Below are 72089 nucleotides of genomic sequence, written 5' to 3'. Positions count from 1 at the left end.
AACACTGTTATTCAACTTTGTGTTCAAGTGCTAGCAAGAGCAATCTGGCAAGACAAAGAAATAAAAGGCATCCAAATTGGAAAGGAAGAAGTAAAACTGTCATTAATTGCAGATGATATGATCTTGTACCTGGAAAACCCTGAAAAATCAATGACACAGCTACTTAATCTAATAAAGAAATTTAGCAAATTAGCAGGATACAAGATTAATGTACAAAAATCAGTAGTGTTGCTATACAGTACAAAGGAACAAACTAAAGAGACACTCAAGAAAAAGATTCCATTTTCAATAGCAACTGAAAAATTCAGTACCTAGGAATAAATTTAACCAGAAATGTAAAAGACCTATATATAGAAAACTACGTAACTTTATGAAAAGAAATAGAATGGGACCTAAAAAGATGGAAAAGTATTCCTTGTTCATGGATAGGAAGGCTAAATATCATTAAGATGTCAATTCTACTCAAACTCATCTACAGATTCAATGCAAACCCTACCAAAATTTCAACAACCTACTTTGCAGTCTTGGAAAAGCTAGTTATCAAATTTATCTAGAAGGGGAAGATGCTTCGAAGTGTTAAAAAACATTCCAAAAAAGAAAAACAAAGTGGGAGGACTTACACTCCCTATGAAATTTTTATAAAGCCACATTAGTCAAAATAGCATGGTACTGGCACAAAGATAGATATATTGATCAATGGAATCAAATTGAGAAGTTGGGGATAAAACCCCAGATCTACAGTTGATTGATCTTTGATAAATCCCCCAAACTGTTGCATAGCAGTTTTTTCAACAAATGGGGCTGGGAGACCTGGATATCCAAATCCAAAAAAAAAAAAAAAAAAAAATGAATGAGGACTCTTACCTCACACCTTACACAAAAATTAACTAAAAATGTATTAAATACCTCAACATAAGGGAGAGCATCTTAAGAGCCCTAGAAGATAATGTAGGTAAACATCTTCAGGACCTTGTATTAAGAGGCCACTTCCTAGATCTTACATCAAAAGCACAAGCAACAAAATAAAAAATAGATAAATGGGAACTCCTCAAATATGAAAGCTTATGTACCTCAAAGGAATTTGTCAAAAAGGTGAAGAGGCAGCCAACTCAATGGGAAAAAATATTTGGAAACCATGTGTCTGACAAAAGACTGATATCTTGTATATATAAAGAAATCCTACAACTCAACAATAGTTCAGACAGCCCAATTATAAAATGAGCAACAGACATGAAAAGACAGTTTTCTGAAGAGGAAATACAAATGTCCAAAAAACACAGGAAAATATGTTCAGCTTCACTAGCTATGAGGGAGATGCAAATTAAGACCACAATGAGATATCATCTTACACAAATTAGATTGGCTGCCATTAAACAAAGAGGAAACTACAAATGCTGGAGAGAATGTGGAGAATTTTGAACTCTTATTCATTGTTGCTGGGACTGTATAATGATACAGCCACCCTGGAAGACAGTCTGGCAATTTCTTAGAAAACTAGACTTATACTTACCCTTCGATCCAGCAATTGCACTTCTCAGTATATACTCGGAAGTTCTGAAAGCAGTGGCATGAAGAGATATCTGCATTCCAATGTTCATACCAGCAATATTCACAGTTGCCAAGAGATAGAAACAACCCAAATGTCCTTCAACAGATGAGTGGATAAATAAATTGTGGTATATTCACATGATGGAATACTATGCAGCTATAAGAAGGAACGATGTCATGAAATATATGGCAACATGGATGAACTTTGAAGACACAATGCTGAGTGAAATAAGCCAGGCACAAAAAGAGAAATCTTATGTTTTATCATTAATGTGAACACTTAAAAATGTAAAATAAATGATTTATAATGTCCAAATTACTTTGGCATGTATCACAGCATCACACTAACCTTTACAAATAAACCAGATCTCACTCTATTCAATGTTCCATGTAATTTTCATGTTAGAATAAACTTATTGCACAAGTTAAATTTTATAACATGCTACAGAAAATAAAGATTTCCCAACAAATAAACATGTCTACCTTTAGTCTCACACAGAAGTTGAAGTTTTTAATCACAGTCAATATCATCCTTTATGCTTTAGTCTGATTTACCTTATTCCTAACCAAGGCCACTTTGTTCATATCTCTAATTGAAGTCTGATCTCTTTATCAGCTTCCTTAACATTTGCTGCATGCAGTAATGTTGACATTCATAACTACCAAACTCTAGCTCTGAGTTTCAGGTTTTACACAAGAGCTCAGCATCTCAGAATCTAGAAATAAACTGTACAACTCAGGAATAGATGTAACTGCTGTAAGAGCTTACAGTCTAGGAACCATTACAATAAGCCTTCCCCTGATAACTTATGCTCCCAGATTCAATTCTTAGAGTTTGCATATTATAGTTTGTCCAGTTTAATGAGGCATCATAATGTCTGTCTCTTCATTTCAGGTGTATTTCATGCAACATACTGTCCTCAGGGTCCATTTACCTAGTTGCATACCTAACAAATTCATTTCTTCTTGCAGCAACTCAATATTCTTATATATATATATATATGTGTGTGTGTGTGTGTGTATATATATATATATATATATATATATATACACACACACATATATATGCCACAGTTCAACATTCTGTTCATCAGTTGATGTACACTTAGGTCACCTACATCAATTGCAAATTGTAAATACTGCCACCGTAAATACCAGTGTGCAAATGCCCATTCATTTTCCTGCCCTCAGACACTCAGATCTTCCAAGTATATACCCAATAACTGGGTGGCAGGACCATATGGCAACCCCATGCTTACATCCTGTTGACCCACCACTCTGCCATCCATATGGGCTGCACCATGCTACTTCTCCACCAGAAGAGATTAGATACATCCCTCTCTCCACATTTTCTCCAGCACTTGTATCTCTCTGTTTATTTTTTAAACATTCCATCCTAAGTAAACAATCAGTTGTTCCTGGTATAATCACATAGTTATGCATTACCCACCAAAATCTATATGCAGACACTTCAATTTATTCCACAAAAAAAGAGGAAGAGGAGAAAAAAGTAAAAGAATTAAAAGAACAAAAATGAATAAAAAGTAAAAGAAAAAATTAAATTAAAAATTTCAGACAACTCCACCACAATCAAGAGTCATATATCCCTCCCTATATCCCCCTCTTATAGGCATTTACCTTTGGTATATTGCCTTTGTTACAATTAGTCAAAACATACTACAATGTCATTGTTAACTATAGACTTTAGTTTGCATTGATTGTATTTTCCCCCAATATGATCCCATTCTCAACCCCTTGCATTTGTTCACCCTCATGTGAAAACCTCCTCATTTTTGGACATTTAATCACCATCATTGACCACTCTAGGTTTCACTAAGTTATACAGTTCCAGTCTTTATCTTCTATCTTTACTTTTGGTGTCCTATACGCCCCTAGACTTCCTCCTTCAATCATACTGACACTCATCTTTGTTCAGTGTACTTACAATTTTGTGCTGGCATTACACAGTATTGTGCTATCTATTTCTGTATCTATACAATCAATCCTGTTGAATATTCTACACTCCTTCAGCACCAAATGCCCAAACTCTACCCTCTATCTCCTCATAACCTGTGTTCTCAAATTAACTCTCAAAGTTTGCTCATTAATGTTAGTTCATGTTAGTGAAACCATACAGTATTTGCCCTTATGTTTCTTGCTAATTTCACTCAATATAATGTCCTCAAGGTTCATCTATCTTTTTATATGCTTTGTGACTTTATTCTGTCATACAGCTGCAAAGTTCTATCATATGTTTACACCACAGTTTGTTTATTCACTTTTACATTGATGGACATTCGGGCTGTTTCCATCTCTTGGCAAACGTGCTTAATTCTGCTATAAATATTGGTGTGCTCATGTCTCATCCTGTCCTTATCTTCAGTTCCTATGAATATATACCTAGTAATGGGATTGCTGGATAATGAGGCAATCCTATGCTTAACTTCCTGAGGATCTGCCATACTGCCTTCCAGAGTGGTGGCAGCATTCTATATTCCCACTGACAGTGAATAACTGTGTTTCTTCCTCCACATTCTTTACAGCACTTGTAATTTCATGTTTTTCAGATAACAGCCATTCTAGTATGTGTGAGATATCTCTTTGTGGTTTTGATTTTAATTTCACTAATAGCCAGTGTCATTGAGCATCTTTTCATATGTATTTGAGCCATGTGTATTTCCTCTTCTGAAAAGTGTCTGACCATGCCTTTGCCCATTTTTAATTGGGTTGTTTTTCTTTTGGTTGTTTGGTTGTAGGATCTCTTTATATATTCTAGATATTAAATCTTTATCTGATATGTGGCTTCCAAATATTGTTTCCTGTTGCATAAACTGCCTTTTTAATTTTCTGGCAATGTGCTTTGATGCACAAAAGTGTTCAAGTTTGAGGAGATTTCACTTATCTATTTCTTTTTAACAGCTCACACTTTGGGTGTTAGGTCTCAGAAACCACCTCCCATCACAAGAACTTTAAGATGTTTCCCAACATTTTCTTCTAAAGGTTTTATGGTCTTAGCTCTAATGTTTATGTCTTTGATCCATTTCAAGTTAATTTTTGAATGATGTATGAAATAAGAGTCCTCTTTCACACCTTGGATATGGCTATCCAGTTCTCAAAACACCGTTTATTGAAGAGGCTGTTCTGTCTAAGTTACATTGGATTGAGCACCTTATCAAAGATCAATTATCCATAGATTAGAGGTTCTATTTCTGGATACTCAGTTTGATTCCATTGGTCAGTGTATCTATCTTTATGCCAGTACCATGCTGTTTTGACCACTGTAGCTTTGTAATATGCTTTAAAGGCAGGTAGTTTTAGACCTCCCACTTCATTCCTCTTCCTTAAGAATTTTTTTTTGCTATTTGGGGCACCCTGCCCTTCCAAATAAATTTGGTTATTGGTTTCACTATTTTTGCAAAGTAAGTTGTGATTTTAATTGATATTGCATTGAATCTATAAATCAATTTATGTAAAATTGACATCTTCATCTTATTTAAGCTTCCAATCCATGAACGCAGTATGTCCCTCCATTTATTTAGGTCCTCTGTGATGTCTTTTAGCAATTTCTTGTAGCTTTCTGGGTATAGTGTTCTGTGACCTTGGTAAAATTTATTCCTATATATTTTATTCTTTTGGTATTCATTTATTAGCTCTAGTAGCTTTACTGTAGATTTTTCAAGATTTTCTATGTATAGGATCATTTCATCTGCAAACAGTGAAAGTTTAACTTCTTCCTCTCCTATTTGGATGCTTTTTATTTCTTCTTGTTGACTAACTGCTTTAGTACAAAATCCCAGCCCAATGTTGAATAAAAATTGTGAAAGTGGGCATCGTTGTCTTGTTCATTATGTTAGTGGGAAAATTTTAGTCTTTCCCTATTGAGTATGATGTTAGCTGTGGATTTTTCATATACTGCCTTTTTCGTATGGAGGAAGGTCCCTTCTATTCCTATCCTTTTGAGTCTTTTTATAAAGAAAGGATGCTGAATTTTTTCAAATGCATTTTCTGCACCAATTGTGATCATCATGTATTCTTTCTGCTTTGATTTTTTGATGTGGTGTCATACATTAATTTTCTTTTTTTGGACCAGCCTTGCACACCTGGAATAAATCCCACTTGGTCATGGTGTATAATTCTTTTAATGTACTGCTGGATTTGAATTGAGAGTACTTTGCTGAGGATTTTTGCATCTATATTCACTAAAGAGATTTGCAAATAATTTTCTTTTCTTGTAGCATTTTTTGTCTGACTTTGGCATAAGGGTGATATTGGCTTCATAGAATGAATTTGGTAGCTATCCCTCCTCTTCAATTTTTTATTTTAAGAATTTGAGCAGGATTGGTACTAATTATTTCTTGAGTGCTGGGTAGAATTCACATGTGAAGCCACCTGGCCCTGGACTTTTATTTTTATGGAGTTCTTTGATGACTGATTCAATCTCTTTACTTGTAATTTGTTTGTTGAAGTCATCTGTTTCTTCATGAGTCAATGTTGGTTGTTCATGCATTTTTAGGATTTTGTCCATCTAATCTATGTTTCTAGTTTGTTAGCATATAGTTGCTCATAGTATCCTCTCATTATCTCCTTTATTTCTTCATGGTCAGTGGTTATGTCCCCTTTTGCATTTCTGATATTTATCTGCATTCTCTCTTTTTTTATTAAGCTAGCTATGGGACCATCAATTTTATGGATTTTCTGAAAAAAAATCAGCTTCTGGTATTGTTGATTCTTCCTATGTTTTAATGATCTCAATTTCATTTATTTCCGCACTAATCTTTGTTATTTCATTCCTTCTCTTTTCTTTGAGGTTACTTTGTGTAGTTTCTCTAGTCCCTCCAGGTGAACAGTTAATTCCTTGATTTTCGATTTCTTCTTTTTAAATATAGGCATTTATGCAATAAATTTCCATCTTAGCACTGCCTTTGCTGCATCCATAAGTTTTAATATGCTCTGTTTTCATTGTCATTTACCTTGAGGTATTTACTGCTTTCTCTTGTAACTTCTTCCTTGATGCACTTGTTGCTTCAGAGTGATTTGCTCAGCCTCTGTATAGTGTGAATTTTCTGGCCTTCCACCTGTTATTGATTTCCAATTTCATTCCATTACATTCTGATAATGTGCTTCATATAATACCAATATTTTAAAATTCATTAAGACTTGCTTTGTTACCCAAAATTTGGTCTATCCTAGAGAATGATCCATGTGCACTTGAGAAAAGTGTTTATCCTGGTCTTCTGGGATGTGGTGTTCTCTAAATGTCTGTTAAATCTAGTGCATTTATCATACAATTCAACATCTCTGTTTCCTTAATGATCCTTTATCTAGATGTTCTATCCATTGCTGAGAGTGGTGTATTGAAGACTCCAGCTGTTATTGTAGAGGTGTCTACTTCTCCCTTCACTGTTGTCAGAGTTTGCCTCATGTATTTTGGGTCTCTCTGGCTCAGTGCATCAATATTTATGACTGTCATGTCTTCTTGATTTATTGTCCATTTTATCAGTATACAGTGTCCTTCTTTATTCTTTTAATTTTTGACATTTGAAGTCTAAATTGTCTGATATTTTTATTGCTACCTCACTCGTTTCTGGTTGTTGTTTCCATGAAATATCTTTCTCCACCCTTTCATTTTCTACCCATATTTATCCTTGTATCTAAACTGAGTCTATTGTAGGCAGCATATATATGGGTCCTGGTTTTTAATCCATTCTGCCAGTATATGTCTTTTGATTTGGGTGATTAATCCATTAACTTTTACTGTTATTACTGTAAGGGCAGTACTTTCTTCCTCCATTTTTTCTTTTGGATTTTATATGTCATATTTTATTTTTTTCTCCTTCACCTTTTAACCTTCCTGAGAGTCTTCCTTTCTATACTATCTTCTGCAAACCTCTCTCCTAACTTTCCTTATCAGCCTGTAGCACTACCATTTTTATTTCTTGTAGAGCATATCTCTTGTTCACAAACTCTCCCAGTGTCTGCTTTTCTGAAAATATTTTAAAATATCCCTCATTTTTGAAGGGCAGTTTTGCTGGATATAGAATTCTTGGTTGGCAGTATTCTTCTTTCAGTATCTTAAATATATCATACCAGTGTCTTCTATCCTCCATGGTTTCTGCTGAGTAATCCACACCTTATCTTATTTGCTTGCCTTATCTGTGATGGATCACTTTTTTCTAACTGTTTTCAGAATTCTCTCTTTGTCTTGACATTTGACAATCTGATTAGTAACTGTCATGGAGTAGGTCTATTACAGTCTATTCTGTTTGAGGTTCACTGTGCTTTTTGGATCTGTACTTTTATATCTTTCCTAAGTGTGCCAGTTTGGATAGATTATGTCCCCCAAGAAAAAGCCATGATCTCTCAATCCAATCTTGTGGGATATTATATAGGTTGTTTCCATGGAGAGGTGACTCACCCAACTGTGAGTGACACCTTTGATTAGGGTGTGATCTCTGATTGAATTTTTCCATGGAGGTGTGGCCCCACCCATGCAGCATGGATCTTAATTAAATCACTGGAGCCCTATAAGTGCTCAGACAGAAGGAGCTCACAGCTGCAGCTGAGACAGATGTATTGAAGATGGCTGTTGACAGCTGAAATTTTGGAGAATGCCATTTTGAAATGCAACCTTGGAGCAAGCAGACACCAGCCACATGCCTTTCCAGCTAACAGAGGTTTTCTATATGCCAATGGCCTTTCTTCAGTGAAGGTACCCTATTGTTGATGTCTTACCTTGGACACTTAATAGCCTTTAGACTGTAACTTTGCAACCAAATAAATCTCCTTTTTGAAAGCCAATCCATTTCTGGTATTTTGAAGAACAGCAGCATTAGCAAACTGGAATAAGAGATGGGAAATTTTCAGTGATTATTCCCTCCAGTATTCTTTCTGCCTCTTTTCACTTCTCTTCTCCTTCTGGGACACCCATGACCCATATATTCATGCACTTAATCATGTAATTCAATTCCCTGAGACCCTGCTCATATTTTCCCATTCTTCTCCGTATCTGTTCCTTTGTGTTTAGGATTCCAGATGTTCTGTCCTTTACTTCAAAAATCTTTTCTTCTGCTTCTTCAATTTTCCTTTTATAAGTCTCTATTACATTTTTCATCTCTTCTAATGTGTCTTTCATTCCCATATGTTCTGTCATTTGTTTGTTCACACTTTTGAGTTCTTCCTTATGTTTGCCCATGTCTTCTTTATATCCTTCATCTCTTTTGCTATATCTTCGCAACTCATTCATTTGATATTTGAATTGATTTAGCATGTTTGTTTGAACATCTTTAGTTAATTGTTCAACTTCTTTATCTCATTTGAAGTGTTAATTTGTTTTTTGACTGGGCCATATATTTGTTTTTCCTTGTATGGTTCATAATTTTTGTTGGTGTCTAGGCATCTGATTTCCTTGATTAGTTTATTCTAGAGGTCATTTTCACTCTTTTACTATGGGTTTTGTTTTTGGTAGGTTTTTTTCTCTATCTGGTCTTTGTTGTTCAGTTCAACTTATTCTAGACAACTAACATAGCTTCTGTTTAACTGATCAGAAATTTAGCTCTCTTTATTATTCCTCTTGCCATGCCTATGTATCTCTCACCTGCCAGTTGTCAGATTAGCTCTGCCCTCCAGTGTCCCCCTATAACCAGGCTCCCACAGCAGCCTGCCTCTGGGTGTTAGGCACTGGGTACAACAGCAAGTTCTCTGTGTGTGGGTAAACATGTCTGCTGACTCCCAGTGGTGCTCCATTTTTGCCAGCCAGCAAGACCTGGGTTTTTTTCAGAACACTTCCTTAACTGTTGGGTCATCCATCTTTCTCAACTTAAACAGGACCAGTTTCCCATGTATGGTGTGTAGACTAGTGCCACTGGGCCTTGGCTAAGTTCTGGAGAGGCTCTCCATAGTCTTTAAATTCCCTTCTACTTCCCAGTCTGCCCAGCAGATGACACTGGTGACTTAATCACCCTCAGAAAGTGTTTAACTTTTGGATCCAAGGCTGTGTCTGACCAAACAAGGCTGAATTACCTCTTGGAGCCCAGCTGGATCTGCCTGGGCAGGGATGAATTACTTCTTGGAGCCTGGCTGAGCCTGGTTTGTGTGGCCTGCATTACCTCTGAGAGCCCAGCTGAATCTGGCTGGGTTGGGTTGAAGTACCTCTTGGGGCCCAGCTGTTTCTGGATGGGTGGGGCTTAATTAATTCTTACAGCCCAGCTGATTCTGGTTGGGCAGGGCTGTATTGCCTCCTGATGCCCCATCTGACTGGGTTGGGCTGAAGCTATGGGTTTTATTCTCCCTCATTTTGCTGGGTAAAGTCTGACTCAATGTGAGACTGTGTTCTCCACTGTCTCTGTGGCAGAGGACTCCCCCAGCTTCCACAGTTTTCAGCCATCCCCCAGGCAAGTATCAGCCTGCCTGCTACTATGTTCCTGAAGGGTGGTAGAAGGGCTTTCATATCCAGGGCTGGAAACAGTCTGCCCACATTTTCTCAGACTCTTTGTCCCTCACTGATCTGTGCCTTGAAATGTCCTCTCCTATCCCCTTATCTGCAAATGATGGGGCTCTGTCTCACTGCTGTGAGCAATTTTATAATCCGTGTCCCTGGTGGGAGGTGAGAGGAATCCTAACTGCTGGTTCTGTGTTCCTTCTGTGCAGCAGGAGACCAAGTGTGGGGGAGGGGAGAGGACCCACTGGCCCAGAACAGAGTTTTCCTACCTGATATCTATCTTCTTCAATTCAGCACATGTAGTCTTCTTCTCCCATCCATACCCACCTCCAGAGTTCTAATCACATCAGGGTTATTCACCATTTTTGTTGAACATTTGGGGAGAAGTTTTAGGTAGCTGTTTGTGTTGCCATGTTGAAGATGTCACCCCATCACATGTTTTGTTATATTGTGTTTTTGTTTTAATTTGTCTCCAGATATTTACTGATTACTCTTGCAATTTCTTCTTTGACCCACTGATTGCTTAACAGTATTATTTAACTTCCGTATATTTGTGAAAATTCTGGCTCTTTGGTGGTTATTGATTTCCAGCTGCACTCCATTATGGTAGGAGAATGTGCTTTGAATATTTTCAAGTTTTTTAAATTTATTGAGGTTTGCTTTGTGCCACAGTATATGATCTATCCTGGAGAATGTACCACGGTGCTAGAGAAGAATATATACCCTGGTATTTTAGGATGTAATTATCTATATATGTTTAAGTCTAATTCACTTATTACACTGCTTAGTTTCTGAATTTCCTTATTTGTTCTCTGTCTATTTGTTCTATCTATAGAAGAGTGTGGTGTATTGAAGTCTCCCACTATTATTGTAGAAACATCTATTGCTCCCTTCAGTTTTGCCAAGGTTTGTCTCATGTACTTTGGATATATTTGACTGGGTACACAAACATTTATGATTGCTATTTCTTCTTGGTGAACTGTCCCTTTTATTAATATATAGTGGCTTTCTTTGTCTTTTATGATATGTTTGCATTTAAAGTCGATTTTTGTCTGATATTAGAATAGCTACCCCAGCTTTCATTTGGTTACAGCTTGCATGGAATATTTTTTCCATTCTTTCCTTTTCAATGTCTTTTTTTCACTGGGTCTATGATATGTCTCTGGCTTACGTTATATCAATGGATAATACTCTTTAATCCATTCTTCCAGTCTGTATCTTTTAATTGGGGAGTTTAACCCTTTCACATTCAAAGCTGTTACTGTAAAGTCAGTTCTTGAACCAACCATCTTATCCTTCAGTTCTCATTTGTCAAATCTATTTTTCCCTCTCTCTTTTCCTCTGTTACCCTTATTAATACTCTTTAGTTCTGTGAATATGCTTTATTTTTATAGTCAATTTAGGTTTAATTGAGCAGAAAGTATAAAAATTTCCCATAACCCTTCTCTCCTCATCCCCACAGTTTCCTCTATTATTAACATCTTACATTAGTGTATATATTTGTTACAATTGATGAACCAATATTAATAAATGATTAAAGTTCCTAGTTCACAATTGGGTTCTTTCTTTGTGTTTTACAGTTCTATGGATTTTGAAATGTGTATAATGTTATGTATCAACTGTGAAAATAGCATACAGAATAGTTTCACTTACCCAAAAATGCCCTGTGCTCCACCTATTCATCCCTCCTGCCCTCCCCCAAATTTTCTGGCCACCACTGACCTTTTTACTCTCTCTATAGTTTTGCCTATCCCAGAATGTCATATAGTTGCAATGATAGAATATGTAGCTTTTACATACTGGCTTCTTTCACTTAGCATTATGCAATTAAGTTTCCTCAATATATTTTCATAACTTGATAGCTCATTTCTTTTATCACTGAATAATATTCAATAGTATAAATGTAACATTGTTTGTTTATTCCCTCACCTATTGAAGGACATTTGGATTTCTATTTTTGGTGATTATGAGTAAACCTGGTATAAACATTCATGTGCAAGTTTCTGTGTGGGCATAAGTTTTCAACACATTTGGGTAAATACCTATGAGCATGACTGCTGGATCATATGGTAAGTTTAAGTTTAGCTTTGTATGAAACTGCTAAACTGTCTTCCAAAGTGGCTGTACCCTTTTGCAATCCCACTGGCAAAGAATAAGAATTTCTTTTCCTCCACACCCTTACCATCTTTCAGTGTTGTCAACATTTTTTTTTTTACTTTAGCCATTCATTCTAAGAGCTGTGTAGTGGCATCTCATTATTGTTTCAATTTACAATTCCCTAATGATGTATGATGTTATACATTTTTTCATATATTTATTTGTTTTATATATGTCATTTTGATGAAGTTTCTTCTCAGACATTTGCCATTCTGTTATTTGGTTGTTTTACTTATTATTGATTTTTAAGGTTTTTTTTTGTATATTTTGGATAAAATTCTTTATCAGAATGTGTATTGCAAATATTTTCTCCAAATCCATGGCTTCTCTTTTCATTCTCTTTTTCATTAGAGAACTTATAGGTTCACAGAGAAATCATGCATATAATACAGAGTTATAGTACATCACCCTATTATTAACACCATTCATTAGTGTGGTATGTTTGTTAAAATTGGTGAAAGAACATTTCTATAATTGCTTTATGAACTACAGTCAATGCTTTATATTAACATTTACTGTTCATGTTGTGCAGCCCTGTATTTGCTTTTAAAAATTATTCTAGTAAAATATATACAAAATAAAATTTTCTGTTTTATTTTGTATATACAAATATATAATTCAGTGCTGTTGATTACACCCACAATGTTGTGCTACCATCACCACCATCCATTACCAAAACTTTTCCATAAGCCTGAACAGAAAATAAGTACTATTTTAACATTAGCTAACATTCCCTACACCCACACCATCCCTGGTAACCCATATTCTTGTTTCTGACTTTGTGAATGTGCTTATTATAATTATTTCATATCAGTGAGATCATACAATATTTAACCTTTTGTGTCTGGCTTACTTCACTCAACATAATGTCTTTAGTGTTCACCCATGTTGTTGCATGAATGAGAGTTTAATTCATTTTCATGGTTGAATAATACTCCATTGTATGAATATATCACATTGTGTTTATCCATTTTGTTTATCCATTCATTAGTTGATGGACACCTGGGTTGCTTCCATCTTTTGGCAAATGTAAATAATGCTGCTATGAACATCAATGTGCAAATACCTGTTAGAACCTCTGCTTGAAATTCTGTTGAGTATATACCTAGCAGAGGGATTGCTGGGTTATATGACAGTTCTACAATTAACTTTGTGAGGAACTACCAAACTGTCTTCCATGGATGCTGCACCACTGTACATTCCCACCATCAGTAAATGAATGTTCCTATTTCTACACATCCACTCCAACCCTTTGCAATTTTCTGTTTTATAGCAGTAATTCTAGCAAATGAGAAATGGTGTCTCATCATAGTGTTTATTTGCTCTTCCCTAAGAATTAATGTGTGTCTATGTGCTTTTTAGCCATTTGTACATCCTCTCTAGAGAAATACCTATACAAATATTTTGCCCAATTTTAAATAGGGTTGTGACATTTTATTGTTCAGTTGTAGGATTTATATATATTTTGGATAGTAAACCTTTATTGGATATTAAACCCCACTTGGCTTTTCCATTTCTGCAGAGTAGGCTGCTGGAATTTTGATTGGGATTGCATTGAACCTGTAGAAAAATTTGGGTTACATTGACATCTTAATGACATTCAGCCTTCCAGTCAATGAACATGAAATATCCTTCCATTTCTTTGGGCCTTTTTAAATTTCTTTTAGTGATGTTTTGTAGTTTTCTGAGTATATGACCTATATACACTTAGTTAAGTTTATTCTTGATATTTGATGTTAGTTGCTATTGAAAATGGAATTTTTCCTTTATTTCCTCCTCATATAGCTCATTACTAGTGTGTAAAAAAACCTACAGACTTTTTCATGTTAATCATCTATCATGAGAATTTGCTGAACTCATTTATTACTTCTAGTAGCTTTGTAGCAGTTTCTTCAGGATTTTCTAATTATAGGATCATGTTGTTTGCAAATAGTGAAAGTTTTACCTCTTCCTTTCTGATTTGGTTGCTTTATTTCTTTTTCTTGCCTAATTGCTCTAGTTGGAACATCTAGCAAAATGTTGAATAACAGTGGGGACAGGAGGCATTCTTGTCTTGTTCCAGACTTTAGAGGGAAAGCTTTCAGTTTCTCACCATTGAATACAAAGTTAGCTGTACATTTTTCATATATATTCCCTGTATCATGTTCAAGAAGTTTCCTTTGATTCCTATATTTCAAAGTATTTTTATCAAGAAAGGATGATGGGCTTTTTCAAATGCCTTTCTTTATAAGTCAATATGATCATGTGGTTTTTCCCCATGGATTTATTAACATGGCATACTACATTAATCGATTTTCTTGTGTAGAATCACCCCTATATATCTGCAATAATACCCAGTTGAGCATGGTGCATAATCTTTTTAATGTGCTACTGGATTCAATTTGCTACTATTGTGTTGAGGGTTTTTGCATCTATGTTCATTAGAGATATTGGTCTGTAATTTTCTTTTCTTCTAGTGTCTTTGTCTGGATTTGGTATTAGAGGGATGTTGGATTCATAGAATGAGTTAGGAAGTTGTGCCAGATTGGATGTGTTTTGTCCCCCAAAATACCATGTTCTTTAAAGCAATCTTGTGGGGACCTACATATTAGTGTTGATTAGGTTGGAATCTTTGGATTAGGCTATATCCATGGAGATGTGACCACCCAAATGTGGGTAATATCTTTGAGTAGATTATTTCCATGGAGGTGTGGCCCCACCCATTCAGCATGTGTCTTGATTAGTTTGCTGGAGACCTGTGAAAGCTCAGACAGAAGGAGCTCAGTGCTGCTGCAGATTGGGGAGACATTTTGAAGACAGCCATTGAAAGCTGATGCTGACATTTTGGAGAATGCCATTTTTAAATGCAACCTGGGAGCAAGCAGACACCAGCCATGTGCTTCCCAGCTAACAGAGGTTTTCCAGACACCAATGGCCTTTCTCTAGTGAAGGTAAACTCAAGATTATGCCTTGGTTTCAACACTTTTATGGACTTAGGACTTTAATTTTGTAACCAAATAAAACCCCCTTTATAAGAGCCAATCTATTTCTGGTGTTTTGCAAACTGGCAAAATTAGCAAACCAGAACAGATTTTTGTACCAGAGAAGTGGGTTGCTGGTGCTACTGAGTTTGCAAATACCAAACATGTTGGAACTGAGTTTTAAATGGATAAGGGGAAGATTCTGGAAGAATTGTGAGGAGCTTGATAGAAAAGGCCTAGACTATTTTGAAGAGACTGTTGGTAGAAATATGGACTCCGAAGATACCACTGATGAGGACTGGAGCAGAAATGATGAATGTGCCATTGCCAACTGGAAGAAAGGAGATCCTTGTTTTAAAATGGCAGAGAATTTGGCAAACTTGTGTCCTGGTGTCACATGGAAGGCAGAATTTGAAGGTGATGAGTTGGGATACTTAGCTGAGTAGATCTCCAGACTACATTTGGAGAATGTAGCTTGGCCTCTCCTTGCAGCTTATAGTAAAATGCAGAAGGACAGAGATAAGCTGAGAACTGAACTCTTGGGTACAAAGAAACCAGAAATTGATCAATTGGAAAATTCTGGGCTTCCATAAAGGGAGACCCCAGAAGCCACAGTCCCATCTGAGGATTTAACCAAACATGGAACCCGACAACCTTTTCAGGACAAGCCAGGATTTGAGATGGAGTTATCCAGAAAGGTTTTGTGGAAAGTCCTATTGTCTGATGGTTTTGACTCCTGTATGCTTCATGCCAAGCCAACAGATTTTTTGTGAAATTTGTATAGATGGAACCACTGCCAGTCTGGACTGGAGGGGATGGAGAAGGGAAAAATTGAAGGAAATACTTCTTCAAAGACAGAACCATGGAAATTGAAGTCTGGAATCAAGAGGTCTCAGGTAGGGAGAGCAAAGTGGCCCATGCATGTGGAAAGGGGAGTTTGCCCTGGAGGTAGAGGGTGGGCCTTCCTCCTTGATGCTCAGGAAGAGGACTACCATCCCAGGTCTCAGACAGAGTGGAGCACATTCCCCAGGGTTATGGGAGATCCTGGCCAACCCCCTCCATTCTGAAGGGGTTTTGAGTGTGCTCCAGAGATGTAGGAGAGTCCAGGTGCCACCCAGTGTTTGAGGAGGGTTAGATCAAGAAGCTGGTCTCTCTAATGCATGAATATGTTGATGCTCTCACTCCAGTGTTTGGAGAAAAAAGTGCTGTCATGAAGGCCCTTGGAAAGTGTTGGAATCCTGTTCTCTCAAGCCCCAAGGATAAAATGTCATTCTATAGATGACTCTCAGACTTTGAAATCTAATGAAGTTTGTCCTGCAGGTTTTAGGAAATGTTTTGGTTCCTTGAACCCTGTTTTCCTTTCAGTTTCTCCCCATGGTAATGGGAATATTTATCCTATGATTGTCCCTCCTCTGTATATTGGAAGCAGATAACTTGTTCAGAGTTTCACAGATCCACAGCCAGATGGGAATTTTGATGTAGGACAAGACCATGCTTGTAACTGATTTTGATGAGATCTTTTACTTACCTATTGTTACTGAAATGATTTAAGTTTTTGTGACATTGTGATGGAATGAATGTGTTTTGTATATGGAAAGATCATTTCATTTTGGGGTCCAGGGGGTGTAATGTGCCAGTTTGGATGTATTATGTCCCCCAAAATTCCATGTTCTTTAATGCAATCTTGTGGGGGTCCATGTATTAGTGTCAATTAGGTTGGAATCTTTGGATTAGGCAGTTTCCATGGAGATGTGTCCCATCCAAATGTGGGTAATACCTTTGAGTAGATTATTTCCCTGGAGGTGTAGCCCCACCTATTCAGCATGTGTCTTGATTAGTTTGCTGGAGACCTATGAAAGCTCAGACAGAAGGAGCTCAGTGCTGCTGCAGCTTAGAGAGACATTTTGAAGACAGCCATTGAAAGCTGATGCTGACATTTTGGAGAATGCCATTTTTAAATGTAACCTGGGAGCAAGCAGACACCAGCCACATGCCTTCCTGGCTAATAGAGGTTTTCTGGATGCTAACGGCCTTTTCCAGTGAAAGTACACTCATGATTATGTCTTGGCTTGGATACTGTTATGGCCTTAGGATTTTAACTTTGTAACCAAATAATACCCCCTTTATAAAAGCCAATGCATTTCTGGTGTTTTGCAAAATGGTAGCATTAGCAAACCAGAACAGTAGTATTAACCCCTCTTCAATTTTTTCAAAGCATTTGAGCAGGATTGGTATTAATTCTTGGAATAATTGGTAGAATTCACATTTGAAGCCATCTAGTTCTGGGCTTTTCTTTGTAGGAAGGTTTTTGATTACTGTTTCAATGTCTTTTGTTGTGATTGGTTTGCTCAGGTCTTCTATTTCTTCTTAGGTCAGTATAGGATGTTCCTGTGTTTCCAGTAAATTGTCCATTTCACTTAAGTTGTCTAATTTGTTGGTATACATTTGTTCATAATATCCTCTTATGATCACTTGTATTTCTATGGGCCAGTGGTAATGATCCCTATCATGTATCTCATATTATTTATTTGCTTCTTCTCTCTTTTTTTTTTTCAGTCTAGCTTAAGGTTGCCAATTTGTTGATCTTTTTAAAGAACCATCATTTGTTTTTTAAAATTCTCTCTATTGTTGTCTGTTGTTCTCAATTTCATTTATTTATGCCCAAGTATTTATTATTTATTTCCTTCTGCTCATGTTAGGATTAGTTTGCTGTTCTTTCTCTAAATTATCTAGGTGTGCATTTAGTTCTTTTACCTCTTCTTTTTTTTGGAAAGTCAACACAGATTTTTATTTTTACATAAAAGTTTTTCTCAAAGGTACAACTTGTGAATTAAACAACGTTTCTTCTTCTTTCTAGGGACATAAAATATGTTTTCTAGTCAGTAATGTTATACCAAATATTTTCTGAAACCAAAACCAGACAGATGAATAAGAAAGCTGTTGCTACTTCCTACTCATGCTGCACTAGAGCAGTAAACACCATCTTCGTAGGAGAGATTTGTCATGTAGAAGGAGTTGCAGAGCTTGCAGTCATATTTTTTTACTAAGCTCACAACCACCCCAACAGAAAACCTAATGAATTGATCTATATAGAAAGGACTTTAAGCAAACCTGCACAAAAGCACTTGACATGCTCTAAGTCAAGGATACATCTTAGGCCTATATTCAGGACACAGTTCATTCATTTTTGCCCAGCAAGTTAGGGACAGCAATGTAGAAAGCATTTTGCCTTCATAGCTCTAACACTTAAAGCACACAGCATATAATACTTTGATCTTTAAATGAGTATTATGGAAATTCCAAGCTTAGATCCCACTAAGTTAGCCTGAATATTCATATCTAAAGATATATTTTCAGGAAATAATGCTTAAAGTGGGCTTCCAGGAAAACAATGGAACTACATAATGATCAGCAGAAGACAGTGATAAAAGGACTGGAAACATAAGCTGAGTTTTGCATGCAGTTTTTAGGTAAAGGGCATCTCTTTGACTGTCATGGCCAAGACTAGCTATAATAATAGGTGCTCTATAAATCTGAAGACAGAGACAGTGACACCCTAGGTAAAACACTCCCAAATAAAGAACCCACACAGCTGGACAACTGGGGCTGGAGGACTGAAATTCTGACCCAAGTGTAAGGGCTAAGCATGCACAGAAGTTTCATGCAAAGCCTGCTCTGGTACTGGGGGCAGACAGGGCTTGTGATTGTGGGTTACTCCACACTGTTGACATACCATTTACATTGGGGGAAGGACTTCTCCCAAGAAGCACCTGATACAGGTGTCTACTCTAGGAAGTGTATTAGAGTTACTGAATACAAGAAGGTGGTTCAGGAGAAACAGGTCCTGGGAATATTAGGGAATTTTCTCTTTTACCCATCAATGCTTAACTTTAATGAACAGCCATAGGATGCTCAGTCTTATAAGATGTATTCTATTGTTGGGATTAACCAAAGCCTCACCCAGCCCACTGTGCTAGTGATGTCCAGACCCATCCCACTGCCTATAGAAGGGAGTGAAAGCCACAGATTTTTCTGTGGAGCTGGTATGGAAGATGACTGGCACAGTAAAGTCACCTTTAAACCACCGCTTTCATCCAATTCTTGGCTTTCCCTTTCTGTATTATAGTCCCAAAACATACCTTTAAAAGCCAGACAATCTGTAAACATGAGCAGCATGGCAAATACATCACCAGCCACTTCATCTTTATGCCATTGTAATGTTGTGAAAGCTGTCATGATAAGTATAGGGATCCTCTCCAGCAGCTCTTCCTCAATCTGCTTTTATACCAAGGAAACATATTTGTTAAAATGGATATGTAGGTGAGTTTATTCTCTTCTGTGTCTTGAAACTCCTGTATTACTTGTCCACAAAATTTCTCTGTAATAACTGGAACTCATCATCCATGACAATGTCCTCTAAATATCAAACAACAGCATCACATTCTGCATCAGAGGTGGAAGAGATGGACAGCATGACACTCTCTTCCTCTAAGTTGTCCTTTTCTGCTGTTGCCACATCCACTCACTTGGACAATCAGGCCCATTGGTCTCCTACCAAGTCCACTGCCCAGGTCCAGTCTCTGCTCTGCATTGAGGGTATGTCACCCAGCCAGGAGGAGGACTTACCTCAGGGGTTATGGCCTGCCTGTGGTGCAGAGGAGTCTGTGCCGGTGTGAAAGGCATGGGTCTCAGGCTCCTCACTCAGCTGCCATGCACCTGCTGTCCTCCATGCCCCACCAGGCCATTCTATGCCACCATCAACTCTGTGGGTCTCAGCATCTGTTATTGCCTGCTGCTCTTTCTTCCTTTTTGATGTAGGTGTTTAGGGCTATATCCCTCTCAGTTCTGCCTTTCCTGCATCACATCACTTTTTATATGTTGTGTTCTTGTTTTTAATTCATCTTGAGATATTTACTGATTCCTCTTGCAATTTCTTCTTTGGCACACTAATTGTTTAGGAGAGTGTTGTTTAACCTCCACATATTTGTGAATTTTCCTGTTCTCCACCTGTTATTGATTTCCAGCACCATTCCATTATGATCAAAGAATGTGCTTTGCATAATTTCAACTTTTTAAATTTATTGAGACCATTTGTGTGACGGAAAATGTGGTCTAGCCTGGAGAATGTTCCATAAGTACTTGAGAACAATGAATACCCTAGTGTATGGGGGCAAAATGTTCTCTAAATGTCTGTTAGGTCTAATTCATTTATCATATTATTTATGTTCTCTCTTTCCTTATTGATCTTCTGTCTAGATGTTTTATCTATTGATGAGAGTGGTATCTTGTGGTCTCCAACTATTATGGTAGAGAAGTCTAATACTCTCTTCAGTTTTGTCAACTTTTCTTTTCTGTTTTGCATCACCCTGGCTAGATGCATAAATATTTATGATTGTCATTTCTTCTTAGTGGATTGCCACTTTTGTTAATATATAGTGTCTTTACTTGTCTCTTAAATTTTGCATTTAAAGTCTATCTTGTTCAATATCAATATAGCTAACCCAGCTCTTTCCTGGTTGCAGTTTGTGTGAAATAAATTTTTCAAAACTTTCACTTTCAACCTATTTGTGTCTCTGGGTCTAAAGTGAGTATCTTGTAGATACCATAAAAAATGGAACATGTTTTAAAATTTATTTTTCCAATCTGTGTCCTTTGATTGGGATTGTAATCCATTACCATTCAATGCTAGTCTTGTAAGGATGGTACATACTTCAAATATTTTATACTTTGGCTTTTATATCTCATCTTTGATTTGTGTGTCTCTTTTTAATCTTTTAGTTAACCTTACTGATAATCTTCATTTCTGCACTTTCCTCCAAGCCTCTTTCTCCTGTCTTTTCCTTTCTGCCTGTAACATTCCCTTTAGTAATTCTTGTAGGGCAGGTCTCTTATTTAGGATCTCTCTCAGGTTTACCTATGAATATTTAATCTCCCCATCATTTTAATAACATTTTTATTGTGATTGTTCACATACCATACAATTATCCAAAGATGCAAAGTGTAGAATCAATTACTCCCGGTACCATCATAGAAATGTGCATCAATCACCACAATTAATTTTTTTCAATATTTAGAACATTTTCATTACTCCAGTAAAGAAATAAAAACACAAAAAGGAAACTCAAATACTCCCATATCCCTAACCACCCCCCTCCATCATTGACTCATAGTATTGGTATAGTACATTTGTTACTATTTATGAAAGAATGTTAAAATACTACTAACTGTAGTATATAGTTTAAAATAGGCATCTTTTTATCTATATGTCCCTCTATTATTAACTTCTAGTTGTAGTGTCATACATTTGTTCTGGTTTATGAAACAGATTTCTCATATTTGTACAGTTAATCATTGGCATTGCCCACCAAATGTTCACTGTTTTATACATTCCCATCTTTTAACCTCCAACTTTCCTTCTGGTGACATACATGACTCTAAGCTTCCCATTTCCACCACATTCATGCACCATTCAGCACTGCTAGTTATTCTCACAGTGTCCTACTCTCACCTCTATTCATTTCCAAACATTTAAGTTCAACCTTGTTGAACATACTGCTCATAATAAGCAGCTGTTCCCCATGCTTTAGCCTCATTCTATATCCTGGTAACTTATATTTCATGTCTATCAGTTTACATATTATAACTAGTTCTTATCAGCGAGACCTTGCAATATTTGTCCTTATGTGTCTGACTTATTTCACTCACTATACTGCTCTCAAGGTTTCTTCATCAACCCATTTTTTAAACATGGTTTTGTTCACACAATGTATTAGTTAGGGTTCTCTAGGGAAATAGAATCAATGAGAGGTGTCTCTGACTATCGGATTTGTAAAAGTGACTCACACAGCTGTAGGTATGCATGAGTCCAAATTCTGTAGAGCAGTCAGCAAACTGTCAACTCCAAGAAAGATGTCCGATGAACTCCTCAGGAAATGAACCATGAACTTCGACGAACTCCTCAGGGAGTGAACTGGGATCTTCGAAGAACGTATTTGATGAACTCCTCAGGAAACGAATCAGCAACTTTGACAAACACCTCAGGAAATTCTTCACTGGGCAGCTGAAGAAGAAGTGAAGGTCCTCTAACTGTCTCACTTATAAGTCTTCAACTGATTAATTGGATTAAATCCAGCCAATTGCATTCTCTCATTGTGGAAGACATGCCCTTTGGTGAGTCATCAGTCACAGCTGCAGTCAATTGACTGATGATTTAACAAACCAGCCTGTTGGTTTATTAACCACCCACAAACATCCTTACAGCAGTTGTTAGGCCAGTGTTTGCTTGACCAGACAGCTGGGTACTATCACCTGGCCAAGTTGACACATGAACCTAACCATCAGAGTCCACCCCTTGCCAACTTGGTAGTTATACACATCACCTAAAACCATACTTTATCTCTCAGTAGAATAACAATAACAGACATATATTTTGCCTAACAAAGCTCTGCTGTGCAGCATACAACTGGAAATGCACTAAATCTCTCCAGAATAGGGTGTAAGTCCTTGGGTGACATTAGCTTTTTTTTTTTTTTTTTCTTTTTTTTTCTTTTTTTTTCATTTTTATTGAGATTGTTCAGATACCATACAATTGTCCAAAGATCCAAAGTGTACAATCACTTGCCCCTGGGTACCCTCATACAGCTGTGCATCCATCACCACACTTAATTTTTGTTCAAGTTTTAGAAACTTTTCATTACTCCAGACAAGAAATAAAGTGAAAGATGAAAAAAGAAAAAAAGAAAAGGAAACTCTAATCCTCCCCTATCCCTAACCAACTCCCCTCAATTGTTGACTCGTAGTATTGGTATAGTACATTTGTTACTGTTTATGAAAAAATGTTGAAATACTACTAACTGTAGTATATAGTTTGCAATAGGTATATATTTCTTCCCTATATGCCCCTCTATTATTAACTTCTAATTGTATTGTCATACATTTGTTCTGGTTCATGGAAGTGATTTCTAGTATTTGTCCAGTTGATCATGGACATTGCCCACCATAGGATTCAGTTTTATACATTCCCATCTTTTGACCTCCAACTTTCCTTCTGGTGACATATATGGCTCTGAGCTTCCCCTTTCCACCTCATTCACACACCATTCGGCACTGTTAGTTGTTCTCACATCTTTCTACCGACACCCCTGTTCATTTCCAAACATTTAAGTTCATCCTAGTTGAACATTCTGCTCATACTAAGCAACCGCTCCCCATTCTTAAGCCTCATCCTATATCTTGGTACCTTATATTTCATGTCTATGAGTTTACATATTATAATAAGCTCCTATTAGTGAGACCCTGCAATAATTGTCCTTATGTGTCTGGCTTATTTCACTCAGTATATTGCCTTCGAGGTTTGTCATCAACCCATTTTTTTTTTAATATGGTTTTGTTCACTAACCATACATGCCAACCTAAGTAAATAATCGATGGTTCTCTGCATGGTCATATCTTTATGTGTTCACCACCTTCACCACTATCTATATAAGGGCATCTACATTTCTTCCACAAGGCAGGAGGGAGAGTCAAAGAAGGTAGAGAGGCAAAAGAAAGAGGAAAAAAAATGACAGCTAGGAAGCAGCAAAAGGAAAAATATCCTTAAATCAAAGTAGAGTAAAGAATCAGACAATACCACCAATGCCAAGTATCTAACATGCCTCCCCATTCCCCTCTCTTATCTGCATTTACCTTGTTATATCACCTTTGTTAAATTAAAGGAAGCATAATACAATGATTCTATTAGTTACAGTCTCTAGTTTATGTTGATTGCATCCCTCCCCCAATACCTCCCCATTTTTAACACTTTGCAAGGTTGACATTTGCTTGTTCTCCCTCATAAAAGAACATATTTGTACATTTTATCACAATTGTTGAATACTCTAGATTTCACCAAGTTACACAGTCCCGGTCTTTATCCTTTCTCCTTTCTTCTGGTGTCTCACATGCTCCCCACCTTCCTCTCTCAACCGTATTCATAGTTACCTTTGTTCAGTGTACTTACATTGTTGTGCTACCATCTCCCAAAATTGTGTTCCAAACCACACACTCCTGTCTTCTATCACTCTGTAGTGCTCCCTTTAGTATTTCCTGTAGGACAGGTGTCTTGTTCACAAAGTCTCTCATTGTCTGTTTGTCAGAAAATATTTTGAGCTCTCCCTCATATTTGAAGGACATCTTTGCTGGATATAGGATTCTTGGTTGGCAGTTTTTCTCTTTCAGTATCTTAAATATATCACACCACTTCCTTCTTGCCTCCATGGTTTCTGCTGAGAGATCCACACATAGTCTTATTAAGCTTCCTTTGTATGTAATGGATCGCTTTTCTCTTGCTGTTTTCAGGATTCTCTCTTTGTCTTTGACATTTGATAATCTAATTATTAAGCATCTTGGTGTAGGCCTATTCAGATCTCTTCTGTTTGGAGTACGCTGCACTTCTTGGATCTGTAATTTTATGTCTTTCATAAGAGGTGGGAAATTTTCATTAATTATTTCCTCTTTTATTGCTTCTGCCGTTTTCCCTTCTCTTCTCCTTCTGGGACACCAATGATACGTAGATTCTTGTACTTTGTTTCATCCTTGAGTTCCCGGAGATGTTGCTCATATTTTTTCATTCTTTTCTCCATCTGCTCCTTTGCATGCAGGCTTTCAGGTGTTTTGTTCTCCAGTTAATGAGTGTTTTTTCTGCCTCCTGAGATCTGCTGTTGTATGTTTCCATTGTGTCTTTCATCTCTTGTGTTGTGCCTTTCATTTCCATAGATTCTACTAGTTGTTTTTTTGAACTTTTGATTTCTGCCTTATATATGCCCAGTGTTTCCTTTACAGCCTCTAACTCTTTTGCAATATCTTCTCTAAACTTTTTGAATTGATTTAGCATTAGTTGTTTAAATTCCTGTATCTCAGTTGAAGTGTATGTTTGTTCCTTTGACTGGGCCATAACTTTGTTTTTCTTAGTGTAGGTTGTAATTTTCTGTTGTCTAGGCATGGTTTCCTTGGTTATCCAAATCAGGTTTTCCCAGACCATAACAGGCTCAGGTCCCAGAGGGAAGAAGAAATATTCAGTATCTGGTTTCCCTGAGGGTGTGTCTTAGAGAATTGCTCCACCCTGTGATGCCTCAGGTCACTGTGCTTTTCTACCCAGCAGGTGATGCCTGTTAGCCTCTAATTCTTGACTAGTGTGAGGAGGTGTGGCCATGTTCCCCAGGCTCTGGGATCTGGTTCTGAATGGAAAGGGCCCCACCCCTTTCCTCCTAGAGAAGATAGACCCCCTAAGGGGAGGTCGTTAGCATTTCAGTGGTCTCTCTCTCTGCTTGTGCTGTCTCCACCCTTCTCTGAGTCACAGACCTGGAAACTGAAAATGACTGGAGCTTTCTCCACTGAGCCAAAAAAGAAACAGATAGTCCCCTTCAGACCTAGTCCAAGGCACCCCTCCAGCTCTCCAAGGTCAGTCATCACCCAAAGCCTCTATCTGTTTTTTGGGGATTCGTACCTGTACTGAGCAGTTCATACTCGCTACGTAAAACCCCAGATGGAGCTCAGCTGAGCTATATTTGCTTGCTGGGAGAGAGCTTCTCTCTGGCACCACAAGGCTTTTCAGCTCAGGCTATGGGGGAGGGGGTCTTGTGACCTGGATCTGCAGGTTTTACTTACAGATTTTATGCTGTGTTCTCGGGCATTCCTCCCATTTCAGGTTGGTGTATGATGAGTAGATGATCTCATTTGTCCCCCCACAGTTATTCTGGATTATTTACTAGTTGTTTCTGGTTTTTTGTAGTTGTTCCAGGGGGACTACTTAGCTTCCAATCCTCTCTATGCTGCCATCTTGCCATCTCCTGACATTAGCATTTAAAATTCATTTTATTTCGCTTAAATACAGCAAAATGAACAGTACAGATTATGCCATATGATAAGGGATAAGACAGAGAAGAAAGCAAAGATATTTGCTTTACAGACAAATGCAAACATAATCATAACAAAACAAGGAGAAAAGATTCATGCCATCATAGTCCTCATTTCTGTAACTGGTCACGTGGCTGTAGTTCATATTTATCACTACCTTCTTCCACTATCCATTCCATGTTCCCTTTACCCTCAGAAAGCACTTCAGCTGGCCATGGTTCTTTGCCTGGTGGGGTGACCCAAACCTTCATTCCTGAAGTTTCTTGGCCATTGGTAGTCCTTCCTGGATTGGGTTGTTGCAGTTTTCCATTGACTTTAATCACAGGACATGGTAGTACTACGAGATGCCCTAGGGGATCTCCTGTATTCCAGGAAAACTCTTCTTTACTTCCATTGTATAGTTGCAGGGCTATTTCCCCTTGATAGTCAGGATCAATCACCCCAGCCAGTACAGTGATCCCCTTCCTTGCTTGTTGATTCAGAGGCATAAGAAGACCAAAGTGGCCAGGTGGCAGTCTTAACTTCCAGTTCAATGGGATTATTGTTGTGTTTCCTGGTGGAAGCACTCCTCCTTTTGGAACCAAGACCTGTAGACCAACAGAGCTTAAGTTTGCAGGGACAGGAAGCAAAAATTTACCTAGTGGACCATTAGGAGTGATAGTGAATGGTGCCACTCCTGTTTCTACCCCTTGATTCCTGGACCCATGAATCCTGGCTATGGGAGAAACAGCACCATAGAGTGGATGCTGATTCAGAGCATACACAGCCTCCTGGAGAACACTGCCCCAACCCTGCAAGGTATTGCCACCTAGTTGGCACTGTAACTGAGTCTTCAACAGGCTATTCAACCATTCTATCAACCCAGCTGCCTCTGGATGATGAGGAACATGGTAAGACCACAGAATTCCATGAGCATGTGCCCATTCCCTCACTTCATTTGCTGTGAAGTGAGTTCCTTGGTCCAAAGCAATGCTGTGTGGAATACCATGATGGTGGATAAGGCAGTCTGTAAGTCCATGGATGGTAGTTTTGGCAGAAGCATGTCGTGCAGGGAAGGCAAACCCATATCCAGAGTATGTGTCTTTTCCAGTAAGAAAAAATTGCTGCCCCTTCCATGATGGAAGTGGACCAATGTAATCAACCTGCCAGCAGGTAGCAGGCTGATCACCTTGGGGAATGGTGCCATATTGGGGACTGAGTGTGGGTCTCTGCTGCTGGCAGATTGGGCACTCAGCAGTGGCTGTAGCCAGGTCAGCCTTGGTGAGTGGAAGTCCATGTTGCTGAGCCCATGCATAACCTCCATCCCTACCACCATGACCACTTTGCTCATCAGCCCACTGGGCAATCACAGGAGTTGCTTGGGAAAGAGCCTGATTGGTATCCACCAAATGGGTCATTTTATCCAATTGGTTATTAAAATCCTCTGCTGAAGTCACCCGCTGGTGAGCATTCACATGGGACACAAATATCTTCATGCTGTTTGCCAACTCAGAAAGATCTATCCAAAAACCTGTTCCCCAGACTTCTTTGTCACCAAACATCCATTCATGTTCCTTCCAAGTCCCTGACCATCCAGCCAAACCATTAGCAACAGCCCATGAATCAGTATACAAATGCACCTCTGGCCAGTTCTCCTTCCAAGCAAAGTGAACAACCAGGTGCACTGCTTGAAGTTCTGCCCACTGGGAGGATTACCCCTCACCACTGTCCTTCAAGGACATCCCAGAAAGGGGCTTCAGTGCTGCAGCTGTCCACTTTTGGGTGGTGCCTGCATATCATGCAGAACCATCTGTAAAAAAGGCCTGAGTTTTCTCTTCCTCAGTCAACTGACTGTAAGGAACTCCCCAAGATGCCATAGCTGTGGGCTGAGAAAAAGAAGGTAAGGTGGAAGGAGTGGGAGCCATGGGCATTTGGGCCACTTCCTCATGTAACTTACTTGTACCTTCAGGACCTGCTCAAGCTCTATCTCATATATACCATTTCCATTTTATGATGGAGTGCTGCTGTGCACACCCAACTTTATGGCTTGGTGGGTCAGACAATACCCAACTCATGATAGGTAACTCAGGTCTCATGGTAACTTTGTGGCCCATGTTTAAGTCTTCTGTCTCTACTAAGGCCCAGGAGCAGGCCAACAGCTGTTTCTCAAATGGAGAATAGTTATCTGCAGACTATGGTAAAGCTTTACTCCAAAATCCTAAGGGCCTGCATTGTGATTCTCCTATAGGAGCCTGCCAAAGTCTCCAAACAGCATCTCTATTTGCCACTGACACTTCCAGCACCATTGGGTCAGCTGGATCATATGGTCCAAGCGGCAGAACAGCTTGCACAGCAGCCTGGACCTGTTGCAGAGCCTCATCTTGTTCTGGTCCCCACTCAAAACTAGAAGTTTCCTGGTCACTTGGTAAATGAGCCAGAGTATCACACCTAAATGAGGAACATGTTGCCAAAATCCAAAGAGGCCAACTGAGCATTGTGCCTCTTTTTTGGTCATAGGAGGGGCCAGATACAACAGCTTATCCTTCACATTAGAAGGAATATCTTGACAGGCCCCATACCACTGGACACCTAGAAATTTTACTGAGGTGGAAGGCCCCTGTATTTTTGTTGGATTTATCTCCAATCCTATGCCATGCAAATACCTTACCAACAAATCTAGAATAGTTGCTACTTCTTGCTCACTAGGTCCAATCAACATGATATCATCAATATAACAGACCAGTGTGATGTCTTGTGGGAGGGAGAAATGATCAAGATCCCTGCAGACAATATTATGACATAGGGCTGGAGAGTTGATATAACCCTGAGGTAGCACAGTGAATGTAAACTGCTGGCCTTGCCAGCTGAATGCAAACTGTTTCTGGTGGTCCTAACTGAGCTATTGAGAAAAAAGCATTTGACAGCTGAATAGCTGCATACCATGTACCAGGGGATATGTTGATTTGCTCAAGCAAGGATACCACACCTGGAACAGCAGCTGCAATTGGAGTCACCACCTGGTTAAGCTTATGATAATCCACAGTCATCCTCCAAGATCCATTTGTTTTCTGCACAGACCAAATAGGAGAGTTGAATGGGGATGTGGTGGGAATCACCACCCCTGCATCCTTCAAGTCCTTAAGAGTGGCATTAATCTCTGCAATCCCTCCAGGAATCCTGTATTGCTTCTGGTTCACTATTTTGCTAGGCAGGGGCAGTTCTAGTGGCTTCCACTTGGTCTTTCCCACCATAATAGCCCTCACTCCAGGAGTCAGGGAACCAATGTGAGGATTCTGCCAGTTGCTGAGTATGTCTATTCCAATTATGCATTCCAGCACTGGGGAAATAACCACAGAATTGGTCCAGGGACCCACTGGACCCATTGTGAGATGGACCTGAGCTAAAACTCCATCAATCACCTGACCTCCATAAGCCCCAACTCTGACTGGTGGACCAGAGTGATATTTTGGGTCTCTGGGAATTAATGTCACTTCTGAACCAGTGTCTAAATATCCACAAAATATCTGATCATTTCCTTTTCCTCAATACAGAGTTACCCTGGTAATAGGCTGTAGGTCCTCCTGGGGAAGGCTGGGAGGAAGATTAACAGTATAATTTTTTGGCAGTGTAATAAGGTCCTTCCCCAAGGATTCCTGGCCTTCCCTTCTTTCAAGGGGCTCTGGATTTGTAAATTGTCTCAAGTCTGGGAATTGATTAAGGGGCCATGGCTCTGTTTTTGTAATTCAAGGGAGACTTTTGTTCATGTGACCTAGAATTCTTTTGCCTATATAGTTCAAACAAGAATTTAGTCAACTACCCATCTATTTTACTAGTTGGTACTCCATGATCCACTAGCCAACGCCATAAGTCTCTGTGAGTCATATTATTTTGATTGCTGCTTTGAGCCTGTTTTCCATTATGGTAGCCATGCCCACCTTGTCTGTGGTGATTAACTGCAGCCACTTGGCTTCTGCTGTCTCGGGACCCAATTATCCCCATTGTGTTTATGGATTCTAGCTCAGTGACAGCAGTTCCTACAGTAATATCTGAACTACAGAGAAGGGCGACTACAGAGCTCTTCAGGGATGATGGAGCTAGTCTCACAAATTTATTCCTCGCAGTCCTGGTAAAACATGTGTCCTCTGGACATTCCAGGGGTGTGTGAGCAGATCTTTCATGATAAATCCACTCTAACATTCCAATCTCTCTAAGCCTTTGAATCCCCTCCTCCACATTGTACCAAGGCAGTTCTGGCATTTCAACTTCTGGTAATGCTGGCCACCTTTTGATCCATGTTTCAGCCAACCACCCAAACTGTTAACACCCTTTCTAACCCCTCGAGCTACAACATTGAATGCAGAATCTCTGTTTAGTGGACCCATATCAGAAAATTCAGCCTGATCCAACCTTATATTCCTTCCACCATTTCCCATACCCTTAATATCCATTCCCACACATATTCCCCTGGTTTCTGTCTGTATAAGTTGGAAAACTCATACTGTTCCTTTGGAGTATAGTGTACCTCCTCATGGGTCACACTTTGTATCTCACCCTTTGGGGCCTGTTGGGACTTTAGCATAGTTATAGGTCTTGAAGCAAAGACTGGTGGTGGGGTTGGGTCATGAAAAGAGTTAGAATTATCCCTCAAGCCATTTACCTCAGGACATTTTGTTGCATTTTCATCTCTTAAAACAGGATTAATCTCTCCAGACAGAGGAGTGAGGGCTGCTTCCTCAGGGGAGGTGATTACAGGATTAGCAGGCACTGAAGTGTTAATCTCTTTAGGTGGGGGTTGTGTGGCAGGCTCCTTAGGGCAGACTGGAGGTGGGGAAGCCATTTCCTTAGCACAGCCCTCTACAGGTAAATCTAATAGTGACTCAGCAGAATCCAGGGTTCCAATGTCCTCACTGCCATTATTATCAATCCGTATGTCCCCATCCCGTTTCTGGATCCCATTCTTTTCCAAACAATGCCTTTGCTTTAACAGCAGACAGCCTGAGAGGTTGAGATTTTAGTTTCCATTGTAAATCTGCTACTCACACAATGAGAGTCTGTGTCTGGTTTTCAGAAACTTCCAGTCTGTGGGCACAGGAAATAAGATTTTCTTTCAGGGCACACATAGAAACCTTTACATCTGTCATATGGCATTTAAGTTTTGAATTTGAAGCCTTTAGCTCATCCCTTTCTCTTACAACTGTATCCAAAGTATCTAAGAGCAGCCAGCCAACATCATTATACTTTTTAATACTGCAAAACTCTGTGAAGTTGTCAAAAACACTGTCACCCAGAGCCTTGCTTTGTACTAGAGTATGATTAGGAGAATCAAATGGTGCTATTTTGCATATCTCCTTTGCCAACTCATGCCATGGACTGTCAGTGCCCTCTTGATTATTGGAAATAGAGTCATTAGTGCCTTTGAATATAATCAGAGTAGAAAAGAAATTGTAAAAGCCCATTTTAAGATTCTGTTTCTCAAGAACCACTCCCAGTACCAAGTTGTATTAGTTAGGTTTCTCTAGGCAAACTGAATCAATGAGAGGTGTCTCTATCAGATTTTTTTAAAGTGACTCACACAACTGTAGGTATGCATGAGTCCAAATTCTGTAGAGCAGTCAGCAAACTGTCAACTCCAAGGAAGATGTCCGATGAACTCCTCAGGAAACGTACCATCAACTTTGATGAACTCCTCAGGAAATTCTTCACTGGGCAGCAGAAGAAGAAGTGAAGGTCCTCTAACTGTCTCACTTATGAGTCTTCAACTGATTAATTGGATTAAATCCAGCCAATTGCATTCTCTCATTGTGGAAGTCATGCCCTTTGGTGAGTCATCAGTCACAGATGCAGTCAATTGACTGATGATTTAATAAACCAGCCTGTTGGTTTTTTAACCAGCCACAAATGTCTTTGCAGCAATTGTTAGGCCAGTGTTTGCTTGACCAGACAGCTGGGTACTATCACCTTGCCAAGTTGACACATGAACCTAACCATCACACACACCATACATTCCATCCTAGTAAACAATTGATGGTTCCCTGTATAGTCACGTATGTTTGTACTCACCACCCTTACCACTATCTATATAAGGACATATCCATTTCTTCCACAAAGCAGGAGGAAGGGTTGAAGAAGTTAGAGAGGCAAAAGAAAAAGAAAAAAGAAAGAGAAAACAATCATGACAGCCAGGAATAAGCAAAAGGAAAGATAACATTAAACTAAAGTAGAATAAAGAGTCAGACAACATTATCAATGCCAGGAGTCCCATAACCCTCCTTTATACCCCCTCTTATATGCATTTAGTCTTGGTATATTGCCTTTGTTATATTAAAAGAATCATAATCAAGGTTTCTGTTAATTATAGTCTCCAGCTTGCATTGATTATATTTTTCCACAAATACCTCCCTATTTTTAACACCTTGCAAGTTTGACTGTCATTTCTTCTCCCTCATGAGAAAACATATTTGTACATTTTATCACAATTGTTGATCACTCTACATTTCACTGAGTTATACAGTCCCAGTCTTAATCTTTCCTCTTTCCAGCCGCTGTCCCACATGATCCTAACCTTCCTCTTTCAACCATACTCAAGTCATCTTTGTTCAGGGTACTTATATTGCTGTGCTCCCATCACCAAAAATTGTGTTCCAAACCTCTCACTCCTGTTTTTTTTCCTATCTTTAGTGCCCCCCTAGTATTTCCTGTAGAGCAGGTATCTTGTTCACAAACTCTGCCATAGTTTGTCAGAGAATATTTTAAGCTCTCCCTCATATTTGAAGGACAGTTTTGCCAGACATAGGATTCTTGTTTGGTGTTTTTTCTCTTTCAGCATCTTAAATATATCATCCCACTTCCTTCTTGCCACCATGGTTTCTATTGAGAAATCCACACATAATCTTATTAAGTTTCCTTTGTATGTGAAGGATTGCTTTTCTCTTGCTGCTTTCAGGCTTCTCTCTTTGTCTTTGACATTTGATAATCTGATTATTAGGTGTCTTGGCATAGGCCTATTCAGATCTATTCTGTTTGGGGTGTGCTGCACTTCTTGAAACAGTAATTTTATGTCTTTCTTAAGATATGGGAAATTTTCATTGATTATTTCCTCTATTATTGCTTCTGCCCCTTTTCCCTTCTCTTCTTCTGGGACACCCATGACACGTACATTCCTGCATTTCATTTTGTCATTCAATTCCCATACATGTTGCTCATATTTTTCCATTCTTTTCTGTGTAGGCTTTCAGGTGCCTTGTTCTTTTCTGTGTAGGTTTTCAGGTGCCTTGTTTTCCAATTCCTGAGTATTTTCTTCTGCCTCTTGAGATCTGCTGTTTTATGTTTCCATTTTGTCTTTCATCTCTTTTGTTGTGCTTTTCATTTCCATAGATTCTGCCTGTTGATTTTTGAATTTTCAGTTTCTGCCTTATGTATTCCCAGTGTTTTCTTTATAGCCTTTGGCTCTTTTGCCATATCGTCCATAAACTTTTCAAATTGATTTAGCATTTGTTGTTTCAAATCCTGTATCTTAGTTGAAGTATAAGTTTTTTCCTTTGACTGGGCCATAAGTTCATTTTTCTTAGTGTAGGTTGTAGTTTACTGTTGTTTAGGCATCTGGATTCCTTGGTTACCCCAGTCAGGTTTTTGCAGACCAGAACAGTCTCAGGTCCCAGAAGGAAGAAATACTCAATAATCAGTTTCCCTGATTGTGTGTCTTAGAGGATTGACACAACCTGTGCTTTTCTGCCCAGCAGGTGGTTCCTGTCAGCCTGTCACTCCAGTCTGGTTTAAGGAGGTGTGGCCCATGGCTGTTTTCCCCCAGGCTCTGGGGTCTTGTTCTGAATGGAAGGCAGGTAGTAGAGCTTGGTACAACCTTCTTCCTCTTAGGGAAGATATGCCCATTAGGGAGTTTTCATTTGCATATAAATAGATTCTTTGTTTCTCTGACTCTGCTATCTCCATCCCTGCCTGGGTCAGAGTGCTGCAAGTTTAAAATGACTGAGGCTTTCTCTACTGCAGAGCACTGCTAGCTGAAAATGACTGAGTCTTTCTACACTGAGCCCCCCAGGTTGAGAGTAAAAAAAGGGACAGAAAGTCCTGTTTCAGGGTCAGTCCATGGCCCCCAAATTCACCCATCAACTGGAGATAGTACCTGGTCCTCTGGGCTCCCTGTCTTGAGAGGGAGAAGTCCCCTGGCTCTTCAAGTTCAGTTGTCACTAAAAGCCTCTCTGTTTGTTGGGGATTTCCAGCTTGCATTGATCAGTCCATGTTTGCCTATTAAAATCTTAGTTGAAGCTGGGCTAGGTATATTCACTTGTCCAGAGAGTGCTGCAATGTAGCGCAGCAAGGGTTTGCAGTTCAGGCTGCCATGAGAAAAGGGGTCTTAGCTCAGGTCCACAGATTTTACTTACAGATTTTATGCTGCAATCTCAGACATTTCTCCCCAAACCAGATTGCTGCATGATGTGTGGACAGTCACAGTTGTTCCCCAGAAGTTATTCCATATCTTTTACTCATTGTTCCTGGTTGTTTATTAGTTGCCCTGGGGGGACTAACTAACTTCCACTCCTCTCTATGCTGCCATCTTCTTGCCTCTCTGCTCCCCCTCATTTTTAAAGGATGATTTTGCTGGATAAAAAATTCTGGACTGGTGGTTTTTCTATTTCAGTACCTTAAATATATCATACCACTGCTTTCTTGTCTCCATGTTTTTTGATTAAAATTTAGGACTAAGTCTTATTGAGCGTCCCTTGTATGTAATGAACCACTTTTCTCTTGTTGGTTTGATAATCCTCTCTTTATCTTTGACATTTGACATTCTGATTGGTATGTTTCTTGGAGTAGATCTAATAGGATTTATTCTGTTTGGAGTATGTTGCATTTCTTGGACATGTACCTTTATGTCTTTAATAAGAGTTGGGAAATTATTAGCCATCATTTCCTCAAATATTCTTTCTGCCCCCTTTCCCCCTCTCTTCTCCTCTGGGATACCCATGATGCATCTATCTGTGTGCTTTATGCTGTCTTTCAAGTCCCTGAGACTCTGCTCCATTTTTTCCATTCTTTTCCCCATCTCTTCTTCTGTTTGCAAGATATCAAATGTACTATCCTCTAGTTCACTGATACTTACTTCTGCCTGTTCAAATCTGCTGTTGTATTCCACCAGTGTTTTTTATGTCTTCTATTGTGACTTTCATTCCCATAAGTTCTGACATATTTTGCATGCTTTCAAATTCTTCTTGCTTACCCAGTGTCTTTTTAATATCCTTCATCTCTTTTGCCATATTTATATTTACCTCCTTGAATTGATTTAGATTTGTTTGAAGATCATTGATTAGTTGTTTCAAATCCTGTATCTCATTTAAAGTTTTAAATTGTTCCTATGACTGAGGCATATCTTCCTGTTTCTTAAACTATGTGTTTTGATTTATTGCTTTTGTCTGGGGATCTGATATTCTTGATACACTTACTCTGCAGGTCAGTTTCTCTCTCTGGCCTAGGGTTTTCTTGTTGATTGGCTTTGTGCTAAAGCTCTTCTTTGACACTTTGTTCAACTTATTTTAGACCTTTAAAATAGCTCATGTTAAACTGATTAGAATTTTTTCAGCTCTTATTCATCTGATTCTTGCCCTCCATATATGGTACAATATTTGAGATTGCATTATTTGTGTGAATGATTCACACCCATAAGAAAGCTTCCTTTCCCTTGTTCCTCTCCTGTCAATATTGACTATTCTGTTTTTGATTTGCCTTTATGTTTTTAACAACCCTTTCATTACTTAAAGCTTCTTTTACCTAGAGGGTTAATTCTGGAAGGAATTTCCCCCTGGAGAGGACCTTCCCAAATCAGGATTTCCCACACAAAACAGGCCCAGGGTCCATATAGGGGGTGTATATTTGTTCCTAATTGCTCTGTGGAAGAGATCTGGAAAGAAACCAGTCTTCTCTATGACATCTCCATGATTCTCTGCTTTCCTGGTATTCTGAGATGACACTCCAGGCAACTGTTCCCCACAGTCCTAATGTGGTACTGAAACTTTAATTCTCAACTGAGACCACCCCTGCTGGGGGCATGTGTGAGACAGAGGCTGCCAACTGCTTTGGGCTGGAGTGGGTTGAAACTTTGCTCAGATAGCAGACCCTGCTATCTGAATTTTCTAATCAACAGCTACAGTATGTGCTGGGCCATAACCCTCACTTTTCTTGGAGAAGAGTTACCCTTCAGTAAACTGTTCCTTGCAGCCCAAAGAAGTTACAATCTCTCTCAAACAGCTATACTTTCTCCCTTGACAGGGTGAGGGCTGAAACAGAAGTTTCTGGCTGCTTTCTGTCATGCACAGTTTGAAACTGTAGCTGTGATTGTAGCTGGAATCCTACAATCTGAATTTGCTAATCAAAAACTGCATTTGGTGCAAAGCCTTGTACTTTTCTTGGGGAAGATCTGCCCTTCAGCAAATTGTCCCCCACCACACTGAGAAGTTACTTTGTCTTGCTAACAGCTCCCAATTCCTCCCTTAATGGGGGAAGTGTTGAAACAGAGGCTTCCAGCTGCTGTCTTTCCTGGGTGGATTGAAACATTAGATGTGCTCAGAGTTGGAACCCAGCAATCTTAATTTTGCTAATCAAAAGCCACAATTGATGCCCAGACATACTTCCTCCCCCCACAAGTTATTTGGAAAGAGGGCTTCTATTTCCAGACAGTGGCTTTTGGGGCGGCCTGCTGCACTAGTGAGTGATGGGCAGCAGCTTCCACAGTGTGAGGAGTTCTACTTATGGATCTTCACTGCAGTTTATCAGTCTCTTCCTTCAGCTCTTCCCTGGATTACCTATGGGGTTCTTATCTCTGGAACCCACTGAAAAATTGTTTCAGCTGGTTCATGTTTATTTACTAACTTCCCTGGAGGATAAACTGAATCCTAGAGCTCCCTAATACACCATCTTGAAACTCACTCTCCTATCTCTTTTCCTTTAATAGATTTTGATTTAAGTTTTGCATATGGTGTGAGATGGGGTCAACCTCCATTCTTTTCTATATGGATACCCAGTTTTCTAATCATCATTTTTCAAGAAACTGTTCTTTCCCAATTGAGTGGGTATAGGAGGCTTGTCAAAAATCAACTGGCAATAGATGTGGGGATCTCACTTTGATTTTATTGGGCTATATATCTACCATTCTACTGGTACCACGTAGTTTTGACGACTGAAGTTTTGTAATAGGAATAAGAGTTAGGAACTGTAAGTCCTCCAACTTTGTTCTTCTTTTTCAAGATTTTTTTTTTTTATATTCAGGGCCCCTTTCCTTACAAATAAATTTGATAATTGTCCTTTGCATTTCATCAAATTCTGTTGCAATTTTGATTGGTATTGTGTTAAATATGTAAATAATTTTGGGTAGAATGGACATCTTGAAAATATTTAGTCTTCCAATCCATGAACATGGAATATCCTTCCATTAATTTAGAGCTTCTTTGAGTTATTTTAGCAAAGTTTTGTAGTTTTCCATATATTAATATTTTACATCCTTCATTAAATTTATTCTGAAATATTTCATTCTATACATTGCTTTTGTGAATGGAAATTTTCTCTTGTTTTACTCCTCAGATCCATTTCTTACTAGTATAAAGAAATACTATTGATTTTTAAGTTTTCAATTTGTTCCCAGCCATTATGCTGAATTCATTTATTAGCTCTAGTATCATTGTTGTAGTTTTTCAGGACTTTCTATCTATAGGACCATATTATCTGAAAATAGTGAAATATTTTTTACATGTTCCTTTCCAATTTGGATGTTTTTTTATTTTGTTTTCTGACCTAACTGCCCTTTCTAGAACTTCCAATACAATGTTGAATACCAGTGGTGACAGGGGGCATCCTTGTCTTGCTCCAGATCTTGGAGGGAAAGCTTTCAGTCTCGCAACTGAGTATGAAGTTAGCTGTGGGTTTTTCATATACACCCTTTATTGTTTTGAGTAAGTTTCCTTCTATTCCTATTTTGAAGTGTTTTTATCAAGAAGGGATGCAGAGTTTTGCAAAATGCTTTTTCTGCATCAATTGAGATAACCATGAGGTTTTCCCCTTTTGTTTTGTTCTTGTGTTGTATTACCTCAATTGATTTTCTTAGGTTGAAACACCCTTGCATACCTGGGATAAAACCAACTTGATCATGGTGTATAGTCCTTTTAGTCTGCTGTTGGATTCCATTTGCTAGTATTTTGTTGAGGATTTTTCATCTAGATTCATAGTAGAAATTGGTCTCTAATTTTCTTTTCTTGTAGTATCTGTATCTGGCTTTGGTATTAGGGTGATGTTCTCATAGAATGAATTAGGTGAGTGTGCTGATTTGAATCTATTATGTACCCCATAAAAGGCCATGCTCTCTTAATCCATCCCTGTGGTGACAGACCTATTGTTGTGTTGGAACTTTTGATTAGCTTGTTTCCATGGAGATGTGACCCAGCCTATTCCAGGAGGGTCTTAATCCCCTTTATGGAGTCCTCTATGAGATGATAAAAGATGAAACTCAGAGAAGCTAAGAGAGAAACACCCAGAGACATTTTGGAGAGACAAAACCATATTGAAACAAGGTTATGTGAGTGAAGAACCAGCAGATGCTGGCCATATGCCTTCCCATGTGACAGAGGAACCACATATGCCATTGGCCAATCTTCAGAGTAGGTATGGTCCTGTTGATGCCTTAATTGGGACATTTTCATGGCCTTAGAATTGTAACTTGTAACTTAATAAGTCCCCATTGTTAAAAGTCAACCCATTTCTGTTACATGCATTCTGGCAGCTTTAGCAAATCAAAGCAATAATGTTCCCTCCTGTTCAAATTTTTGTGAAAAATTTGAAAAGGATTGTTATTACTTCTTCTTGGAATGCTTGGTATAATTCACCTGTGAGGACATCTTGTACTGGTCTTTCTTTCATTGGGAGGTTTTTAATGACAGATTGAATCTCTTTACTTGTAATTGGTATGTGGAGATCTCCTATTTCTTCTAGATTCAGTGTAGGTTGTTTGAGATTCTAGATATGTATATATTTCATCTAAGTTGTCTAATTCTTTGGTCTACAGTTGTTCATTTTATCCTCTTATACTCCCTTTTATTTCTGTGGGGTCAGGATTAATGCCTGTCTCTCCTTTCTGATTTTATTAGTTTCTTCCATAATTTTACTTTGTCAATTTTACTGTTTGTCAAATATATTGATCTTCAAAATTTTTGGTTTTGTTACTGCACTCTATTGTTTTGTTATCCTCTGTTTCTTTTATTTCTACCCTAACATTTATTTTCTCCATTATAAAGCTTTGTCTTTAATTTCCTTTTCCTTTTCTATTTCCTCCTGAATTGAAATTAGGTCTTTGATTTTGCTCTTTCTTCTTTTTTTTAATGTATGCATTTGGGCTTTAAGTTTCCCTTTCAGCCATGCATTCACTGCACCCCTTCAGTTTAGATAAGATGTGTTCTCATTTTTGTTCTTGAGATGAATTAAAATGAGTGTTAATGGATTAAACTCCTCAATCAAAAGACACAGATCAGAAGAATAGATTAAAAAGTGTGCTCCAAACTATATATTGTTTACAAGAAAATCACATTAGGCAAAAAGATGCAATAAAGTTGAAAGAGAAAGGATGGAAAAAAATTCCATGAAATTACTAGTCAAAAAAAGCTGGAGTAGTTATACTAATATCAGACAAAATAGACTTAAATAACATAGACATTATTCTTTAGCCTGCTGATTGCTTTAGAGTTTGTTATTTAAGTTCCAAATATATGGGGATTTTCCAATTCTCTGCCTGTTATTGATTTCTGGCCTCATTCCTCTAGGACTTGAGAAGATGCATTGTATGATTTTTATCTTTTCACATCTATTAAGACTTTACTTGTGACCCAACATATGGTCTATCCTGATGAATGATCCATGTTCATGTGAGAAAAATGTATAATCCTGCTTTTGGGGGATATGTCTGTTAGGTGTACTTCATTTATAATATTTTTCAAGTTCTCAGTTTCCTTATTGATCTTCCATCTGGATGTTCTATTGATGAGAGTGCTGTATTAAAGTCTCCAACTTCTAGTGTAGAGGGGTCTATTTTTAGCTTCACTTTTGCTAGCATTTGCCTCATGTATTTTCAGGTACCTTGGTTAAGTGCATAAATATTTATAATTGTTATTTCTTCTTAGAGGCTTGAACAGTTTTGTTAATATATAGTGTCTTTCTCTGTCTCTTGTAACAGCTTTTGTCTTAAAGCCTACTTTGTCTGATATTAATATAACTACTCCAGCTTTTTTTGACTAGCATTTTCATGGTATTTCTTTTTCCATCCTCTTTCAACTTTATTGCATCTATTTGCCTAAGGTGACTTTCTTGTAAACAACATATAGTTTGCAACTCACTTTTTAATCTATTAGTCCAATCTGTGCCTTTTGATTGAAGAATATAATCCATTAATATTCAGCATTATTACTGTAAAAGCAGTAATTAATGTCAGCCATTTTCTTCTGATTTTTGTCACATTTTTTCTCTTTTCCTTCATTTCAACCTCTTTTTTTGTGTACTTTATCTTTTGTGATGTTTCTGACTGATCCCTTTCTCATCTCTGTTTCTGTATATTTTAAGGTACTTTTGTTTCCCCTTTTTATGTTGTTTTTGTCTCATGTTACCTCCTTTTATGTTTCCTGTCCATTATCAGGAAACATGACTTTTTCAATTATATTCTGACTCATGGAATTAAAGAGTAGAGTTGTATTTTGAGGATACAGTACTATTGGGTTTTCTATTTACCCATTTAATTACCTTTTCTGATGATCTTCATTTCTTCACACTTCATGCTACTCTCTGCTGTCTTTTTATTTCAACCTGGAGAACTTCATTTAGTTATTCTTGTAGGGTCAGTCTTTTGTTGTGAATACTCTCAGTTTCTGCTTATCTGTGAATATTTTAAACTCTCCCCCATTTTTGAAGGCAGTTTTGCCAGAAAAAGTATTTTTAGTTGGCAGTTTCTCTCTTTCAGTACCTTAAATATATCACACCAGGACCTTCTTACCTTCATGTTTTCTGATGAGAAAATGGTGCTTAGTCTTATTGCAGATCACTTGTATATGACAAATGAATTTTCTCTTGATGCCTTCAGAATTCTCTCTTTATCTTTGGCATTAGACATTCTGATTAGTATGTGTCACAGAGTAGGTCTATTAAGATTTAATCTCTTTGGAGTACATTGCAATTCTTGGACATGTGTCTATATATATATGCCCTTCATAAGAGCTGGAAATTACTGGCCATGATTTCCTCAAATATTATTTCCATCTCTTTTCCCTTCTCTTCTTCTTCTGGGACACAAATGTTTGTGTTTTTTTAATTCAGTTTTATTGAGATATATTCACATACCATACAATCACCCAAAGTGTACAATCAATTGTTCACAATACCATCATATAGTTGTGAATTCATCCCCACAATTTTGAACATTTTCATTAATCCCCCCAAAAATAAAATAAGAATAAAAATAAAGTAAAAAAGAACACTTAAAACATCCAATTCCCCATCCCACCCTATTTTTCATTTAATTTTTGTCCCCATTTTTCTACTCATCCGTCTATATACTGGAAAAGGGGTGTGTAAGCTACAAGGTTTTCACAACCACTTGGTCACACCATATAACATACATAGTTATACATTCATCTTCAAGAATCAAGGCTACTGGGTTGCAGTTTGACACTCTAAAAACTAAAAAGGGGTACCTATATAGTACATAAGAATACCCTCCAGAATGATCTCTTGACTCCACTTGAATTCTCTCAGCCACTGAAAATTTATTTTGTTTCATTTTGCTTCCCCCTTTGGGCAAGGAAACCTCCTCAATCCCACAATGCCAGGTCCAGACTCTTCTCCAGGAATCATGTCCCATGTTACCAGGGGGATTTATACTCCTGGGAGTCATGACCTCTGTAGGGGGAAGGGCAGTGAGTTTACCTGCTGAGTAGGCTTAGAGAAAGGCAGGCCACCTCTGAGCCCAAAAGAGGTTGTCTAGGGAAGAAACTTAGGCACAATTATAAGTAGGTCTAGCCCCTCTATTGCAGTGACAAGCTTCATAAGGACAAGCCCCAAGATTGAGGGTTCAGCATACTAAATTTGTAGTCCTCAATGCTTGTGAGAATATCTCTCCCTAGATGGGATAGTTTGACATTTCCACATTTTTACCCAATTTTTTAGGGAGGTCTTGCAAATACATTTTATTCTCTGCCCAAATTACCTTGGGATGTATTGGGATTTCACACTAGCCTGTACAAACCTCCTAGTTCTCACTTCCTGATCAAAGTTCCATGTAATTATGGTGTTTGAATAAACTGGCCATAGAAGTTAAATTATTTAGTGTGCTACAGAAAATATAGATCCTGCACTAAATAAACATCTCTTCGCTTGGCCTCACACAGAATTTGAAGTTTTAAAATGCTGTCAGTATCACCCTTTACCCTTTGGCCTGATTTGACAAGTCCTAACCAGATCTGCTTCATTCATATCTCTAATTGTAGTCTGAACTGCATTTCAGCCTTTTTAGCAGTTGCTGTATGAGGTAATACTAACATTCATAGCTGCCAAAATCTAGCTTTGAATCTCAGATATCACACAGATACCCAAAGTTCCAGAGACTGATCAGGTTATACACAAAGCTCGGCGTCCCAGAATTAAAAGATAAACATTACAACTCAGGAATAGATGTGACTGCTGTAAGAGCTTAAAATCTATGGACCTTTACAATAAGCATTACCCTGATTATCTGCGGTATAAGATTCAATTCTCAGAGTTTAGACATTATAGTTAGTCCATACTAGTGAGGCATCACAATGTTTATCTTTTTTTTGTCTGGTGTATTTCATTCAAAATGCTGTTCTCAGTAAAAATTCACTTAGTTGCTTGTCTCACAACCTCATACCTTCTTGCAATCACTTAATATTCTATTGTGTGCATACACCACAGTTCATCATTTTGTTCATCAGTGGATGTAAACTTAGGCCACCTCCATTCATTGCAATCATGAATACTGCCACAATAAACACCAGTATGCAAATGTCCATTCCTGTCCCTTCTCTCAGTTCTTCCAAGTGTATACCCAATAATGAGATTGCAGGACCTTATACCACCTATAAAGAACCACCACACTGTCTTTCAGGTAGGCTGTACCAATTTATTTCCTCACTCTTTGTGTTTGCTAGTGCTGCTGTCATGCAAAATACCAGAAATGGATTGGCTTTTATAAAGGGGATTTATTCAGGTAAAAATTTAAAGTTCAAAGGCCATAAAAGTGTCAAAACTAAGGCATCAACAAGGGGGTACCTTAATTGAAAGAAGGCCAATGGTGTCTGGAACACCTCTTTCAGTTGGGAAGGCACATAGCTGGTGTCTTCTTGTCCTTTTATCCTGGGTTGCATTTCAAAATGGCTTTCTCTAAAATGTCTCTGGCCTTCTGTCTTTCTTAGCTTCTCTCAGCTCTCTGCTTGGTATTCCTGGGGCATTTCTCTCTAAGCATCTGGGAGTCCTTTCTTAGCTTCTCTGAGGCAAAATCTGAGATTCATCTCTTAGCTTAGTATCTCCAAAAGTACTTCTGTCTGCATCTCCAAGCATCTCCAGGTGTCAGCAAACATCTGGGTCTGTGTTGACTCTTAGAGTCTCTCTTAAATACTCCAGTGAAGTAATCAAGACCCTTCCTGAATGGGGAGGAACACACCTCCATGGAAATAATTCAATCAGAGTTTCCACCCTAATCTAAAGACTAATCAATCTCTCCCCAAAATATTGCATTAAAGAATATGTCTTTCTGGGGGACATAATACATCCAAACTGGCATACCCTACAGTAGGGAATGGGTATATCCCTCTCTCCACATTTTCTCCAGCACTTGTATCCCTCTGTTTATTTTCCCCTGCAATTTTATGGAGATATATTCATATACTATGCAATCAATTGTTCACAATATCATCATATAGTTGTGAATAAGTGTGCCTCTTTCTCCACATCATCTACAGCACTTGTAATTTTCTGTTTTTCTTTTTGATAAAGGACATGGTATGACATTCTATTTTTGAGGTCCTGTTTGATTTCTTTTAACAGTGTTTTGCAGTTTTCTGTGTATAAGTCTTTTGTAACCTTGATTAAGTTTACACCTAAATAGTTGATTCTTTTGGTTGCTATTGTATATGGAATATTTTTAATTTCATCCTCTGGTTACTCATTACTTGTATATAGGAATACTACTTATTTTGCATCTTGATTTGTACTATGCCACTTTGCTGTGTTCATTTATTAGCTCTAGTAACTTTGTTGTAGATTTTTCTGGATTTTCTACATATAGGATCATGTCATCTGCAGATAGTGAAAGTTCTACTTCTTCCTCTCCAATTTTGATGACCTTTATTTCTTTTTCTTGCCTAATTGCTGTAGCTAGAACTTCCAGCACAATGTTGAACAACAATGGTGACTGTGAGCATCTCCCTCTTTTCCTGATCTTAGAGGGGAAACCTTTCAGTCTTTTCCCACTGAGGATGTTAGCTGTGGGTTTTCCACATACTGCCTTCATCATATTGAGAAAGTTCCCTTCTATCCCTACCTTTTGAGTGTTTTCATCAAGAAAGAATGTTGAATTTTGTCAAATGCCTTTTCTGCAATGATCAAGATGATAATGCACTTCTATTTTGATTTATTGATGTGGTGCATTACATTAATTTATTTTCTTGTATTGAACCAGCCTTGCATACCTGGAATACATCCCATATGGTCGTGGTGTATATTTCTTTTAGTGTGCTGCTGTATTTGGTTTGCAAGTATTTTGTGGAGGATTTCTGCATCTATATTCATTAAAGAGATTGGTTTATAATTTTCTTTTCCCTAATATATTTGTCTGACTTTGGTATTAGGATGATGTTGGCCTCATAGAATGAGTTATGCAGTTTTCCATCCTCTTCAATTTTTTGAAGAATTTGAGCAGTATTGGTACTAATTCCTTCTTAAATGCTGGGTAAAATTCACAAATGAAGCCAACTGGTTCTGGGTTTTCTTTTTTGGGAACTTTTTGTTGACCAACTGTTCCAGTTTGCTTATGCTGCTATTTTGCAAGACACCAGAAATGGATTGGCTTTTATAACATGGGTTTATTTGCTTACAAAGTTATAGTCTTAAGACCATAAACTGTCCAAAGTAAGGCATCAACAAGAGGATACCTTCACTGAAAGATGGTCATTGGCATCTGCAAAACCTCTGTTAGCTATGGAAGGCACGTGGCTTGTGTCTCCTTGCTCTAAGGTTGCGTTTCAAAATGGTGTTCTCTGAAATGTTGCTTTTGGGGCATTTCATCCTCTTTTAGCTACAGCGCCTCTTCAAAATGTCACTCTCAGTTGCTCTGAGGTCTCTCTGTCTGTGAACTCCTTTGTAGGACTCCAGTCATCCAATTAACATCCACCCTGAATGGGCAGGGTAATACCTCCATGGAAATTATCCAATCAAATGTTTCACTCACAGTTGATTGAGTCACATCTCCATGAAAACAAAGAATTCCAATATAATCCACACTAATATGTCTGCCCCCACAAGATTGCATCAAAGAACATGGCATTTTGGGGACATAATATATCCAAACTGGCACAGTGACTCAGTTTACTTGTGATTGGTTTGTTGAGGTCATCTATTTCTTCTCAAGTCAGTGTTGGTTGTTCATGCTTTTCTAGGAAGTTATCAGTTTCATCTAAGTTGTCTAGTTCATTAGCATATAGTTTCTCATATTATCCTCTTATCATCTCATTTATTTCTTTGGGGTCAGTAGTTATGACCCTTTCTCATTTCTGATTGCATTTATTTGCATCCTCTCTCTCTTTTTTTAGCCTAGCTAAGTGTTCATCAATTTTATTGATTTTCTCAAAGAACCAACTTCTGGTTTTGTTGATTCTCCTTGTTTTATTGTTCTCAATTTCATTTATTTCTGCTCTAATCTTCATTATTTCTTTCCCTCAGTTTGCTTTGGGATTATTTTGCTGTCCTTTCTCCTATTCCTCCAGGTGAAGAGTTAATTCCTTAATTTTTCCTCTTTCTTTTCATCTATTATAGGCATTTAAGGCAACAAATATCCCTCTCAGCACTCTCTCTGCTGTATCCCATAAGTTTTTTTATGTTGTGTTTTCAGTTTCGTTTGCCTCAAGATATTTACTAATTTTTGCTGTATTTGTTCCTTTTACCACTGGTTGTTTAAATGTGTGTTGTTTAGCCTCCATATATTTGTGATATTACCAACATTCTGCCTGTTATTGACTTCCAAGTTCATTCCATTTTCATCTGAGAAAGCATTTCATATAAGAATATTTTTAACTTTTTGTGACTTGCTTTGTGATGCAACATGTGGTCTACCCTAGAGAAGGATCCATGAACACCTGAAAAAAATATGTATCCTGATGCTGCAGGATGTACTGTTCTATAAGTGTCTGTCAAGTCTAGTTCATTTATTGTACAATTCAACATCTCTGTTTCCCTATTGATCCTCTGTCTAGATGTTCTATCTATTGAGAGCTCTGTATCAAAGTTTCCAAATATTAGTGTAGAATTATCTACTTCTCGCTTCAGTTTTGTCAGTTTTCCTCATTTACTTTGGGGCACTCTGGCTAAGTGCATAAATATTTATGATTGTTATGTCTTCTTGATGAATTGTCACTTTTATTAATATATAGTGTCCCCCCTTTTACCTTTTAATTATTTTACATTTGAATTCTAATTTCCCTGATATTAATATTGCTACCCTGCTCTTTTCTGGTTGTTGTTTGCGTGAATTACCTTTTTCCAAACTTTCACTTTCGAACTGTTTTTGTCCTTGTGTCTAAAGTGGGTATTTTTTGTAGATGGCATATTGATGTGTCCTGTTTTTTACTCCATTCTGCCAGTCTATGTATTTTTATTGAGTTTAATCCATTAACATTTAGTTTTATTACTGTAAGGCAGTACTTTTGTCCACTATTTTGTCTTTTGGATTTTATATGTCATATCTTATTTTATTTATTATCACACTTTATACACTTCTGTTCTGGATTGCCAATGCTGCTGTTTTGCAAAATGCTAGAAATGGATTGGCTTTTATAAAGGGGGTTTATTTGTTTACAAAGCTACAGTCTGAAGGCCATGAAAATGTACAAATTAAGGCATCAAAACAAGTATACCTTTACTGAAGGAATGCCAATGGCATCTGGAAAACCTCTGTTAGCTTGGAAGGCATCTGGCTGGCATCTGCTGATCCTGGGTTGTGTTCCAGCTTCTCTCTCAGCACCTGGGTGTTCTTCAAAATGTTGCTCTTGGGGCATTTTGTCCTCTCTTAGCTTCTTCAGAGCAAACTTTGGAGTAAGTCTGCTTTAAATGGCCATCTCCAAAATGTCTCTCTCAGTTGCTCTCCAAAATGTCACTCACAGGTGCCTTGAGTTCCTTCTGTTTGTCAGCTTGCTTATATGGCTCCAGTAATTTAATTAAGACAAACCCTGAATGGGTGGGGTAACACCTCCATGGAAATTATCCAATCAAAATCTTGTCCACAGTTGATTCAGTCACATCTCCATGGAAACACTCAATCAATAGATTGCAACCTAATCAACACTAATACACCTTCATTTCTACATTCTTCTGCAAACCTCTCTCTCCTGTTGTTTCCTATCAGCCTGTAGCATTCCCTTAAGTATTTCTTATAGAGCAGGTCTCTTATTCACAACTCTCTCAGTGTCTATTTTTTTTAAATAGTTTAATCTCCCCCACAGTTTTGAAAGACATTTTTGATGTATATATAATTCTGAGTTGGCAGTTCATCTCTTTCCATATCTTAAACATATACCACTGCCATCTCACCTCCATGGTTTCTGAAGAGAAATGCATACATGGTATTATCAAGCTTCCTTAGTGTGTGATGGATTGCTTTTCTCTTGCTGCTTTCAGAATTCTCTTTGTCTTTGACATTGGACAATCTAATCAGTAAGTGTCTTGAGTTGATCTAATGGGAACTGTTGCCTTTGGCATACACTGCATTTCTTGAGTCTAATTTTATGTCTTTCATAAGAGCTGGGAAATTTTCAGTGATTATTTCTTCTGTTATTCTTTCTGTCCCTATTCCCTTCTCTTCTCCTTTTGGGAGAAGTGTTGTTTTGTCTCCTTACTATACTGTATTGTATGATATTTTTTATTTTTCTTTATATTATTTTTTTATTATTCACCAAAGAAACACTTTTTCATAATAATCTATATGTTCAAATGCTGACTGTGGTGATAAATGTGCAACTATGTGATGATGTGAACAACTGATTGTACACTGTGGGTGGTTGTATGTTATGTGAATATATCTCTATAAAATTGTAGGAAAAATATAAATAGGGGTAAAAGTGCTGGAGAAAACATGGAGAGAGGGATATACCTATTTACTCTTGATGAGGAGGCAGAATGCTGTAGCGTTCCTGGAGGTGACTGTGGTGGCTCCACAAGAAGCTATTTATGTGGGGGTCATAAGGTCCTGCAACCTCATTATGGGGCATGTAACTGGAAGATCTGAGAGCAGAGACATGAATGGAAATTTGCACACTGATGTTTAGGGAGGCAGTATTCATGATTTGCAGTGGGTGGAGGTGGCCTAAGGGTACACTGACTGAGGAACAGAATGGTGAACTGCAGTGTATGCACACAATGCAATATTGAGCAACTACAAGAAGGAGTGAAGCTGTGAGACATGCAACAAGGAGAATGGATCCTGTAGACAGCATTTTGAGTGGCATATGCCAGAAACAAAGGCAAACACTCTAATGCCTCACCAATACAGACTAACTGCAATGTGGAAACTCAGAATTGAATCTTAGAGCACAGCCTAACAGGGAAATGATTATTGTAATGATCCCTAGATTGTAAATCTTACAGCAGTCAGATCTATTCCTGAATTGTAATGGCTATCTCCAAACTCTGAGATGTTGATCTCTTTGTGTATAACCTGGTTGGTCTCTGGAATATTGAGTATCTGTGTGACACCTAAAACTCAGAGCTAGAGCTCCACAGATCTGAATGTCAGTATTAGCATATACCACAACTGTCAAAAAAAGCTGAAAAAGATCCCAGACTTCAATTACAGATATGAATGAAGCGCATCTGGTTAAGACTAGGGGAAATTGGGCCAAAGGGTAAAGGTTGAAACTGACTGTGTGTTAAAACTTCAACTTCAACTGACTGTGAGACACAGGGAAGAGATGCTTATGTGGTGTAGGATCTATATTTTCTAAACAATATAACTTCTACAGTCAGCCCATTCAAACACCACAATTACATGGAACTTTGAATCAGAATAAAGAAACACATGGGACTTTTAACTGTATAAAATATTGTTTATAATTGAAGCTCAATGCATATTAACAACAATGAAGGAATTTTATTCTTTCATTAATCTCCATTGAAAAATGAATTGATGGACATGTAGGAGAAAATCAAATTATGCAGAAAATGAAAGCAGATAGTTATTTTCCCATAATTATTGAATCAAGTGAAATAGTAGCCAGAAGTATTTTGTTTAGCTCCAGTTGGCAAACATAGTAAAAATTAGTGGAGTTGCAGAGAAGCAAATCTTACCTTAAGGAAATACTTCCTGATAATATGGAATTTCTCATTCCAGAGAAAGTGACTTCTCCAAGATTAGTATAGAACAAGCAGATCCTTGGTAACCAAATGCTAGAGATATAGCCTTGATTCATAGATCAGTGATTCTCAATCTGTGAGCAGGTTTTCATTAGAGGTCAGAGAAATGAAAAAAATTAAGTACTGTTTCAGGATGATTTTCTCATAAAACTAAATTTACTAAATTTAAGACTGTCTTTTATTTTATATATTCTTCCTACATATTTGGAAATGAAATGACTTTTATTTTATGAAGTGATAACAATATGTTTTAACAGTATTTGTTGCTGCAATTTTACTTGGCAATGTAAAATATTGAAAGCCCTAAAATTATTCTCAAAGTTTTCATTTTTTATTATTATTTCTCTGAGAAATGGAAAAATCTAGAAACACTGAGCTAGATGATAATTAAAGTCTCTGAAAATCTTGAGTCTTGAAATCTCTGATTCCATGATTCAGTGGGTTAAATTATTATTTCATTCAACATACAGTTACTGAAAATTGAGTGCTTATTATGTGTTAAAAATCATGCTAGGCAGTTTTGATGGTTTGAAGCTGTATCTACCTCAGAAAATATCATGTTCTTAAAGATAATTCATTCCTGTAGGGTTACACCTAGTGTCAGTGAGACACTTTGACTGTGTTATTCCAGTTGAGTCATGCCACAGGTATGTCATAATCCTCTTACTGGAGTTCTTTATAAGAGATGAAATACAGAGAAACTGAGAGAAAAAAAGTCAGAGAACCGAGAGAGAAGAGAGAAACCACAGAAACTGAAAGGAAGCCACTGAAGCTAGAAGCTGAAAGCAATGAACCTGATAGAGAGGGGAGAGATGAGCAGGCATTGTCATGTGCCTCGAGGATCACTGGTAGTTGGTCTTCAGAAAGAAAGCATTGCCTGTTGATGCTCTAATTTGGAATTTTAATGGCCTCAGAATTATATGGTTGTAAATTAATAAATTCCCATTGTAAAAGCCAACACATTTCTGGTGTATTGCATTTTTTCATCTTTAGCAAAATAAAACAGCAGTTTACATACATCATCTCTAATTCCCATAATAAAATTCATATTTATTATGTCCATTAATATAGAGCTGGTAATACAGAGACAGTGGGATTAGGTAGCTTACATTCACACAACTAATAATTGATGGAGCAGTAATTCTAGCACACATTTTTCTGACACCAAAGTCTATTCTTTTCCTTTGACATGGGGCATCATTTTAGTTACTTAAACTACAAACTCTCTTCTAAAAATGTATCAATCTTATCATTGGCAAGATTCCACTTATAATGAGAAACCCTTCCACCTTTACAATTAGAGATATAAATTCTGAAGAAAGAAAGCCTTGGAGAATGAGTTCTTCAGATATTAAAAATATGAAAGAGGTTACACTTGATAAGTATTCCAATAATTTTATTTTATTTTATTTTATTTTATTTATTTTTTATTTCAAAATAAATTCAAAGTTACGTGAATAGTTGCAAAAACAATACTAGCCCCATACACAGAATTCCATCATACCCTGACCCCCCTCCCCCAATAGCTCAACCCACCAACTTTAACATGCTGTCACATCACTATTTCTTTCCCTCCCTCCCTCCCTCCCTATCTATCATCCATCATCTATTTCTCTGTCTTCTGAACATATGCAAGTTAGCTGCACACATCCTTGAACATACACTATAATTCACGTATGTACTTCCCATGAACAAGAACACTCTTTTACGTAATTCCATTAAGCGCAGCTAAGAAGTATAAGAGATTCAACAATGATACAATGCTTACATTCTATATTTGCTTTTCCTTATGTCTCAACTGCGTCCCTTCGAGCCACCTGTCCTCCACCCTCCAATCCCATCCAAGTTCATCCTTAGCATTCAATTGTCATCTAGTTAGACTTTTTTTTTTCTTTTTTCAGTTGTGGAAACATATATACAGCCTAAATCTTCCCATTCCACCCCCTCCCTAGCCTTCCATTAGTGGGATTAATCACATTTAGAATGATGTTATGCTCTTTCCCACCATCCATTACTAGAAATTTCACTTCACCTCAAACAGCAACCCTACACTCCTTTCTTAACTCCCCATTGCCCCTTCCCCCATTTCTCTTAACCCAAACTCTACTTTTCACCTCTATGGTTATATTCTCTGATAATTTCTTTGTGTTTACTGTGGGGCTTAAAATTAACCTCTTAAATCCCTATCAATCGGAGAAACCAAGATGGCGGCTAGGTGAGACAGGGCTAAGGAACACCTCCGTGGAAAACACTAGATAAGGACCAGAGAGTGACCCAGAATACCAGTTACAGCAATGTGCCAGCTGGATGAGATCTGCTAGTTCCCAGGGGCTGTATACTTGGTGAAACTGAGAGTCTGCATTCTGAAATGAGTGAGTAAGCCGGCTGGAAGTCCTGCAGCCACGCGGCGATCCAGGGAAGCCAGGGTTTGGAGTCTGGGAAAAAAAAAAAAAAAAGAAAAAAGGGGAAAACCCAGGAGCGGCTGCAGGTGCGATCGTGGGAAACACGCAGTAAAACACAGCAAGAGGGGGCTAGGCCGGCCTCTCGGTGACTGGCCTGGAAGATAGCCGGCTGCAGATATCCCTGGGGCTGAGGGAATGGAGCGGAGAGCCAGAAGCCAAAAGAATCCCCGCGGCTAGCAGCTCGCTCCCGGGAGGGCTGGACAAACTCCTGCCTGGGGCCGTGCCCACAGCCCAGAGCCCCGCCAGTTGTCCCAGAGCTGGGAAGGAGGAACTGTGCGAGGAGGAGGGTGTGGAGATGCCCCGTTTGGCCATTTTTGCATAAGGCTGAAAGCGAGCCGGCTCGGCCCGGCCGCCCGGGGCTTCCCTTGAGGGACGGTGCGTGCTGATGACATAGCGCAGCATTCTCTCAGCAGTGGTCCTGGAGGAGCGCGGCTGGGCAGGGGGACCTGCTCGGAGATCCCAGAGACACTACGCCAAGTTTGTGGGACATCGAGAGAGAGGGGCTGGGGCTGAAATGAAATGAAGGCTTGGTCTCTTGCGGTGGCCTTGAATCTCCAGGAACCGGGGGGATTTGAATATTGAGGCTGTCCTTCCTCCCTGACCACCCGTACAAGTGCCCCGCATTCAGGGCGGACAGCTCCAGCCACACACCCAGGCTGAGTTCTCTGGCTGGACCCGAAAAGAGGTGGAGAACTGACTTGAGAGTTATAGGTGACTCACAGATGCCATCTGCTGGTTAGTTAAAGTGTATGTCACCAAACAGTGCTTCTGAAAAATTAGATAGGTTTTTTTTTTTTTATAAATTAAAAGAACCCTGTCGAGCAGAGCAAATGCCAAGAGGCCAAAAACAACAGAAAATCTCAATGCATATGATAAAACCAGACGATATGGAGAATCCAACTCCAAACACACAAATCAAGTTAACTGAAGAAACAAAGTTCCTCGCAGAATTAAAGAAACACAACTGAGGAACGAAAGCATGGCAAAGGATTTAAAGGACATCAAGAAGACCATGGCCCAGGATATAAGCTACATAAAGAAGACCCTAGAAGAGCATAAAGAAGACATTGCAAGGCTAAATAAAAAAGTAGAAGACCTTATGGAAATAAAAGAAACTGTTGGCCAAATTAAAAAGACTCTGGATAATCACAATACAAGACTAGAGGATGCTGAACAGCATCTCAGTGTCCTAGAAGTCCACAGAACAGAAAATGAAAGGACAAAAGAAAGAATGGAGAAAAAAATCAAAAAAATTGAAATGGATCTCAGGGAAACGATAGATAAAATAAAACATCCAAACTTAAGACTCATTGGTGTCCCAGAAGGGGAAGAGAAGGGTAAAGGTCTAGAAAGAGTATTCAAAGAAATTGTTGGGGAAAACTTCCCCAACCTTCTACACAATATAAATACACAAAGCATAAATGCCCAGCAATCACCAAATAGAATAAATCCAAATAAACCCACTCCGAGAAATATTCTGATCAGACTCTCAAATACTGAAGAGAAGGAGCAAGTTCTGAAAGCAGCAAGAGAAAAGCAATTCACCACATACAAAGGAAACAACATAAGACTAAGTTGTGACTACTCAATGGCCACCAAGGAGATGAGAAGGCAGTGGCATGACATATTTAAAATTCTGAGAGAGAAAAATTTCCAACCAAGAATACTTTATCCAGCAAAACTGTCCTTCAAATTCGAGGGAGATGAGTAGAAAAAAATGGGGATAAAAACTAAAGAACAAATGGGGTGGGATGGGGGGATGATTTGGGTGTTCTTTTTTCACTTTTATTTTTTATTCTTGTTCTGGTTCTTTCTGATGTAAGGAAAATGTTCAGAGATAGATTGTGGTGATGAACGCATAACTATGTTATCATATTGTGGACAGTGGATTGTATACCACGGATGATTGTATGGTGTGTGAATGTATTTCAATAAAACTGAATTTAAGAAAAAAAAAAAAAAAAAAAAAATTCGAGGGAGAGCTTAAATTTTTCACAGACAAACAAATCCTGAGAGACTTTGCCAATAAAAGGCCTGCCCTACTTCAGATTCTAAAGGGAACCCTACCAACAGAAAAACAACAGAAAGAAGGAAGAGATATAGAGAATTTTAACAGAAATATATAGTACCTTACATCCCAAAGCACCAGGACACTCATTTTTCTCTAGCGATCATGGATCTTTCTCCAGAAGGGACCATAAGCTGGGACATAAAACACGCCTCAAGAAATTAAAAAAAAAAATTGAATATACTCAGGGCACGTTCTCCGGCCACAGTGGAATACAAATAGAAGTCAATAATTTTTGAACTGTAACTCCACTATTTACTTCTTACATGATATAAATTACATAAACCCTAATGGCAATTCAGTGGTTTTGAACTCAATGTAAAATATGTAATTTTAGACAACTATATAAAGGTAGGGGAATGGAGGAGTAGAGGAAAATAGTTTATGTGTCCTGTTGAAGTGAAGGTGGTATCAAAGAAAAACAAGTTTGATAGGGATTTAAGAGGTTAATTTTAACCCCCACAGCAAACAAAAAGAAACTATCAGAGAATGTAACCATATAGATGAATTGTAGAGTTTGGGTTAAGAGAAATGGAGGAAAGGGCAATGGGGAGTTAAGAAATGAGGGTGGAGTTGCTGTTTGAGGTGAAGGGAAATTTCTAGTAATGGATGGTGGGAAAGAGCATTACAACATTCTAAAGGTGATTAATCCCACTAACGGAAGGCTAGGGAGGGGATGGAATGGGAAGATTTAGGCTGTATATATGTTTCCACAACCAAAAAAAAAAAAAAAAGACAGTCTAAATAGATGATTGAATGCCAAGGATGAACTTAGATGGAATTAGAGGATAGAGGACAGGTGGCTCAAAGGGACACAGTTGAGACACAAGGTAAAGGAAATATAGAATGTAATCTTTGTATCATTGTTGAACCTGTTGTACTTCTTAGCTGCACTTAATGGGATTGCATAAAGGAATGTTCTTGTTCATGGGAAGTGTATAAGTGAATTATAGTGTATGTTCAAGGATGTGTGCAGCTTGCTCTCATATGTTCAGAAGACAGAGCAATAGATGATGGATGATAGATAGGGAGGGAAAGAAATAGCAATGTGACAACATGTTAAGGTTGGTGGATTGAGCTATTGGGGGAGGGGGGTCAGGGTATGATGGAATTCTTTGTATGGGGTTAGTATTGTTTTTGCAACTGTTCCTATAACTTTGAATTTATTTCAAAATAAAAAAAGATCCCTATCAATCTTGTTTTTCTTTGATACCACCTTCACTTCAATAGGGTACATAAACTATGTTCCTATACTCCTTCAGTCCCCCACCTTTATATAGTTGTCTAAAATTTCATATTTTACATTGAGTTCAAAACCACTGATTTGTCCTTAGAGTTTGTGTATTTTTTATCATGTAGGAAGTAAATAGTGGAGTTATAGTTCAAAAATTATTGACTTCTATTTGTATTCCATTGTGTTTGGAGAATGTTCTTTGAGTATATTCAATTTTTTTTTTATTAATTTCTTGAGGCTTGTTTTATGTCCCAGCTTATGGTCCCTTCTGGAGAAAGATCTGTGATCACTAGAGAAAAATGAGTGTCCTGGTGATTTGGGATGTAAGGTACTATATATGTCTGTTAAAATTCTCTATGTCTCTTTCTCCTTTCTTTGTCTCTCTGTTGGTAGGGCTTCCTTTAGAATCTGAAGTAGGGCAGGTCTTTTATTGGCAAAGTCTCTCAGCATTTGTTTGTGAAAAATTTAAGCTCTCCCTCAAATTTGAAGGAGAGTTTTGCTGGATAAAGTATTCTTGGCTGGAAATTTTTCTCTCTCAGAATTTTAAATATGTCATGCCACTGCCTTCTTGCCTCCACAGTGGCTACTGAGTAGTCACTACTTAGTCTTATATTGTTTCCTTTGTATGTGGTGAATTGCTTTTCTCTTGCTGCTTTCAGAACTTGCTCCTTCTCTTCAGTATTTGAGAGTCTGATCAGAATATGTCTTGGGATGGGTTTATTTGGATTTATTCTATTTGGAGTTTGCTGGGCATTTATGCTTTGTGTGTTTATATTGTGTAGAAGGTTTGGGAAGTTTTCCCCAACAATTTCTTTGAATACTCTTTCTGAACCTTTACCCTTCTCTTCCCCTTCTGGGACACCAATGAGTCTTAAGTTTGGATGTTTTATCTATCGTATCCCTGAGATCCATTGCAATTTTTTTGATTTTTTTCTCCATTCTTTCTTTTGTTCTTTCATTTTCTGTTCTGTGGATTTCTAGGACACTGAGATGTTGTTCAGCTTCCTCTAGTCTTGTATTGTGAATATCCAGAGTCTTTTTAATTTGGCCAACAGTTTCTTTTATTTCCATAAGATCTTATATTTTTTAATTTACTCTTGCAATGTCTTCTTTATGCTCTTCTAGGGTCTTCTTTATGGCACTTATATCCTGGGCTATGGTCCTCTTGATGTCCTTTGAATCCTTTGCCACATTTTCATTCTTCAATTGTAGTTCTCTGATTAATTGTGCGAGATACAATGTTTCTTCTAAAATCTTGATTTGTGTATTTGGAGCTGGGTTCTCCATATCATCTGGTTTTATCATATGCATTAAGATTTTCTGTTGTTTTTGGCCTCTTGGCATTTGTTTTGCTTGATAGGGTTCTTTCAAGTTGTATCAAAAAAAAAGGATATCGATCTAATTTTTCAGGGACACAGTTTGGTGATGTACACTTTCTCTAACTAACCAGCAGATGGCATCTGTGAGTCACCTATATCCCTCAAATCAGTTCTCAACCTTTTTTCCACAGAGTGTTGGGAAATGATTCTTGTGTGTTCATTTGGAGAACTCAGTTTGGGTGTGTTGCTGGAGCTGTCTGCCCTGAATGTGGGGTGTGTGTATGGTTGGCCAGGGAGGAAGGGCAGTTCTACTGTTCAAATCTTCCAGGTTCCAGGAGATTCAAGGCCGCCGCAAGAGTATAAGCCTTCATTTCAGTTCAGCCCCAGACCTTCTCTCTCGGGGTCCCACAAACCACCGGACTTGGCATAGCGCCCCTGGGTTCTCTGAGCGGATCCCCCCTCCCAGCTGTGATCCTCCCTCAGCTGAGGGAATGCCATGCTACATCATCAGTGTGCGCCGTCCCTCAAGGGAAGCCCTGGGCCGCTGGGCTGTGCCATGGGGCTCTCAGCTCATTTCAGAATGTAGAATGTCTGAGGCTGTCTTTACTGCAATGCCTTGTGGGCTGAGAACAGCTGAGGTTTTCTTCACAGAGGGAGAACGAGGGACAGAAAAACTCCCAGGTTCACCTGTCAGCCAGATATAGCACCTGATCCTCTGGGCTCCCTATCCTGAGACAGATATGTCCCCCGATTCTCCCAAGGTCAGTTGTCACCAAAAGCCTCTGTCTGCTTGTTGAGGATTCGCTGTCTGTATTGAGCAGTTAATATTAAAACCTCACTTGGAGGTGGGCTGAGAAAGTGCATGGCGTGGCTTCCGTGAGGGAGGGGCTCTCGGCTCTAGGTTCTTGGCTATCAGCGCGGCTCCACAGTTTTACTTACAGATTTTGTGGTGTGATCTCGGGCATTCCTCCCAATTCATGTCGGTCGATGTTGAGTGTACAGTCACATTTGTCTCCCCACTGTTATTCCAGGTTATTTACTGGTTTTTTGTTCATTTATGAATTGTTCTGGGGGAGACTAATTCTTCCACTTCTTTCTATGCCATCATCTTCCCAGAATCTCCAATAATTTTATTTTGCTTTAATAACCTGCTCTTCACATGTCCTTTTAAATGAATCTTATATTTAGCATTAACATTTTAGTTACTAGAAACTAAGCATTCTATGGGGAATCATAAAATCCTAGTCTTGTATAGAAACACTGTTGAGTTTATAGCAGTTTTATTCACACAGCATACAATGCATCCAAAATGTACAATCAGTAGCTCTCAGTATAATCACGGAATTATGCATCTAATATGACAGTCAAGTTGAGAACATATCATTGTTCCAGACAAAAAGCACCCCTATACTCCCCTATTATTGATGCTATTATTGATACCTTTGTTACAATTGATGAAATAAAATTACAATATTAATATTAACCAGTCCTTGGTTTACATTAATTGTATTTTCCAATATACCACCCTATTATTAGCAAATTGTAATTGTGGTATAATTTTGTTCCAGTTCATGTAAAAACTTTCTTATATTTGTACAATTAACCACTATCATAGTCCACAAAAAGTTTCACTATGTTTTACAGTTCCATGTTTTAACCTCTAGCTTTCCTTCTAGTAACATACATTTCCCTAGACTACCCATTCAACCATACTCACGTTCAGCATTGTGAACCACACTTATAATATTGTGCTAAAATCACCTCTATCCATTTACAAACATTTAAAGTCAACCTTACTAAAAATCCTGTATACATTAAGCATCATCTGTCTATTCTCTACCCTCTTGATACCTCCTGGTAACTACAGATGTTGACTCCCAGAATTTGCTCATTTTAGTTGGTTCATATTAGTGAGTCCATACTATATTTGTTCTTTTGTGCCTGGTATACTTCACTAAACATAATGTCCTCAAGGTTCATCCATGTTTTTTTCATGAATCAGGATTCGTTTCTTCTTAAAGCTGGAAATATTTCATCTTATTTGTATACCACATTTTGTTTATCCATTCATCAGTTGATGGACACTTGGGCTGTTTCCATCTTATGCAATTGTGGAAAATGCTGCTATGAACTTGAGTGTGCAAATATCTGTTCATGTACCTAGTTTCAGTACTGCTGATGATATACCTAGTAACAGGATTGTGGGATCATATGGCAGTTCTATACTTAGCTTCCTGAGAAACCACCAAACTCTCTTACATAGTGGGTGCACCATTCTACATTCCCATGAGCAGTGAATAAGTGTACCTAATTCTCCACATCCTCTCCAATACTTGCACTTTTCTTTTTTAATAATGGCCACTCTAGAAGGTGTGAAATATCTCATTGTAGTATTAATTTGCATTTCCTAATAGCTAGTGATGTTGAACATCTTTTCATGTGTATTTTAGGCATCTGTGTTTCCTCTTTGGAAAAGTCTTTTAAAGTCTTTTGCCCATTTATAAATTGGGAGGTTGTCTTTTTATTGTTGAGTTGTAGTATTTCTTTATATATTCTAGATATTAAAGCCTTATTGGATAAGTGGTTTCTGAATACATTCTCCCACTGAGTAAGCTGCACTTTCACTTTCTTGGCAGAAGTCCTTTAAAGCACAAAATTATACAATTTTGGGGAGATCCTATTATCCATTTCTTCTTTCATTGCTTGTCCTTTGGGTGTAAGGTCTAATAAACCAGCTCCTAAAACAGGTTCTTAAAGATGCTTCCATACATTTTCTTCTAGGAGATTTATGATGCCAGCTTTAATGTTCAGGTCTTTGATACATTTTGAGTTAATTTTTGTATAAAGTATGAGATAGGGGGTCCTCTTTTATTCTTTTGGATATTGTTATCCAGTTCTATCAGCACCGTTTATTGAAGAGACTTTTCTGTCCCAGTTGAGTGAACTTGGTGGCCTTGTTAGAAATCAATTGACCATATACGTGAGAGTCTGTTTCTGAAGTCTCAATTCTATACTATTCATCAATATATCTGTATTCATGCCAGTACCATGCTATTTTAACCACTGTAACTCTGATATATGCTTTAAAGTCAGGAAGTTTGAGACCTCCCAATTTGTTTTTCTTTCTCAAGACACTTATGCCTGTTGGGGACCCCTTGGCCTTCCAGATAAATTTGATGACTTGCTCCTCCATTTCTCCAAATACGCTTTTGGAATTTTGATTGGGATTGTGTTGAATATGTAAATCAATTTGTTTAGAATTGATATCTTATCTATATTTAGCCTTCCAATCCATGAAAATTGTATGTCCTTCCATTTATTTAAGTCTTCCTTGATTTCTTTTGACAAGGTTTTCTATTTTTCTGTGTATAGGTCCTTTACATCCTGGGTTAAATTTTTTCCTGGATATTTTATTCTTTACTTGCTATCACAAATGGATTTTTTCTTGATTTCCTCAACAGATTGCTCTGTACAAGTAAATAGAAACACTACTGATTTTTTCATGTTAATCTTGTATCCCACCACTTGTCTGAACATATTTATTATTTCTAGTAGCTTTGCTGTAGTTTTTGGGAACTCCTAAATATAGGATCATGCCATCTGCAGAGAAGGTTTTATTTCTTCCATTCCAATTTGAATGCCTTTTAATTCTTTTTCTTGCCTAAATAATCTAGCTCGACATTCTAGCATAATGTTGAATAACAATGGTGACAGTGGGCAACCTTGTCATCTTCCAGCTCTTAGAGGGAAATCTTTCAGTCTTTTGCCATTGAGCACAATGTTGCTGTGTATTTTTCATAAATATCCTTTATCATGTTCAGGAAGTTTCCTTCTCTTCATATCTTCCAAAGTATTTTTATCAAGAAAGGATGCTGGGTTTTGTCAAACAAGTTTTCTGCATCAGACAAGATGATCATTTGTTTCTCCCCTTAAATTTTTAATGTGGTTTATTACATTAATTGATGTTTTTTGTGTTGAACCACTATTGCATAGCTAGGATAAACCCACTTGACCATGGTGTATAACCTTTTGATGTGCTGTGGATTCAATTTGCTAGTATTTTGTTGAGGATTTTTTGCATCTATATTCACAAGAGAAGTTGGCCTGTAATTTTTCTTTTTTGTAGAATCTATGCCTGGTTTGGGTATCAGGGTGATGTTGGCTGGCTTCATAGAATGAGTTACACTTTCCATCCTCTTCAATTTTTTGGAAGGGTTTGAGTAGGATTGGTATTAATAATTCTAGGAATTCACCTGTGAAGACATTTGGCACTGGGCTTTTATTTCTTGGAAGATTTTTGATGACTGTTTCAATCCTTTTACTTCTGATTTATTTGCTGAGGTCTCTATTTCTTCTAGAGTCAGTGTAGGCTGTTCATATATTTCCAGGTTGTCCATTTAATCTATATTTTTGAGTGTGTTGCCATACAATTGCTCATGGTATCTTCTTATGATATAATGTTATTTCTGTGGAGTCAGTACTGCCCCCTTCTCATTTCTGATTTTATTTATTTCAATCTTCCCTCTTGTTTTCTTTGTCAGTCTAACTATGGGTTGTCAATTTTATTGCTTTTTCTCAAAGAACCAACTTTTGGTTTTGTTGATTCCCTCTATTGTTTTTTGTTTCTCAATTTTATTTATTTCTGCACTAATCTTAATATCCTTTCCTTCCTTTTGCCTTGGGGTTAGTTTGCTGTTCTTTTCCTAGCTCCTCCAGGTGTGCAGTTAAGTCTTTTATTTCAGCTATTCCTTTTTTAATAATGTAGGCATTTAGGGCAATAAATTTCCCTCTTGGCACTGCCTTCACTGCATCCCCTAACTTTTGACATTGTGTTCTCATTTTCATTTGTCTTGAGATAGTTACTATTTTCTCCTGCAATTTCTATTTTCTTCCACTGATTGTTTATGGGTATGTTGTTTAACCTACATAAATTTGTGAATTTCCCCATCCTCCACCTGTTATGAATTTCCAGCTGCCCTCAGTTATGATCAGCAAAAGTGATGTGTAGAATTTCAATCTTTTAGAATTTATTGAGAGCTGGTTTGTGATCCAAAATATGTTCAATCATGGAGAATGATCTATGAGCACTTGAGAAGAATGTATATCCTGCTCTTTTGGGTTTGCAATGTTCTGTAAGTATCTTTTAGGTTTAGTTCATTTTTTATACTATTCAAGTTCTATGTTTCCTTATTGATTCTCTGTCTAGATGGTCTATCTATTGATGAGAGTGGTGTACTGAAGTCTGAACTCTTATGGTAGAGGTGTCTATTTCTCCCTTGAGTTTTGCCATTGTTTTCCTCATGCATTTTGGAGCACAAATATTTATGACTATCTCTTCTTGGTGCATTACCCCTTTCATTACTAGATAGTATCTTTCTCTGTCTCTTATAACAGTTCCAGATTTAACATCTATTCTGTCTGATATTAGTATAGCCACACCCACTATTTTCTTGTTGCTTTTTGCATGGATATCTTTTTCCAACTTTTCACCTTCAGCTTATTTTTGTCCTTGAGTCTAAAATAAGTCTCTTAAAGACAGCATATAAATGTATCATGATTTTTTATCCATTCTTCTGAACTATCATTTTTGATTGGGGAATTTAATTTATTAACATTCAATGTCATTACTGTAAAGGCTATACTTTCTTCATTTTATAAATTGGCTTTTATATTCATATCTTTATGTTTGTCCCTTTTTTAACCTACTAGTTACCCTTACTGATATTTTTCATTGCTACAGTCTCCTCTGAACTCCCTCACCTGTATTTTCCTTTCAGCTTGTAGCACTCCCTTTCATATTTCATGTAGGGTAGGTCTTTTGTTAATGAACTCTCTCAGGCTGTTTATCTATATATATTTTAAAGTCTCCCTTATTTTTGAAGAACAGTTTTACCAGGTAAAGGAGACTTGTCTGGAAGTTTTTCTCTTTCAGTAACTTAATTATATCATACCATTACCTTTTCACTCCCATGGTTACTGATAAGAAGTCAGGCTAAGTCTTATTGAATTTCCCTTCTAAGTGATGAATCACTTTTCTCTTGTTGCTTTCAGAATTCTCTTTGTCTTTTTCATTTGACATGATGATGAGTAAGTGTCTTGGAGTAGGTCTATTAAAATTTATTCTGTATGGATTAAGTTGTGCTTCTTGGACCTGTTTATTGATGTCTTTCATAAGAGTTTGGAAATTTTTAACTATCATTTCCTCATATATTCTTTCTGTCCCTTTCCCCTCTCTTCTCTTTCAGGGATGTCCATGGCACATATTTGTGCACTTCATGCTGTCATTCAATTCCCTGAGCCCTGCTCACATATCTCCATTCTTATACCCATCTGTTCTTTTTCTGTATGATTTCAGATGTCCTATGCTCTAGTTTGCTGATCCTTTCTTCCACCTCTTCAAATTGGCTGTTATATGTCAACATTGTATTTTTTATCTCTTCTATCGTGACTTTCATTCCCATAAATTCTGCTATTTATTTCTTTTGCATGCTTTTCAATTCTTCTTTAAGTTCACCTGGTGTCTTCTTTATATTCTTCATCTCTTTTGTCACATTTTCCTTAATCTCCTTGAGCTGATTTGGGAGATTTGTTAGAACATCATTAATTATTTCTTTCAACTCCTCAATCTTGTCTCAAGTTTTATTTTGTTCTTTTGACTGGGCCATATCATCCTGTTACTTAGTATAGCTTGTGATTTTTCTCTGGTTTCTAGGCATCTGACTTTCTTGATGATTTTATTTGGATGTCAGTTTCTCCCTCTTGCCTAGGGTTTTCTTGTTGATTGGCTTTGTGCTATAGGTCTTCTTTGACATTTGGTTCAACTTATTGTAGTCTACTGGAATAGCTCATGTTTTACTGATCAGAATTTTTTCAGCTCTTATTCATCTGATTCTTGCCCTGAATATCTGGTATGATTTTTGAGAAAGCACAATTTGTATAATTGTTTCACTCCCAAGGGAAAACAAAACAAAACAAAACAAACAAACTTCATTTTCCTTCTTCCTCTTCTGTGAATTTTGAGCTGTTCTGTTTGATTTTTTTTTTTGCCTATATATGTTTATAACACTCCTTTCATTACCTCTAACTACATTTATATGGATGGCTCATTTATTGTACATGTTCCCCCTAGAAAGGATCCATCCAAGTCAGTTTCTCTTGGTCAAAACAGGCCAGGACCCAGGAAGTGCATGTAAATCAGTTCCAAAGTGCCCTGAAGAGGAGACCTAGAATGACATCAATCTTCTCTATGATGTCTCCTTGATTCTGCAGTTTTCTGTCATGCCACACAGATGACACCCACAGTCCTAAGGTGGTATTGTGTCTTTAATTCTAAGCCAACTGTGCCCCTGTTATGTAGTTGAGACAGAGATTGCCATCTGGTTTGGTATGGGTGGGTTGAAACCATTGCTCACATCCCAGACCCTGGAATCTGAAGTCTCTAATCATCAGCTGCAAACTGCAATGGACCTTCTCCCCCACTCTTTTCTTGGGGTTGAGATGCCCATTAGCATCTTTTCCCCTACCACCCTGAGAAATTACAGTGTTTTACAATCAATCCCACTTATGCACCTATTGCACATATTTTTGTGAATGAGGCTGCAAGCTGCTTTTGTCCTGAGCTGGTTTGAAATTGTTGCTCATATCCCAGACCATGGATTATGAAGTCTCTAATCAAGAGCTGAAAACTGTGCTGGGCTTTGCCCCTCCCCTCACCTTTTTGTGGGAAGAGCCACCCTTCAACAACTTATCCACAACCACTGCAATAAATTACTGTGTCTCTCAATCAGACCCACTTCTTCCCCTGCTGGAAGCAGTGTTGAAACAGAGGCTGCCAGCTACTTTCTGCCTTAGCCTTACTTAAACTGCAGCTGTTCTCTCAAACCTGGAATCCAGCGCTCCAAATTCCCTGATCAAAATCCAGCATTGGTGTCCAGCCCTGCACCCATCCTTTTTCTGGGGATGAGCTGCCCCTCAGCAAACTTCTCCCTGCTATCCCAAGAAGTTACTTTGTCTCTCAGTCAGTGCTGCTTTCTTCCCTTCCAGGGACAGTTTTGAAATGGAAGCTGCCAGCTGCTTTCTGTATTTGGCTGGTTAAAACTGTGTCTGTTCTCAGAGTTGGTGTTCAGCATGCTGAATTGCTAATCAAGAGCCAGTATCAGTGCCTGGCCCTGTCACCTTTTTTCTTGGGGAAAAGCCATCCTTCAACAAACTGATCTCCACTGCCCTGAGAATTTTACATCTCTCAATATGCCCCACTTCCTCATCTGTGAGGAGTGGGGTTGAAAGAGAACTTGCCAGATGCTTTCTCTCCTGGATGGGTTGTAAATTTAGCTGTGCTCAGAGCTGATACCCAGCAGTCTTAATTCACTAATCAAAAGCCACAGTTGGTGACTGAATGAGTCCTCCCTCCCTCTTCCTGGGAGAAAGGGCTTCTATTTCCAGGCAGGGAGAGACTCCAGAGGTAGCCTGCCACACCAGTATGGGATGGGTACCACCCTGTGAAAAGTCAAGAAACCTACTCACAGCTCTTTACCACAATTTAACAGTCTCTTCCTTCCACTCATCCCTGAATGATGTACAGTGTCCTTCAGGTTTCCAGAGCTCCCAGGTGTTTCAGACAGTTCCTTGCTATTTACTATCTGCCCTGGAGGACAATTTGAATCTTAGAACTCCCTACTCTGCCATCTTGGGGGAAAAACCACCCTAGTCTTTCTTGATTAAGAAAAGCAGTATAAAATGTCACTTCATCTTCTGCAGGTTGTTCACTTTAAGTTTTGTTACACTACTCTACACAGTTCCCCTAGAATTTGTATAGCATTGCACATCCTGGTGGAATTTGTCCTACTAAATAAAATTTATTCCCTAAGTCATGGAGTAATCTCTGCTCATTATACAAGAGAAATTTGAGAGTACTACAAAGACACAGGCCCAAGATCTCAATCCATAAATTTCTTGACTGATAAAAGTCATATCATTTTGTATTTAGTTCTTAACAATCATTATGTATTAAATAGTTATTTAGATTACATATATCCAATAAATATGGCTAACAAAAGCTTGTCTTTTTAGATTTTTTTAGACTAGTTGTCCACTATTCCCTCAAAGATTAATAAACATCAACCTCAGCTTTCATCCAATTCAAGGAATATTTATTGCACACATGCTAGATATCAGCCAACAGGTTAACTAGCCAGAGGCAGAAGTGGGAAATTGGAAAAAATGGCTGAAGGAGAGGTGGTGGCATGCACCAGTGCTAGCTTTTTCTTTCTCCTTCATAGCTCTGCCTGACAACTGAGACAGGGACCAATCCTGTGACTATTTTCCCCTACTCTGGAAAATTTATATTGAAGAATATGACATTTGAATAAGCACAATGCAAGATCTATTAAACACCATTGACATTTTTTACTCTTAACATAATTATACTTCTCTAAGTACCTGAATCCCATGGTTTCCTTCTAAAGAAATTAGAATTGAACCACTACAGAAATGATAACACATAAAAGAGCTTGGCAGATGAACTTTTCTGAAATTTGAGGGGGTGGGGTCTTTCAGCATGTCAACTCTTTCAGTGGGTCTCTGAAATTGATCAACTCTTATTGTCACACCTGGACTTTCACAATTTTTCTTTTCTCTGGAGCTGGAAATCATGACTTGGGTTTCTATTTTAGATAGATGTTACTTATTCAGTTTAATGGTGTGGTGCAATTTAATTTAGGTAATATGGAAAAAAATCATGCTCGGACCTTCACACTATAACCATCCCATACCACACTTTTCAACCTAACTCTTTCACACAATCAGCAGAACTTAATGACAAGGTCAGCATGCTATCATATGTAAAGAGATAATGGAGGATACCCTCAGATGATGCATCAACTATACTTTGAAATAAATATGAATTTTGGTAAATAAACCTCAACTTTTGTTTTAGCTCACTTAAGCTGCCAAAATGCAATAGACCAGAAATGGGCTTTTAAAAATGGGGATTCATTAGTTTACAATCTTACAATTCTGAGGCTGTGAAAATATCCAAATCAAGGCATCAACAGGTGAGCTTTCTCCCCAATGACTGGCTACCAGTGATCTGAGACTCTTCTGTCACATGGCAAGGCACATGGCAGTGACTGCTGGTACTTATTTCCAGGGTTCCATTGCTTTCAGCTTCTGGATGCCTCTCTCTCAGCTTCTCTGGCTTTTCTCTCTGTATCTCATCCTCTTGTAAAGGACTCCAATAAGAGAATTAAGACCCACTGGGGCATGCCTGAACTGAAATAATCTAATCAGAAATTTCCACCCAAAATAAGTTTACACACATAGGAATGGATTAGCTTTAATAAAATGATCTTTCCTGGGTTCCATAAAACTTCCAAACCATCACATCTCCTTTGAAAGTTGGAATGAAACTAGTTACTATAACATGCCTATGATTTTCTCATGACTAATTTTTTACCTGAAACATATGAATATCCACTTTAACACAAAATTTTCTACTACAGAGAATGATATTTTATAATGATAATATTGCCAATACATCAAGAAGAAAAACAATTATAATTATTACGCACTTAACAACAGAGTCCCAAAATGCATAAAGAGAAAACTAACAGAAATGATGATAGAAACAATTGTTAAATAGTAGTCAGAGTCTTCAATACCTTGCTTTCAGTAATGGATAGAAAAACTGCTGAGATTAACAAAGGAATAGAAATCTTGAACAATACAAACCTACAGTAGAATACTCATTCTACTCAGGTGACATGAAACATTCATTGGTATAGACCATATGATAGGTCATAAAACAAGTCACAATAAACACAAAATTATTTAAATCATACAAAGTTTGTTCTCCAACCACAATGAAATGAAATTAAAAATCAATAACAGGAGAGAGGTGGGACAAGATGGTAGAGTGGTGGGGTGTGGGTTTTAGTTACTCCTCCTGGACAGCAGGTAGAAAGCCAGGAACTGAATGGACCAGACATTGCAGAGCAACTTCACTTTGGGCATACTTCATACAACACTCATGAATGCATGCAACAGCTGAGATCAGCAAAATCTGTAAGTTCTCACAGCCAGGGTCCCCATGCCCCTCCCTGTCAGGTTCAGTCCTGTGGCAGGAGGGGCCATTTTGGTGTTGGGAATGATGAGGGAGCACTGCAATTGTGACTCTGATTGAACACTCAGATTGCTGATTGAAACTCCAACCATAAATAGACTGAGACCACACACCGGAGAATCCAGGAGCAGTCAGCCCAGCAGAGAGGAGATAGGGCAAGCAAAAAATAGCAAAAAAAAAAAAAAGAAAAAAAGAAAAGAAACAGAGAATTTTTGGAGTTCTGGTGAACATAAAAAAAGAGAAGGGCAGGGCTCAAACAGAATCAGGCATATATGCAAATCCAGAGGGTGAGGTCCCTGGTCTGAAGAGTGGGTTTCTCTGCTTTCTTGATTGTTCCTTAATGACCTTAAGCTCCTTGTCTCTTAGCATTTCAATAGCCTATTAGATCTGCAAAGAGGGCCCTACTTTTTCTTTTTTTAATCTTCTTCTCTTATCTAAAACAATAACTCTAGGAAGTCCATTATAGAAAGCCTCAAAGACTTGCAATTGGGACCAGGAAAAAGCAGCACTAATATAGCTCTGAGAGACAAAACAATAAGTCCAGTGGCTGAGAAAATTTGTTAAACACCACAACTTCCCAGTAAAAGGGGGATGTCCCCATACAGCCATCTTCCCAGAGGGATGGGAAAGCCCCTGCTTGGCACAGGTGCCACAGCCCAGAGCTGCCCCAAACAATGCAATGTGATAGGAAGTGTTTCCAAAAACATGCACACATGCCACAATATCATGCATGGACAATAAGCTTTCTCACACTCACAGCTAATTGTCCCAGAGTTGGGAAGGTGGAGTTGTGTGAAAAGGGGGAAAATAACATGCCCCATTCAGCCATCCTTTCAGTGGACTGGGAAAGACCCTACACACCCTGTGGCCCAGAACTTCTCTTGGGAGACAGCACTCACCAGTGATGTAGCACAGTCCCCTCAGCAGAGGACATAGTAGGGCACAGCTTGGAAGAGGTACCCACTCACAAGTCCAAGGGATCATACTCCAATACCAAGGAGCTGTGTATCCGTGGCAGAGAAAAACTGTGGTGAGACTGAACTGAAAGATTAGATTATTGTAACAGCTGTAAATCTCCAGGAACACCTGGGAGATTTAATTTTTAAAGCCACCCTCCCTCACTAACCACTCAGACACACACCCCATATTCAAGGCAGACAGCACCAAATACACATGCAAACTTGATGGACCAATTGGACCCCCACAAGACTCACACCCCCACACACCACAAAGACAAAGTTGGAGAAAACTGGATTGAGGGGAAAAATTGGCTCACAGATGCCACATGCTGGTCAGGTAAAGTGTATTTCACAAAACTGTAGATCTGACAAATTAGAGATAAGGGTTTGAATCAACCTACATATTCTAAAAAACCTCTATTAAGTTAAGTAAATGTGAAGAGGCCAAAAACAACAGAAAATTTTAAAGCATATGATAAAACCAGATGATATGGATAACCCAAGCCCACACACCCAAATCAAAAGATCAGAGGACAAACAGAACTTGGAGCAATTAATCAAAGAACTAAAGACAAACAACAGGAGCATGGCACAGGGTATGAAGGATATGAAGAAGACACTAGAAGAACATAAAGAAGAAATTGCAAGGATAAATAAAAAATAGATTATTTTATGGAAAGAAAAGAAACTGTCAACCAAATTAAAAAGATTTTGGACACTCATAGTGCAAGACTAGAGGAAGCTGAACAGCAAATCAATGAACTCAAGGACAACAGAACAGAAAATGAAAAAATAAAAGAAAGAATGGGGAAAAATCAAAAAAGTCAAAATGGGCAACAGGTATATGATAGAAATTATAAAACATCCAAATATAAGAGTCATTGGTGTTCCAGATGGGGAAGAGAAGGGTACAGGTCTAGGAAGAGTAGTCAAAGAAATTGTTGGGGGAAACTTCCCAAATCTTCTAAACACCATAAATACACAAATCATAAATGCCCAGTGAAATCCAAATAGAGTAAATGCAAATAAATTCTCTCTGAGACATATTCTGATCAGACTGTCAAATACTAAAGAAAAAGCAAGTTCTGAAAGCAGTAAGATAAAAGCAATTAACCACTTACAAAGGGAACAGCATAAGACTAAGTAGTGACTACTCAGCAAACACCATGGAGGTGAGAAGGCAGTGGCATGACATATTTAAAATTCTGAGAGAGAAAAATTGCCAACCAAGAATTCTTTATCCAGAAAACTCTACTTCAAATTTGAGGGAGAGCTTAAATTTTTCACAGAAAAACAAATGCTGAGAGAATTTGCTAACAAGAGACTTGCCCTACTTGAGATACTAAATGGAGCCCTACCAACAGAGAAACAAAGAAATGAGAGAGAGATATGGAGAAACATTCATTACTAAAGAGATTCAGTATGGATATGTTAAAGGACATTAAGAGATAGAGGGAAAAGTACATCTGAAAACATAAACCAAAGGATAGGATGGATGACTCAAGAAATGCCTTCACAGTAATAAATTGAATGTAAGTGGAATAAACTCCCCAGATAAAAGATATAGACTGGCAGAATGGATAAAAAAATATGAACCATCTATATCGTGCATAAAGAAGACTCTTCTTAGACACAAGGACAGAAAGAAATTGAAAGTGAAAGGATGGAATAAAATATTTCATGCAAGCTACAGCCAAAAGAAAGAAGGAGCAGCAACATTAATCTCAGATAAAATAGAGTTTAAATGCAAGGACAGTACGAGAGACAAAGAAGGCCAGTACATACTAATAAAAGGGGCAAAACAACAAGAAGAAATAACAATCATAAATGTTTATGCACCCAATCAAGGTGCCACAAAATACTTGAGAAAAACACTGGCAAAACTAAAGAAAGCAATTGATCTTTCCACAATAATTCTGGGAGACTTCAACACATCACTCTCTCCTGTGATAGATCAACCAGACAGAAGACCAATAAAGAAATTGAAAACCTAAACAATCTGATGAATGAATTGGATATAACAGGCATATATAGAACATTACATGCCAAATATCCAGGAAACACATTCTTCTGTAGTGCTCATAGAACTTTCTCCAGAATAGATCATATGCTGGGACATAAAACAAGCCTCAATAAATTTAAAAAAAAATGAAATTATTCAAAGCACACTCTCTGATCACAATGGAATGCAATTAGAAGTCAATGACCATCAGAGACTTAGACAATTCACAAATACCTAGAGGTTAAACAACATGCTCCTAAATCATCAGTTGTATAAAGAAGAAATAGCAAGAGAAATTGCTAAATATATAGAGATGAATGAAAATGAGAGCACAACATGTCAAAACATATGGGATGCAGCAAAAGTGGTACTGAGGGGGAAATTTACAGCAGTAAACATGTACATTAAAAAGGAAGAAAGAGCTAAAATCAAAGAACTAATGGAGGAACAGAAGAAACTACAAAATGAACAGCAAACCAATCCTAAACCAAGTAGAAGTAAAGAAATAACAAGGAAAAACTGCTTATAGGAAAATAAGATGGTGGCTAGGTGAGACAGGGCAAAAAAACACCTCCATGAAAAACACTAGATAAAAACCAGAAAGTGACCCAGAATACCGGTTACAGTGATGCCCCAGCTGGATGAGGTCTTCTAGTTCCACAGGGGCTGTATACTTGATGAAACTGGGAGTCTGCATTCTGAAATGAGTGAGTAAGCTGGCTGGAAGACCCACAGCTGTGCGGTGGTCTGGGGAAGCCAGAGTTTGGCATTTGGAGACCAATGGGCTGTTTTTTTTTTAAAAAAAGGGAAAAACCCAGGAGCGGCTGCAGCTGCGATAGTGGGAACCACAGAGTAAAACACAGCAAGAGGGGACTGGGCTGGCCTCTCGGTGTCTGGCCTGGAAGATAGCCCACTGCAGATACCCCTGGGGCTGGGGGAACAGAGGGGAGAGCTGGAAGCAGAAAGAAACCCCACAGCTAGCAGCTGGCTCCCTGGAGGGCTGGATAAACTCCTGCCCGGGGCCATGCCCACAGCCCAGAGCCCTGCCAGTTGTCCTGGAGCTGGGAGGGAGGAACTGTGTGAAGAGAGGGGTGGGGAGATGCCCTGTTTGGCCATTTTTGCATCAGGCTGAAAGTACCCTGGCAGGGCCCGGCAGCCCGGGGCTTCCCTTGAGAGATGGCATGCACTGGTGATGTAGCATGGCATTCCCTTGGCAGAGGTCCTGGAGGATCGCGGCTGGGTGGGGGAACCCACTCAGAGAACCCAGGGACACTATGCCAAG

General features: G+C 38.2%; 1 pseudogene; it reads right to left on the bottom strand.

Moving 5' to 3' along the window:
* Positions 1-19020: 19020 nt before the first annotated feature.
* On the bottom strand, positions 19021-40789 carry LOC119522258 (annotated as a pseudogene).
* Positions 40790-72089: the final 31300 nt, after the last annotated feature.

This window comes from Choloepus didactylus, chromosome X (genome assembly GCF_015220235.1).
Source record: "Choloepus didactylus isolate mChoDid1 chromosome X, mChoDid1.pri, whole genome shotgun sequence".
Lineage (NCBI taxonomy): Eukaryota > Metazoa > Chordata > Mammalia > Pilosa > Megalonychidae > Choloepus > Choloepus didactylus.
This window is presented reverse-complemented; position numbering and strand designations above follow the sequence as displayed.